The following is a 68258-nucleotide window of genomic DNA, read 5'->3' on the forward strand; positions in this document are numbered from 1 at the left end:
GGCGAATTGATAAGCTTCTCTTTAAGGGCTGTAAAAGCCTGTTGTTGCGCCTCTCCCCACTTGAACCCCACGTCTTTCTTGATTACTTCGGTTAAGGGCGCGGCTATGGTGCTGAAATCACGAACAAAACGGCTGTAGAATCCTGCTAAACCATGGAAACTTCGGACTTCTCCAATATTCTTAGGGGTTGGCCACTCCTTGATAGCTTTAATCTTCTCTTCATCTACTTTAACTCCTCCTGCACTGCCTAAGAAAACAATTTCGTTAGTGCAGAATGAACATTTAGATAAATTAGCAAAGAGAGATTGAGAGCGAAGAACATCAAGAACCGATCTGATGTGATCTAGATGTTCTTCCAAACCTTTACTGTAGATGAGGATATCGTCGAAATAAACCACTACGAACACGCCAATGAATGGTCTCAGGGCATGGTTCATTAATCTCATGAAGGTGCTAGGAGCATTGGTGAGACCAAACGGCATAACTAGCCACTCGTAGAGTCCTTGCTTTGTCTTGAACGCCGTCTTCCATTCGTCCCCTTCCTTCATTCTGATCTGATGATACCCACTCTTCAAATCTATCTTCGAGAAGATTGTCGATCCACAGAGCTCATCCAGCATATCGTCTAGTCTTGGAATCGGATGCCTATACTTCACCGTGATGTTGTTGATAGCTCGGCAGTCTACACACATCCTCCAGGAACCATCTTTCTTTGGCACTAACAGAACTGGAACCGCACATGGACTCAAGCTTTCTCGGATATGGCCTTTGCTCATCAGCTCTTCCACTTGCTTCTGCAGCTCCTTAGTCTCTACAGGATTGGTTCGGTATGCTGGCCTGTTAGGTAAGGCTGATCCTGGTACCAAGTCAATCTGATGCTCTATCCCGCGAATTGGAGGTAGCCCTGCTGGAATTTCGACTGGAAAAACGTCCTTGTATTCCTGCAAAATCTCAAACATAGCACTAGGAAGCTCCTGTGAAGGGTTAGTACTAACAAGGGATTCCTTGTACACAAACATAAAAGTAGTCATTTCAGGATCAAAGAGTTTAGAAAATTCACTGTGGTTTATGTAGAGGCTGTTGGCGACTTTCTCCTTCTCCTTGAGCTTCATCTGAATCTGATCTTGGTAAATCTCGGTAGGTGTGAGAGGTAGGAGGGTAATTTTGCGACCTTTGAACTCGAATGAGTGCTTGTTGGTGTAACCGTCGTGTATCACCCTACGATCTGATTGCCACGGTCTGCCTAGCAACACATGACTCGAACCCATGGGAATGACGTCACATAGAATCTCATCTTCATACTTCCCAATAGATAGAGAAACCATAACTTGCTGAGATACGGTCAAGGTCCCACTGTCATTCAACCACTGAATCTTATACGGCCTTGGATGAGGAATAGTCTTGAGCTGGAGCTTCTTAACCATCTCTTTGCTTGCAGAATTAGTACAACTTCCTCCATCTATGATCAGGCTACAAACTTTTCCTTGAATGAAGCATCTCGTATGAAACAGGTTCTCTCGCTGACAAGTCTCTTCAGGTTGACTCTGAACACTCAAAGTCCTTCTCGCAACCAGCATCTCGCCCACAGCAGCAGCTTCTTCCTCTTCCTCTAATTCATATTCGGCCTCTGAATCCTCTTGAGGAACTATCTCTCCTCCTTCATGTAACAAGAAAACCTTCTTGTTTGGGCAATCTCGAGAGTAATGTCCCATTCCTTGACATTTGAAACACCTCACATTGCTGATAGAAGTGCCACCTCGAGGCTTGAACTCAGCTTTAGCTTCTTCTTTAACTCCAGTAGAGGGCGGTTTGATGTCCCTGGAGTAAGCTGGCTTGCTGATCTCCTTAGGCTTAGGTACACTAGGCGTGAATGTGGACTTGATGATTCGCCTCTTGACTTGAGATTCCACCAATTCAGCCTTATGCACCATCTCTTGTATATCTGCGAAATCCTGAAGTTCCACCTTATCTTGAATTTCTCGGTTAAGTCCTCCAAGAAATCTCGACATTACCATCTCTTCGCCTTCTCGTAAATCTGCACGAATGAGCAAAGTTTCCAATTCTTGATAATAATCTCGAACAGACATCGTACCTTGGACGAGGCGCCTAAGTTTGTTGAGTATCTCGCGCTGATGATGGGCTGGAACGAACCGCTTCCTCATCTGTATAACAAGCTGATCCCAAGTAGTAATCGGAAGTTCCCTCAGGCGATTTCTGGTGACTCCCAACTGCTCCCACCATAGAAGCGCATACCCATGAAATTCTGAAACTGCAATCTTCACCTTGTTGAGCTCATAAGTTCCTTGGACCAGAAAATTAGACTCCATCTTCCTTTCCCAATCTAGATAAGCTTCGGGATCATTGGTTCCATGGAAAGGAGGATACTGGATTTTGATATGACGCAGCTGCTGACGTAGAGGATCATAATCTCGACCAGGTCCTCGGCCTCGATCTCGTCTCACAGTTTCTCTGCTATGATCAGAAGCTTCGTCCTCCTCATAGTATTTTGGGTCTGATCCAGGGTAACTCGATGCCCAGCAATATATTCCTCTCTGCGGTGCTGACGATCTACTCTGGGGCCATCTCGTTCGGCACCAGTAGGATTCCTTCTCGGATTAAACGTAGTCTCTCTGCCCCCAATCTGGCTTCGACTGGACTTAGCTTTAGTCCTGGCTTCGGAAGGTCTTGGGTGGCGTGGAAGTTTCCGGGAAGATCCTATGTGCCCTTTACCCTTTGCTAAGCGCATTGCTTCCGAAGGAGTTGGAGTTTGAGACGACTCTTCTCCACTTGCACTGAGGTCTTTGAGCAGATCATTCATCTTCGTCTCGAACTTGTCATTGAGTTGTTCGATTTGTTGGGTGAGCTGAGTTGCTATGGCTTGATTCGCTTCTTTGATTTGCTGAGACATTGCTCGGTTCAGAGCTTCCATTGCCTCAGCCGAAAGCTCCATGGTACCTGAAAAAAAAATTTAAAAAAAACTCGCAGTAACTTGTTCTAGAAGGGATCACAAAAACAGCAAAACTAAACGAATCATAAAAAAAAAATAATTAAAAGATCCCCACGAAATCTAAAAACAAACTTAACGAAAGTAATGAAATTAACGACATTTTTTTTTTTTTTTAACCTAACGAACGAAAATACAAGATTCTTAAACGCCTAAACGCAAACGACAACTCGAAGACTCCTAACGACTGCGAAACACGAAGACTATCAAAATCCTAGACACGATACGAAGCAATGAAACTAAAACTAACAAAATTTCGGACACCACACGACACAATGAATAAGCAGCAAAGACCAGATCGATGCAACCTAACGACAATATAGAAGTGATGCAGCGAAACAAACTAAAACAAACACGATCTAACAAATAACAAAAACAAAAAACGAATGATACAGCGATTAAAGGAAACAGATCGATGCACACAAACTATCGAATTCGCTAACCCTAATAACACAGAAACGAAAATTCAAAGTACAGAGATTAGGGTTAGAGTTTCGCTCAGCCTTTGGTTCAGAGTTGGCTCTGATACCACGTGATACGATCCTAGGTGATCAACTCTGAAGCAAGGGGCGATAGATGTGGCGATATGATGGATGGAATGCAGCGATGATGCGATGAGAGGCGACGGTGGCTGGTGGATCAAATCGATGAAGGAAGATGGTGGTGTGATGCGGCGGATCGATGGTTTGAGATGGTGGTTGATGGATGCGTCGATGGATCGTGAGAGGGATGTGATGGTGATAGCAGAATCTCTTGTAAACAGATTAGTTTTAAGAGATTCGAATTTCAGAGTTTTTAGTTCTCAGAAATCGAAAGGAGAGAAGAACACGTTAAAAGTTTGATCAAAATTCTTCACTGAATAACACTTAGGCGATTTTCTCTTTTTTATAGACTAAGAGAGAAAATCGCAGCCCTAATAACAAAACTACATGGAGTTTGAAATAAAACAACAAGAAGTTTAATTTAAAAATAAAACAGCGAGGCGTCCCTTCTAATCCTAAGTGGTGCGCCTAAAACAACTAGTGCACAAGTCATTGTGACTTTGCACATTATTACCCATTAGTAACAACTTCTAAGTAACTCGACGTAGCAATGATTTCTGCCTCGTTAAAAACCTTGGAGAAGAACCTCCTTGCCTTCCAAAATCCTCACCAAGGAAAAGAGTACAGAATCTTCACCTAAGTTACCTAGTCATTGTTACTGGGTTCTTCATTCCTCAAGATAGAGATGTTGAAGATGTGAGCTCCAGCCTCCAGTTGATCGATGTCCTCTGCGGCAATGAGTGCGTGAGCCTCCTTAGCCATCTCTCTAGCTCTGGAACGAGTGATCCTGCCAGCTACCTCTGGTTCCTCCTCCTTTGAGCTGGTCACGATCATATCATTATGTTTCACTCCATGCTTCTTCAGAAATCCCTCCAATGTCTTGTTCACAAAATGAGACCCTCCATCAGAAATAACAACCCTGGGTACTCCAAATCTTGGGAAGATTATGGTATTGAACAACCTGACCACTACCTTGGAATCATTGGTATGGGAAGCAATAGCCTCAACCCATTTGGACACATAGTCCACAGCCACTAATATGTACTGATTCCCATAAGATGAGATGAAAGGTCCCATAAAGTCCACTCCCCAACAATCAAAAACTTCAACCTCCAATATTGGATTTGGAGGCATCTAACTCCTCTTTGAAATGTTCCCATGCCTCTGACAGGCGTCACTGATATACTCATATTTTTTCATGATTAGGAATGCATTTTTGTCCAAATATTGAGTCTCATGCATACATTTAGCTAGTTTTATTAGTGTTTGTCTTTGGTTCTAGCTTTGTTTATGATTTGCATTAGGTCATAGAGTGTCCTGCATTTTTGGATTGTTCTCAGTTCATTTGGAGACTTTTGGGAGCAACTTGGAGCTGGGATCATGGAAGAACCCTCACCTGTGTACAGCAACTCGGACAGATGGTTTGGTGCAGACAAAACCCTCACTTTGATCGCGTGGGACGAAGGACTTGCAATGCGATTCAACCTCCGGTATCTTCATCAAGAATCAAGAAGAATGAGTCTAGTTTCCGGAACACTTGGAATCAGACGATTTAGAGCCGTGAACTGGAAGATATCTCCATCGGAAGGAACACATGTCTCGCAGTCCGATCAGGTCTTATGCAATGCGCCTCAAAGAACCGACGAGACGGGGGCTTTGCCGATGTCATACGGGGTTGAGCTCTTCACCAAAATTGAAGCTAAGGACGTCATCTAGTTTGTGGAAGTGTAAGATCGAGGTTCGGATCAGTGAGCAAAGAGTTATGAAGGATTTGGTGCAAGCGGTCTACATCCATATCGAGAAGGAATATCGACCAAAATCTGGTTGGTATTACCTTGGAACCTTGACGGTTTTGGCTGGATTTTGGAAGCCAAATTGCCATGAAATATCGACGTCTTGCACCGACTGAATTCTTCTCGGTATTTATCCCCTGAAGCTATCCTTGACGCCGCACCGAGGTGAATTCAGCCGGTGTAGTGTCTCGGTGTAACCAGCCTCAAATCGCCGAAGAAATATCGACCTGTAAACCAGCCAAAATCACCTTGATACATTCTCGCTTCATGACGTTTTTGTGGACCTTTTTTGGTCCAAAACCTAGTTTATCCTAAACCTATATATATGTTTTAGGCATTATCCAACAGACTAAGTTTTATTCTTTTTGTTTTCTTTGCCTCTTTTGTGAAAAACCAAAACTTTGTAAGAGAGATCTTCATTTTGTGGGTTGAATCAAGAGAGTAATTAGGGTCTAAAGCTGAAATCTATCATTATCCAACATCTCCATCTTCATTTTCCACCCCTTTGTGAGTTTTAATCAGAGAGATTGAGAGATTTCTGTGTTTAAAGCTGCAAACTGATAACACCGGATTTTGACCATTTTTATGGATTGCTTTAATATCTTTTACAGGTGTTTTTACTCCACTTTCAAAGGTTTTCAAAGGATTTCTATGTTTCCGGATTTTAAAAGACTTTTCACGTAATTTGGGATAAAGAGGCACAAAATGGAACAAAAAGACTCTTTTGGATAAATGCAGACCGTCATAACTCTCATGGAGAGACGAAGACCTTCTCACCGTCTGATCACCCTCAAAATTGGACAACTTATAGAAGAATCAACGAGCTTTCAAATGCACTTGGTTTGGAGACATTCCAACGGTTGGATCTCAAGATAGTCCATTAGCCCCGGAGCCACTCGAAGTCGGCCAGCAAGTCACGCGACCGCGGTGATCAACCTATTTCCCGCGGTCAGAAGCTTCCCGACCGTGGCCAACCAGCCAATCCCCGCGGTCACAACACTCCTGACTGCGGCAATCAATCTCCGAATTAAAGCCCATGTATCTGAAGCTCAAAGTCATTCTCAGCCTCAATTCCGGAACCCTAGAGACCATGGAGTATTGGAGACTATAAATACATGTCATTTAGGTCGTTTTTAGAGAGAGCAATACACACTTTACAGAAACCCTTTTCCTTTAGCCGTTGTTATGAGATTTTTGTAGAAGATTGTTCAAGTCCGAGTTCTTCAATAGAGAAGCTTTCTTTATCTCTTTTCTTTACTGTTTTTCATTACTTTTATTAAAACCGATGATGATGTCGACCTCAGCCATGTCTGAGTAGATCCCGAGTTGGGCTTAGGGTTCCCGAAAGGGGCTCTCATAATCGATTAAGACATCTAGGTTTATAGATCTGGGATTTCGACCTGTTCTCTGTTTATTCTTGTTCTTATTGCATGTATGCTTGATTGATCACCTAGTATCTGATCTAGATAGTTAGTGTTGCGAAAGTTTTCATTAAGTATCAGCCCTAGAATGAAACAGGCGATTTTTCCGTAGGAGTGGAAACCTACCTGCAGCGAGATCGTGAGTAGTGACGAGTCTTGTGCAGCTCTTGCGTTCTCTCCCTTCCAGGGCCAGAGTGGAAACCTATTGGTCAAGGTTGCGAGAAACAGTTGGTTATGATCACCACAGTAACGTACTCATACCGCCGTACTCTAGCTCTAGAACCCATATATCGTTATCCGTCAATCCCAATCTATTTACCCTAGTGTTAAAACCGATTATGATCCCTTAGAGTCCCCAAAAGCTCAGCGTTTTTAGCCATAGTTTACAACTCCATCGATTTTATTGCTTTCTTAGACCTGCATTTCAAGTCCCTTAGTTCGATATTTTACTTGCTTAATTTACCTTTCATGCGATATTTCACTTGCCTTATTAGTCTTTCATTCGATATTTTGCTTATTCTAATTGCATTTCATTCGATTTTCTTACTTGCTTTTTAGGATAAATTTATTTGCTTTCTTTGTTTTTAGTTTAATTCGCAAAACAAACAACCAACCTTTAAAACCAATTTAGTCTAGACATAAAGTTAAAAACCGTAGAAGAATACCAGGCACACAAATCTCTCACTACAATAAATTTGACTTCTTGTGACGAAAATTTGATACAGAAATTATTCATCACAAATTTGTTACATTTTAGATACTATATCGTGACTAATTTCTTTTGTCACAAATAAGTAGCATTTTCGTCACAATCTTGTGACGTTTCTAAACTGTAGCCAGTTTTTGTCACGATTAGTGACAACATTGTGACAAAAATAATAATCGTAACAATGGTGACAATACTATGACTAATTGTGCTGTCACAATTTTGTTACGAATTAGTGATTGGATATATAGTCTCTATTTGTGACAATACAGTGACTAAACGCCAGTTATAATTTGGTTCGAATTAAGGACAAAAAAATCGTAGTTAATTGCAACCAAAATATGTGACAAATTTGTAGCATTTTTTAAACTACTTTATAGACTTTTTCTTAGTCACATTTAGTTATGAAATAGATATAAATACGTTGGAATCATTTTTTTTTACATGTTAATCATAAACGAATTTTTTCACACACATTATATATTATGTATAAATATACATAAATACTATATATTCTAGAAACAACTTAGGTATTAGGATATATTCCTATTGTAGATAAATATTCTTTTAGTAATTATCCTTTTTTCTTAGGTTTTCCTTTTCGTATTTGGAATATGTGAGATAAGAATTGTATATAAACATTAGCCAATTGGTCTAAGGCATACAAGTTATTCACGATTCATAAACGGTATCAGAGCAAGACAAAATTGCTGCTCGATTTTTTGTTTAAGAATCAAGTTGATTTTTTTTTCTCCTTCCCATCTCTTGTCTTGACCTGTTTCCTCTCTGTTTTCATTCACAACATTAAAACAGAGTCGATATCTTCACTGATTATCCTTGGAAACCTTGTTCTCTTTCACGAAAACTAGGGTTTTCAATACTCTGTTTTTCATTCACCAAAACAGAGCAATCTACAGCAACTCTTCACGACCTGATTTGGGTAATAAACCCCAATAACCTTGTGGCAATTCTTGTTTTTGGATGAAATTAAGGGTTTAGGTATTAATCAAAATAAATAAAAGTGGTACTGTGTAAATTACACATAAATATGATTTCTTCGTGGAGATGTATTGATAGCACACAAATTACGTAACTATGTTTATAATTATATACCAAGAACTACAGTTGAATATATACTTATAATTAAGCTGTTCAAGAAAGTATTTAGCTTCGGTGTCTCTGATTTTTACAAAGGGAATCTGACTTCCACGATTTACTAATCAAATACATATTGCAAAACCAAATTCTCGCAGGGTTTGCAGTGTGTGTGCGTAATCTGTAGATTTATAAGTATTTGACTTCCAAATTCTCGCAGGGTTCGCAGGATTTACTAATCGGACTTCCACGATTTATAATTATTTCACCAACGTAAAGATGAAAACAGAGCAATCTACATCATTAACACAGATGTCAACGCAAAGAGCTAGATCATTAATATTATATGCTGACAAAAAAAATATTAATTAAGATGTCAACTTCAGGAAATTAGATGATGTCTAAATAAATGCCATGTTATTTAGCATGCGAGAGATATTGATGTATATATGAAGGTCACTGAAGGTGTCTAAATTAATTGCTTTTTCCTTTTTTTTCCAGATATATTCCCGATTATCTTGATGTCATCGAGTAACAACATTAAAAATTTAAGACGCTGGATGTACGAAAGAATCGATCATACAACTAATCAAAAAATTTCAGAAGAATTTTGTCAAGGATTGGAGAATTTTATGCTATTTGCAAAGAATCAACCACTATTTCTCGAGAGTGGAAAACTTTTTTGTCCTTGTTTGAAGTGTGAGAATGGAAAAAGATTACAAGAAGATCACGTGGCTACACATTTATATAATAGGGGTTTTATGTCCAATTATTGGGTTTGGATATCTCATGGAGAAGATTATGATATTCTAAACAATGATCTTGAGGTTGTTGACGACTTTATAAATAATGGAGAAGATGTTTTTGGGTCTGAGTCGCATACAGAGCCAGTGAATCCATATGTGGAGATGGTTTCAGATGCATTTGGTAATACGGAGTCAAGTTTCGGTCAAAATATGGAAGAAGAGCCTAATGCAGAAGCAAAAAAAATTTATGATATTTTGGATGCTGCAAAACGTCCAGTTTATGATAGTTGTAAAGAAGGTCTTTCACAACTCTCTTTAGCAGCTCGGCTGATGAGTTTGAAAACAGATCAAAATCTGTCTCAAAACTGTATTGACTCTATTGTGCAGCTGATACAAGATTACTTGCCACAAGGTAACAACTCAATGAATTCTTACTATGATTTAAAGAAGCTTATGCGGTCATTGGGTTTACCTTATCACAAAATAGACGTTTGTCAAGATAATTGCATGATATTTTGGAAAGAGACTGCAAATGAGGATAATTGCAAATTTTGCAAAAAAGATAGATTTCAGCCAACTCGAAAGCATGGGCAGAAAAAAATAGCACATCGCCAAATGTTTTATTTGCCGATAGCTGATAGACTGAAAAGACTATATCAGTCTGGTAAAACTGCAAAAGATATGAGATGGCACGCAGAACACTCAAAGACAGCAGGAGAAATGTGTCATCCCTCAGATGGAGAAGCATGGAAACATTTTAACGAGGTATTCCCTAATTTTGCTACTGAGCCAAGAAACGTTTACCTTGGATTATGTACAGACGGTTTCAATCCATTTGGTATGTCCGGACATAACTATTCATTATGGCCTGTTATTTTGACTCCGTATAATTTGCCACCAGAGATGTGCATGAAACAAGAATTCATGTTTCTAACAATTCTAGTTCCTGGTCCAAATCATCCTAAGAAAAGTCTTGATATTTTTCTTCAACCATTGATAGAAGAATTAAAGGATTAGTGGATGAACGGTATTGATGCATATGATATTTCAACCAAGCAGAATTTTCACTTACGAGCTGCACTTATGTGGACAATAAGTGACTTTCCTGCTTATGGTATGCTTTCTGGATGGACAACTCATGGTCGATTGGCATGTCCTTATTGTATGGATCAAACAGATGCATTTCAGCTAAAATATGGTAGAAAAACAAGTTGGTTTGATTGTCATCGGTGTTTTCTACCGACAGATCATAGCTATCGACGAAACCGGAAAAATTTCAGAAAAGGAAGGGTTGTTAACGATAGTCGACCTCAAATATTAACAGGCGAGGAACTTTTAAGAGAAGTCAATTTTTTGCCCAAAACAGTTGATTGTGGAGGAAACCACGGACGATTACGACAATACGGTGACACTCACAATTGGCATAAACAGAGCATTTTTTGGGAGCTACCTTATTGGAAAAATCATAAGCTTCGTCATAATCTTGATGTGATGCATATCGAAAAAAACTTTTTCGATAATATCATCAATACTTTACTGAATGTGCAAGAGAAGACGAAAGACAACGTTAGATCACGTCTTGATTTGGCAGAGTATTGTAATCGCAAAGAGCTACATTTAACAACTGATGGAAAGGCACCAGTCCCAATTTTCAGACTACAAACTGATGCAAAAACATCTTTTTTACGATGGCTTGAAAAAGATGTTAAGTTTTCTGATGGATATTCTTCAAGTTTATCTAAGTGTGTCGATCTTTCAGGAGGAAAACTAACAGGAATGAAAAGTCATGACTGTCATGTTATGATGCAGCGTCTACTTCCTATTGCGTTTGCTGAGCTTATGGGAAAATCTGTACACGAAGCACTATCTAGTAAGTTTATAACTTATACTTTCTCTACATATTTCGGTCTAATTAATAATATATTATTTTTTGTAGGTGTTAGCTTGTTTTTCCGGGATCTTTGCGCAAGAACTATACATAAAGATAGTGTTGAAATATTGCATCAGAACATCTGTATGGTTCTTTGCAATTTGGAGAAAATATTTCCTCCATCATTTTTTGATGTTATGGAGCATTTGTCAGTTAACTTGCCACATGAAGCTAGACTTGGAGGACCCGTGCAATTTAGATTGATGTATCCTTTTGAACGATACATGGGTCATCTTAAAAAAAAAGTAAAAAATAAGGCAAAGGTAGAAGGCTCGATTGTTGAACAATATATCAATGAAGAAATTTCTAGTTTCTGTACTTATTACTTTGAGCCACACATCAAGACAAAAAGCTGAACAGAAGAGCGACATTATGATGGAGGTAGTCACGGAGAAACACACCAGTTTGGTGAAATTCCAGACATTTTTTCTCAACCAGGGAGGGGAAGTGGTAAAGAAAAAGAGATATGGCTACAAGATAAAGACTACCATATCGCACATACATATGTTCTTCGAAACTGTGAACAATTAAGACCATTTGAAAGGTACGTGAAATTAATATGGACATACTTTAATTTTAATACATATAAAACATTCTTGTGATCCTTGTTGTGATTCTTATATTAGGTTATTTGATGAGAAAATGACTACTTCTAATCCTGGGATAAGTGAAAATGATCTAACTGCGCTTAGAGAAAATAAATTTGCAAACTGGTTACAAGAGCATGTAAGATTTTGTTTTCTTTTATTTTTGATGAATTTTTGATAACTTAATTTATTTTATAATAAATGTGTTGTATATTTGTTTTTAAAATTAGGTGGAGAATACTTCCAAAGATAATTCATATCCAAAATGGTTGCAGACGGTTGCTTATGGTCCAATGATAAACGTTACTAGTTGGCCAATGTATTTTTGTCGTGGATATATATTTCACACATACAACCATGGAAAAGACAAGAAGAATGCCAATTATGGAGTTTGTGTTAAAGACTCTACATCTGGTGTTTCAAGTGAACAACCTGATTTTTATGGAGTATTGAGAGAAATTTATGAGCTTCATTATCCTGGACCAGTTCATCTTAAAGTTGTACTTTTCAAATGCGATTGGTATGATTCAACCATTGGAAAAGGTGTACGGATAAACAAATCAGGTATTATCGATGTTAATGCTGGAAAACGTCATGGAAAATACAATCCTTTTATTATGGCTTTCCAAGCAGATCAAGTATGCTATATTCCGTATCCACAGGTCACTCAGATAAAAGATCGACAATGGAAAGCAACAATCGTGATACAACCAAGGGGAAAAGTTGTGTTTAACCAAAGTTTGGATTTCACTGCATTGCAGCATGAAGGAGATGGTCCAATAGTTTCTGCTGATTCGTTGGATGTCGAGACATTAACAAATGGCCAAACTGACGATCTTGATGATATCGAAGGAGAAGAAGAAGATACCAGAACAGATGATGAAGATGGAAATCCTGATATCGAATTAACTGATAATGAATCTGAATAATCGTTATAATATGGTTATCTTGTTTTCTTTCTTAAATAATTGCAATTTGGTTTTTTTTTTGTCATACGATATGTGCTTTCAGGTTTGAATTTTTCTATTTATTTATATTATATTTACTTAAAGTTATTTAAAGCATTTGCCTTCAGGTTTACCTTTGCAAATAAAACAACTAAAAAGACAACTACACGATAAAGTAGATATTAAAGATGGAAAAACGGCTTATTCATACATCAACTGCATAAAACGGTACCGGTTAGTGCCTTATAATTTTATTGTGTCCACACATACCTGAACTATTAATAATTTGAATATCCATATCTGAACTCAATTTTTCTTGTAACCGTTAGTCAACTCCGTCAAATTGTTAACGAAGTTGAGTCACCTACAACGAATTCCCGTTGGATTGATATTTATATTACAGTATCATTTTGAAAAAAAAACAATAAATATGCTGGTTCGAAGATTTGAACCCTGGACCTCTCACAAATGATCAAGCTACACTACCACTACACCATATACAATTATTTACATTGGGTCCCACTATTAAATATTTGTAAAACTTACACAGCTACTAAAAAAAGAGTTTCGTGGTTTTGAAACCCAGATTCGACCACAGAAGGATACAATCTTCAAATTCCCTTATGTAAACTATTCTTCAAATCAAACAAAATTAGATCACAGAACCCACAAACAAAACCAGCCCAAATAAAAAATTCCAGGTTTTTCTGATTGATTCTTTCTCCCAATCTGTTCAAATTCCAGGTTTTTCTCTTGTTGAGTATTGTCGCGAGTCAATGGCGAGAGAGTATGAGAGAAAGTTTACTAGAGATTTGTGGAATCTGCATTTTGAATGTCAATCTTCTTATCTGATTGATTCTGATTTGGTTTATCTTAAATTAAGTATGAAAAAAGGTAACAGTCTTAACGAAGCTTGTTCTACCTCTGCCATTTGTTTTGGTTAAGCTGAATGAGATTAAGTCTTAGTTGGGTTGTAATCTTCTATCTTGTTCTCCAGATATCTGAAACATGGTGTGAACGAGAAAGACAGAGTAGCTAATTGAATCTTAGGTGATGGATTTCGTTGATAATGTTTAGGTTGAATCTTAATGAAGTAACTATCGGTCATAGTCTCATCATTTTTCTGATTGATTTCTGGCCTTTGCTCTTACCGTTTTGTTATTGGATTCATCTTCCATTAACTTCACTTGTATTGCTTCCTTATGAATAGACTTTGTTTCTTTTTCGTTTTCTCTCTTGCTCTATCCTTTCATGGTGATCCAATGTCTTGTTTGAAACAATTGACAGAAAAGGTGATCATGCTAGATCTTCTTACTGTTTTAATGTCTGTATGGCAGATTAGAATATGTTTCTGTACATATGTACTTGTGTCTAGGCGTTCATATGCACTTGTTTTGCTGATTTTTGTTGTTTGATGTCTCCAAGCTCTTGTTGCATTGCTGATGAAAATTGGTACTTACTGATTTTTGTTGTTTGATGTCTCCAAGCTCTTGTTGTTTTTCAAGCTGATGGAACTGATGACTGATTTTCTTTCCTTCCTGCTTCTCCCTGTGTGGGTCATCTTATCCTTTTTTTTTCTTTCTTCTAGACTGTTTCATAGTTATTGTTGTTTGCCTGTTATTGAGCTTCATATTTAGTGCATTAATTTGCTATGTGTATCACATAATAGCGTTTTTGTGTTAAAGATCTAAGATTCTGACTACTGTTCTTGTGTTTGTGTTTCTGACGACTGTTCTTGTGTTTGCCTGTTAATGAGCTTCATAGATTATTTAGAAATCTGTTACGAATCATAGAGTTGTGTTTGTGTTAAAGATCACAGATTTTGACTCCAGGGTTATAAAGCTTTGTTGATGCATTTGTTTTGGGTTGTACTCAATGATTATATTGAATTTTGCAGCACACTTATTGAGTTCGAAGATGGTAGAATTAGGAGTCGAAGCTGCTATTGTGCACTGCAATATACAATAAAACAGGTGTCACCAACTTTCCAACTTCTTTTAATTACTAAATATCACGACATGATTCCTTTCAGAGATATAAGACAGTCATTGTTTTTAATTTTAGAGGAAATGAAAAATTTGGTCCTCAAAGAAAGAGGGAAAACATAAATTAGAAAGATTCAGAAATTGTTAAGTGCGGGAAAATAGCCGGTAAACAGTATTAAATTTTTTGTAGTCGCCAAATTTAACATTAAATGTCACTAAAAACCTAAAATATCACCTAATATATAAATAAAGTACTCCTAATAAACTTAGCATCTATCACGTTTTACTTTTGGAGCCGTCTTTTGCTTAGGTTTTTATTTTTCCACAAAGAGTGATTTCAAGGTCTGTTCTATGTGTCTCTAACCCTATGTGTCTCTAGTCCTATGTGTCTCTAATCATTGGTTTTGGCTTGAACTTGTTTCTGAAATTCTTTAGATTTGTTAGATTGCCTAATTGAGTTTGCTATTTTTGGAGATCAAACAAACGTATATAACAACTGAGTTTTGGAGGTCAATTGTGTTCTGGTCGTTTTTGAGATTAAACAAACATATCTGTCAACTGAGTTTTGGAGATCAATTGTTTTTTGCTATTTAAAGTTCTCAGATTTGTCTTTAGCTTTATTTCTTATGCTTTTTGACTCATTTTTTTATAAAAAATTGCTCTTTGTCAATTATAGATGAGGCCTCCAATCATTGTAGGTGGCCGTTTGTATGGGAGAGGATCAGCTTCTCAATCTGGGGGGATCGAAAGACCACTTCCTCCGGCAGCCAACGCTGAACAAATTGAACAGATGGAAGAAATAGCACCTATAGCACATGATGTTCGAGTGCTCCATCCATCTCGAAAGAATGGAGCCAAATGGTATTGTTTGTTTTCTTATATATACAGAATCAAAAATAATAAAATATTAGTTTGCTCAGTTTAATTACTTTGGCAGCAGGTTCAAAAACAACACTGAAGTATCAACCAGAGTGAGAAAAATCATTGAAGGGTGCTTTAAGGGACCATGTTTTGATATGAAAAAGAATGATTCTGAGATTGCTGAAGGAAAGGATCAGAGAATGGTTCAAGGAAGGACATCTGATGGAGTGTCTAGCACTGGTTCGACAAGGGTGAAACCCAAATATATTCCCAAGCTAGGCAACCCAGGAAAGTTCTCCATCTCATGCTCTCTTGGAAATTTGAAAGTGGACAATGCTTTGTGTGATTCTGGATCAAGCATCAGTGTAATGTCTTTAGACATGGTGGAGAGACTAGGGATCAAGAGTCTTAAGCATCACCCCATGTCAATCACCTTTGGAGATTCATCATCAAAGAAGCCATATGGAATCCTTGAAGATTACCCAATGAAGATTGGTAAATGCACTGTTCCAACTGATTTTGTAGTCATGAAGATGAAAAAGACCAAAGAGCTACCTCTTCTGCTTGGAACTCCATTTCTGAACACCACAGGAGCAAGGATGGACTTTGATACTCAAAGAGTGGTGCTTACAAAGGTAGATGATGAAGTATCTTATCCCCTTAAACCTCCTCTTGCTGGATTTTAAGGGGTTATATCTGATGATTCTGATGAGTTGAAACACTATGAGATGAAGTATGTGGGGAGTATTGGAACTATAGAAGAAGCTCAACCCCTTGCATCTGTTGAGAAGAAGAAAGAATCCTTAGTAAGACCTGATCTTGAGTTTGAAGGAGATTTCTTTAGTGATGATGAAGCTTGCTTGGAATCTTTTTCTCCCACACCAAGTGAGAAGGAGGTCAGCAGCAACAAAAGCAATGGTTCAGGGTCTCAAGACAAGAACCCAACAAGCACCAAATCATTCACTCTTGGGTCCTCTTCTCAAGTCTCAACTCTCACTCCATGGAAGTTTGATGGTGGAGCTGTGGAATACAAGGTTAAAGGCATTGCAGGATCAAAACCTTTTGCAAAAGTTAGGGCAATCCTCACACAAGAGCTCATAGACAAAGGGTCATCTGGTGTTCAAGAGCTGATGAACAGGGACCTAATGCTTGAATTCATGGACAAGACAAGGAGCATCAAAGCTCCTCCTCTCACTCACTAAGAAAAGAGTATGAAAAGTCAAACTTAGTGACTTAAAACAAAGTGCTCTTGGGAGACACCCCAAGCTTATCCTTGTACATAACTCTTTTTATTTTTATTTTTTTCTCTTCTTTTTCATGTTTTAGGATATTTTGATGGGTTTTGTGAAGTGTTTTCAGGTCTAAGGTAACTTAGGGATGTTGTGGTCCAATGACAAAATGAAAAGGAGTGTGAGAACAAGCTGAGGACGGTCTTAAGGAATGAAAACTGGTGAGCCGCCTGGTGTGCTACTTGGGTGTGCAAGTTGGACAAGGTCAGGTCCCATCTAGCACACCTGTTCGCAAATCACACCTACTTGGGTGTGCGAGTTGGACAAGGTCAGGTCCCATCTAGCACACCTGTTTGCAAATCACACCTACATGGGTGTGCGAGTCAGTTCTCCCCTGATCCAAGTAGCACACCTGTTCGCAAATCATACCTACATGGGTGTGCGAGTTGGTCCAAGACAAGTCCATGCCGCACAAGGGAGTTCAGGCCAAGCCAAACCCATCTCCAGTGATGTCTGGCCTCATCTGGTGCAGATACTCACTCCCCTTTTGCATAAGAACCACACCAGGTATCACTCCAAACACTTGTAAATGAGCATTTAGCATTTTTCTTTATCTTTTGCATTTCATGTTTGATTTTTCCCCTTTCTCATGCTTTTATAACACAAGGGACTGTGTTATTTAAGTATGGGAGAGAGGCTTTGTGTTTACTAATCATGTTTTATATGTTCTTATTTTTTCTTTTGCCTTTTTGAGTCTCATTTGATCATGCATAGCATTTAGTGCATATTAACAAAAAAAAACCAAAAAATTGAAATATCTGAAAATTTGAAAACAAAAAATGATCATATAGTTTTTGTGTTAAAGATCTAAGATTCTGACTACTGTTCTTGTGTTTGTGTTTCTGACGACTGTTCTTGTGTTTGCCTGTTAATGAGCTTCATAGATTATTTAGAAATCTGTTACGAATCATAGAATTGTGTTTGTGTTAAAGATCACAGATTTTGACTCCAGGGTTATAAAGCTTTGTTGATGCATTTGTTTTGGGTTGTACTCAATGATTATATTGAATTTTGCAGCACACTTATTGAGTTCGAAGATGGTAGAATTATGAGTCGAAGCTGCTATTGTGCACTGCAATATACAATAAAACAGGTGTCACCAACTTTCCAACTTCTTTTAATTACTAAATATCACGGCATGATTCCTTTCAGAGATATAAGACAGTCATTGTTTTTAATTTTAGAGGGAATGAAAAATTTGGTCCTCAAAGAAAGAGGGAAAACATAAATTAGAAAGATTCAGAAATTGTTAAGTGCGGGAAAATAGCCGGTAAACAGTATTAAATTTTTTTGTAGTCGCCAAATTTAACATTAAATGTCACTAAAACCCTAAAATATCACCTAATATATAAATAAAGTACTCCTAATAAACTTAGCATCTATCACGTTTTACTTTTGGAGCCGTCTTTTGCTTAGGTTTTTATTTTTCCACAAAGAGTGATTTCAAGGTCTGTTCTATGTGTCTCTAACCCTATGTGTCTCTAGTCCTATGTGTCTCTAATCATCGGTTTTGGCCTAAACTTTTTTTTGAAATTCTTTAGATTTGTTAGATTGCCTAATTGAATTTGCTAGTTTTGGAGATCAAACAAACGTATATAACAACTGAGTTTTGGAGGTCAATTGTGTTCTGGTCGTTTTTGAGATTAAAAAAACATATCTGTCAACTGAGTTTTGGAGATCAATTGTTTTTGCTATTTAAAGTTCTCAGATTTGTCTTTAGCTTTATTTCTTATGCTTTTTGACTCATTTTTTTATAAAAAATTGCTCTTTGTCAATTATAGATGAGGCCTCCAATCATTGTAGGTGGCCGTTTGTATGGGAGAGGATCAGCTTCTCAATCTGGGGGGGGGTCGAAAGACCACTTCCTCCGGCAGCCAACGCTGAACAAATTGAACAGATGGAAGAAATAGCACCTATAGCACATGATGTTCGAGTGCTCCATCCATCTCGAAGGAATGGAGCCAAATGGTATTGTTTGTTTTCTTATATATACAGAATCAAATATAATAAAATATTAGTTTGCTCAGTTTAATTACTTTGGCAGCAGGTTCAAAAACAACACTGAAGTATCAACCAGAGTGAGAAAAATCATTGAAGGGTGCTTTAAGGGACCATGGTACAGCTGGATAAAAGTGCCACGGCATTTTAAAGAAGCATGGTATTCAACGTTTAAGGTTTGTCTAAATTATGTGTCTACTTTATATTTTTAGTATTTTTTAATACTTTCAGTGTATAATATTATATGTATTCTAGACAATGTATGAGTGGGATGTCTCAATCGAGCATCTAGTGAAAGCCAACTTTGATGCACTTGCTGCTACTTGCTTGAGAGGAATGGTTAGCTTTGCAAAGTCCAATGGAGTAAAACCAGATTGGATTTTGTCATCAGATTGGTTAGTAATGTTAGCTCACTGGAGGACACCAGAAGCCAAAGAAAAAAGCCAAAAAGCTCATTCTTCTCGGCTGTTTAGTCGTGATGGTTTAGGTCCCCACGGACACAGATCAGGTTCATGTTCATATGCCAAGGTTCAAGATGCTCTGGTAATGGTTTAGATATTTATACTTTTATTAACGTTTCTAACTACGGTTCCAATCGTAGTTGCTTTATGTAATTTGTAAACTGTTTTTATTTGTAGGAAGCAAATAATGAAGACTCTTCCTTCATTGCTGTGATGAAAAAAACACACCAAAAATCTGATGGAACATATGTTGATGAAAGAGCAAGAGTAATTGCAGAACAATATGATGAACATGTGCAAGAACGCTTAGCACAGATGGAGTCTGCCAATGGTGAGGTTTTGACTGGTGCCCTTACTCTAGAGGAAAGAAATGAAATTTACATTAAGGTAATTATCTTATCTTTGTTAATTTCTAGCTGCAAGTTTCTAAAAAAAAATTCAATGTCGTTGGAAACTAAGTTTGATTACAGCAACAAGATCTTTGACTCGTTCAATTTTGCTTCCGCTTTGACTCGTTCAATTTTTCTTTATGGCTTTGACTCTGTTGTTCAATTTTTCTCTTGTTTGGTTTAAACTTTGATTGTGTTTTTTAATTGAGATGAAGCCTAAACTTTGATTTGTGTTTTCTTCGTAGGTTGCTGGAATATCAAAGCAAGGTCGTGTATTTGGAATTGGATCACTTCAAAGTGGAGTTTCTATGTCTTTTAATGGTTCGTCTGTTTTGCCACAAACTACTGAAGAAGTGGGAACCTTAACTCGCCGAATCGAGGAGCTTGAAACTGATCTGCAAAAAAGCCATGATGAGAATGCTCTTTTCCAGAAACGCCTTGAAACTGTGGAGAAACTTGTGGAGACTCTTTTTGGCCAGGATATCTTAACCACAACAACTCCATCTTCGTCTACTCCAGCATAAACTTCCGCTTCTCAGTTTATTTTGTAGCTACTAAGATTTTGGTTTGTTTTTATGCTTTTTAATATGGTTTTAGTATGTTTGGTCATGTTGTTTAACATGATTTTATTGTTTTTTATTTAGACATCTACGTTTTTGGTGTTTTTATTTTATTAATAATTTAATTAAAAATTATTTAGCTTCTTATTTTTTAATGAATGATTCACAATTAGCTGAAAAAATTGTAATGACGTTTTAGGCGAGAAAAAACCCAAACAGCATGAAAATTATGAGAATAATTTAGTAAAGAATAATGATGATTTAAAGACAATAAATCAGTAGCTAATTAAGACGAAATCGTTACAAAGTTTTAGTAAAAAAACGAGACAAAATTTGGTACAATAAAAGTTGTCACAAATTAAGATTGATAGTATACGTTCTTTATGTTATTACTTATGACGGTTTGTGACTAAATTTTTCTCGAACAAAGTGACAAAATTGAGACAGTGTAGTAGTCACAAAATATGACAGTTTTAGGACTACGTTTTTAGTCTGTAAGCGTTACAAATATGCGACGACACTCTCGTCATTATTTGTGACGATTTGTAACTAAACATACGTCAAAAAAGTGACAAATGTGAGACATTATATACGTAGCAAAACGAGATAATTTCTAGACGTTTTTTATAGTCTCTAATTGACACGGTTTTCTTACGTTTAATTTTCGTCACCATTAATGACAATATAGATACGGAAGATATTTGTCACAAATGATGTGACGGTTTTGCTACGAAAATAAGTTTGTGACGACTTTATTGTGACTGTTAAAAATATCACAACTCCGTCACAATAATTTTATTGTGACGAAATTGTGATTATTGTGACAAAATTTTTTGTAACAATATACCTTTTTTCTTGTAGTGTCTGTGGATTCGATCCCTAAATGTTACAACTGATTAGCTGTGCACTTGCGGCTTTCATTTGTTTTGTTAAGGGTAAAACTTGTTCCCTCACGCAGTTGACACGACATCAAGTTTTTGGCGCCGTTGCCGGGGATTTGTTTCGCTGCCTTTTGGTATTTTTCTTGTTTTAACTTCTGTTCTAGACACCTGATCTCTAGTTCGTTCTTAAAGTTTTGCTGAATTATCTTTCTCTTCTTTTGTTTTTCTCTGAATTGCATGAATACCAGGCGCAGACCTGTAGAAAACATTCCAATTCTAGACGAGATAGACAGACACGAAAGAGAACTTCGTAGACTTAGATAAACACAAGGAATGGCCAACGACGACCAGCCTGGAGATCCTATAAACCAAACTTTAAATATGAACCAAGACGGGTCCAAACATGGAGAAAATGAAGAGAATGATCACAGAGGAGGTGATCATGCTCGACAAGATGGAGAGGAGGATGAGGTTCCTCCAAGAAACCACCAGAACCGAGAGAAAGAAAAAGAGAAGCCGAAAGCTTTTGCGAAGATCAAGATCATCATTTCACCAGATGCAAGAGAAACTAGTGAGGATCAAATCCAGGAGCTGATCGAAAACACAAAAAGGGTTTTAAACAATGTTTAAGTCCGGAAGATGAATAAAGGGAAGAAGACGGCTCCTGAAGGAGAAGAAGTAAAACCTCCAGCTACCGGAAGTGATAAGGGCACATCAAGTGGAGTGCCATTCAAATCAGCCTGATTCCTCATGCTTACGTCGAGCTAAACGACTTAAAACAAAAGTGCTTAATGGGAGTCAACCCATTTAGGTACTCTTTCTTTTAGTTTTCTTTTCCTTTTTTACAGTTTATACTTTCTTTTTCTTTTTAAGTTTTAGGTATTTTATACAAAAAAAAACATAAAAAAACCGAAAATTAAGAAAACGAAGAAGAAAAAGGTAGGTTTTTAGCTGCTCGGCTCGGCAAAGACAAGAAGGTTGGACAAAGGCCGCAGGAGGAAGAGCCGCGGTCGCGACTGACCGACCCGCGGCGAAGGGAGCATCGACCGCGGCACCGTGAATGTGACCGCGGCCGAGCACTCGACCACCGCGGTCGCGCGTCTCCTGACCGTGGCCGTTGGTCGTTGAGGTGATTCCGCGGATTTCTGCCGCTTTTCGGTGTTGCCTGGTGTTTTCCCGGTGTTGCCTGGTGTTTGCCTGGTGATTCCCGGTGTTTGCCTGGTGATTCCCGGTGTTGCGTGGTGTTTACCTGGTGATTCCCGATGATTCCCGGTGCTTCCCAAAATGTTCCCGGTAAAACCGAAAAGATCCTCCGTAATTTTTAAACTTTCCTAATGTGCAAACAAGAAGGTAAGTTCCCCGTACACTTAAAAATTTCTAGAAATTTTCCGTTTTTGCTACAAAAAATGCTTTTTAAAGAAAAGAAACAAACTTTTTGGATCAAAACTCCTTCTTCTCTTCTCTTCCAAAAGATTTGGAGATTTAGGAGATAGAACACATTTTTCAATTCTTAAGCTTTTTAAAAGATTTTTGGCTCAAACCTCACTCTTTTTCAAAGCTGATTCCAATTCTGCAATCAAATCCCTCTTTCCAGCAAGGTATGAACCTCAAACTCGCCATTTTTAATTGATTTCAGAACTTAGGGTTTTCTTAAAAAGCCCAAATCTCTGTTTATTGATGGTGGAAATAGCTTAAGAATGATAGATTATCCATTTAGGTTATCTAAAAATCAATTTTAGCACCTAGCTTAAGAGGAATTGAGATTTTTGAAATTTGGATTCTACATGCTTCATAAAAATCGAATTTGGAACAGCAAAATTGATGAGTCTGATTAAGCCTTGTGTGATTAGTGATTAGTATTGGGTAATCTTTAGAATTTACATGGAAATTGCTCATAAAAACCGATTTTTAGAAGATTTCTATGTTGAGAACATCAAAAATCCGAATCTGGTCATGAACTACTTGATTTCTCTGATTTAATATCAATTTTGTTTGCTCATGGTTTTAATTAATCTCTTTATGCTAGTATTAGTATAACGAATCTTAATGCGTTAAAATCAGCATCCATATTCACTCTTTTTTCCAAGAATCATTTCGTTTTGCAGAAAACTGGAGCAAACCAGATCCCGAAGAAGCCGTCGCACTGGTGACAGCTCTGAGGACATTCCCGATGATGTTACTCTAGGAGAGTACATGCTGAACCAAGCCAGACCGAGAAGAAGAAACTATGTGATGAGATTGCTCCAGCACTCAAGAGAAACACGAGCAGCTCCCGAGCCACCACAGATTCGATACATTGGGAGGGAGACAAACCCGAGAGTGGACTATGCAAGACGTTTCAAGAAGCTGAACATCAAACCCACGCCTTGCATTGATTATCATACACTCGAGATGCTTGGAATCAGAGAGGATGTGATCTGGTACATCGATGCACTTAAGCTGAGACCCTACATGGAGCTGAACCTTCCGACTTATCCTGAGCTAGTCCGTGAGTTCTTAGCGACTATTACACTCCACCACACGAAGAGGAGGAACCCCAGAGCATCAGATGTGATGTGGTCATCGACCCAGCAAACCATCACAAAGAGACCTTAATGACCTTAGACAAACCAGACGGCCCATCCGAAGCCGAGAGATGCCTTATAGAAGCTGAACCGGAGAAAACAATGGAGCATAAAGGCGAGCCCAACAGAAACACGGATGAAAACTTGGAGTTTCACCAACCAAATGCCATCAATGAAGGATATGATCGAGCCAAAACACTTTTAAATCGACCCATAAATAAAGATTCTCAAGAATCAACTCAAATTCTTGGCCAAAGCATGTTCAAGCCACCCAAGAAGACCCATGCGCCTTATTCAGCACTGATGAAGTCCGAGATCAAGTGGTCCAGCTCGACCAACACTTGTATTACATTTCTATCTCACCCAGTGAACGCCTCGAAGTGGAGTCAGTCGAATTGGAGCTCAGAAGAAGGAGTTATTCAGTTTACAAATCAGGTGATGTCTAACTTCCACGATTTGGACATACGTGCCGTAATTGAAGGTTTCCGATTGAACCAGAAGGATTTAAGCTGTGAACCAACTTGTTCCCGATTCTTGATTCATCGTAGAATCGGAGACAATTGGAATCAAACCAATACCGGTTATGGTTGGGAAGTTATTCACTTTACAAGTTGGAAGATCCGTTTCAGACCTAATTGCGCAGCTAGGCTGAAGATCGTACTCTACAGCCCAACTCATCCACGTTCTAAGCCCAAAATTACATGGAGAATATTATTTGGTCTTTCCTTGATCCAACGAGCTCAAGATCCGAAGAATTGCCCGTTGGATCCTCAAGTTACACCCAATTTCCCAAAACGGGTTGACTTGGTTCCATTTATGGCAGGTCCGAGCTCTGACTGGTTTAGTTCACTATCTACAAAGGTTTGGCGCCCAGGAGAGACTCTAAGGCAACTAAGGAAGCTTAGAAACACCTTCCCATGCACCAGCACCCACAGGATCAGGCGGATCCTTCTGCAACTTCACTTGCCATATATAGATGCATTCACACTTGGAAGAATATCTCACCAACGGCTCTTTTCTCTTGAATGCTACAACTTGGACGTGTTTTATGAAGAAACTAATGTGCCAGAGAAGCTCACCTATCCCCTCAAACCGTCCAGATACAAAGGCTACATCACTTCCTCTACTTTGGCCGATTCTCGCCATAATAGCTCCAACGGCTATATTCTCTTATTGCTAAGATTTCTTTTCTTCTTTTTAGACTTTAGAACGTTGTAAGAGCTCTATATAAAGCTCATTATATCATTTGTACAAATCACCATTCAATCTTAAATAAAAAGCATTTTCGTTTTCTTCAAAGAGAGTTCTTTGTAAGAGTTGTTTCTTTTGAATATTGTGTGTGATTCACATTGTTCATTAGATTAATATGATTAATGAGCAGTTTAGCTTAATGAGGTTCTAGATGTGTAGGTTAGGGTGCTAAGGTGATAGATTAGGAGTGCTTAGGGCTAGATTCATTGATTCATTTCTCTAAACAGCTGTTCTCTAGGCTAGATCCTTGCACATCACTTTTAATCTAGATTATGGGAATTTCATGCACCACAAGTGTTTGATGAAATTCCTGAAAGAGCTGTATTAGAGGTTTAAGCATTTGCTGCATGATAATGTTTTGTTATTTGCTTGAATGATCTTTTAGAACTGTTTCTTAATGCTCATTGATTCATATTTCACAAATGATGATTTGGTTTGAAAATGGATTAGTGTAGAGGTTAATGCCTTCATGAGAGGATTAATCTAGATTAGAGTTCTAAATCACTTGAATCATGTCTCATCATTGTTATTAGCATTCCTGATTTAGCATCAAAGCACCCTAGCCAACTATCATGTCTAGAATCTCATGCTTCCATCATTCCATATCATCACATCTTGTCATTTGCTTATTTAAGTTGATCATTAGCTTTATTCTTGTTTTAGGTTTGTTTAGTGGAAGTAACATCAAAACCTCACTCATTTGGCTTGAATTAAGAACTGACTCTGCATCTTAGTGTCTACACATGATGGATTGATACCCTTTGTACTGCAAAGTGACAAAAGGGATTGATAACCCCTCATTTAGAGCCTTGAAAACTCTAAGTTATCAATTGGCGCCGTTGCCAAAGTGTGATAGCATTAAGATTGTGTCATTTCTTGAGATCAAGCATTTTATTTTGTGTTTTCTAATTTCTTTCAAGTTCTGTTTGTGAGTTTCAAGTGCATGAATACCAGGTCCAGATCAAGAAGCTGTGATCCACCTTTCCCCTAAAACGACAACATTAATCTTTTGGTACCAAGGAGAAGAAGGGACAGGCGTGGAAGACAGATTGATCAGGCTGATATTGAAGATCAAAGAGAGCATGTGGTTGACAAGGAGCAACCGGCTCAGGAGGAACAGGCTCAGGGTAATGGAGCTGGTAATGCAGCTGGTAATGGAGCTGGTCAAGGGTTACATCAGGGTAATGTTCATCAGGAACAGGTGCATCAACAGCAAGCTTATGTCCACCAGGGACAAGCTCCAGCTAATCAGCAGAGGCATCAGGCCAATGTACAGCAAAGACAACAGGTGCACCACCATCAGCCCTTCCAACACAAAAAAAGGAGATATGAGCAGCCACAGGTCTATGTTGGAGATAATGACAGGGCCAATACTCATCAGTATGGAGCTGGAATTCAAGCACCACCTGTGCAAAACAACAACTTTGAGGTGAAGGCATCCTTGTTGAATATGGTCCAGAACTCAAAGTTCCATGGATTGGCAATGGAAGATCCCTTGGAACACTTGGATCAATTTGATAAACTATGTGAGTTAACAAAGATAAATGGAGTATCTGAAGACAGTTTCAAGCTCAGATTATTCCCCTTCAGTCCTGGTGAGAAAGCACACCAATGGGAGAAGAATCTTCCAAGAGGCTCTATTCAGACTTGGGAGCAATGCAAGCAGGCATTTCTGTCTAAGTTATTCTCAACCTCCAGAACAGCAAAGCTAAGAAAGCAAATCTCCAACTTCACTCAGCATAGCAATGAGAGTTTTGGTGAAGCATATGAGAGATTCAGGAGCTACACTAATCAGTGCCCACACCATGGGTTTAGTGAAGCTTCTCTTCTCAGCACACTTTATAGAGGGGCTCTTCCCAAGATTAGAAACCAGCTGGATACTGCCTCCAATGGAAACTTTCTGGGAAAGGAGATTCATGCTGTTTTAGAGCTAGTTGAGAACTTAGCAATGAGCAATGACACTTATGGTGAAGACTATAACAGAACAAACAGATCAGAAGGTTCAAGCTCAGAACAGAGGCTCACTAGAGAAGTTAAGGAGATGAGGAGTGAACTAGACAAGTTGAAATTGGTTTCTCAAAAACCAATTCACTATGTTGGTGAATATGATGATTCTCCAAACTTTGAAAACATCAATGAATAAGGCTTGACACAAGAGGAGCTGAACTACATTGGGCACCAAAACAGATTCCAAAGGTTCAACAACTACAATGCCAACAACAACCTGTCTTATAGAAGCAACAATGTGGCAAACCCACAAGACCAGGTTTATCATCCTCAACAAGGTTTTGTGCCTAAACCTCAATTTCAGAGCTCTTACCAGTCTAAGCCACAATTCAGCCAACCTCAACAGCAATATGGTCAGCCACAACAGCAAAAGGCACCACCAGGGTTTGGTCCACCACAGTTCCAACAGCAGGTGCCAACTCAACATCAGTTTCAGCCAACACCGGTTCAGCAGCAACCACAGATGGGGTCAGATATGGTTGGGATTCTGCAACCACTGCTTCAGGGTCAACAGGTATTTGCAAGCCAGTATGCATCCATGCAGCAGGACATCAAGGAATTGAAGCAAAACCAGGCCTCTAGCTCAAGGAACCAAGGCCAACTACCTGGAAAGCCTGAACCCAACCCCAAGGAATATGCTAAAGCCATTACACAGAGGAGTGGCAAGGAGCAACCTGGTATTGAGCACAACAATGTGATCATTGAGGACAATGATCAAACTGAGGGGGAGGCAGCCTTAAAAGATGATCAAGTTTCTGAGAGACCAAGGAAAGAAAAGGGTAAAGAGATGGAAAAGGAACCTGAACCAGAAAAGATATATGTCCCACCACCTCCATACCAACCCAAGCTCCCATTTCCAGGGAGATTTAAGAAGCAGCTTGTAGACAAGAGCTGTATTTCAAAAGGCACTCAATGAGACACCACTCACAATGCCTCTCATTGATGCATTTTTAATGATGCCAAAGATGGGTAAGTTCTTAAATGATGCTATTCTGAACAAGACTAAAGAGCTTCAAGGAATGGTGGTATTGAGTCATGAATGCAGTGCCATCATTCAGAAAAAGTCCATTACAAGAAAGCTGACTGATCCAGGGAGTTTCACACTCCCTTGTGCCATTGGGCCTCTACTATTCTCTTGATGCCTCTTTGATCTGGGAGCATCTGTCAGCTTGATGCCATTCTCCATAGCAAAGAAGCTTGGCTTTAGAATATTCAAACCTGCAAGGATCTCTCTTGTCCTTGCAGACAGATCAGTTAGGTTACCTGTTGGGATCTTAGAAGATCTGCCTGTCAAGATGATAACACCGGATTTTGACCATTTTTTATGGATCACTTTAATATCTTTTACAGGTGTTTTTACTCCATTTTCAAAAGTTTTCAAAGGATTTCTATGTTTCCGGATTTTTAAGGACTTTTCAGGTAATTTGGGATAAAGAGGCACAAAATGGAACAAAAAGACTCTTTTGAATAATGGCAGACCGTCAGAACTCTCATGGAGAGACGAAGACCTTCTAACCGTCTGATCACCCTCAAAATTGGACAACTTATAGAAGAATCAACCAGCTTTCAAATGCACTTGGTTTGGAGACATTCCAACGGTTGGATCTCAAGATATTCCATTAGCCCCGGAGCCACTCGAAGTCGGCCAGCAAGTCACGCGACCGCGGTGATCAACCTATTTCCCGCCGTCAGAAGCTTCCCGACCATGGCCAACCAGCCAATCCCCGCGGTCACAACACTCCCGACCGCGGCAATCAATCTCCGAATTAAAGCCCATGTATTTGAAGCCCAAAGTCATTCTCAGCCTCAATTCCGGAACTCTAGAGACCATGGAGTATTGGAGACTATAAATACATGTCATTTAGGTCGTTTTTAGAGAGAGCAATACACACTTTACAGAAACCCTTTTCCTTTAGCCGTTTTTCTGAGATTTTTGTAGAAGATTGTTCAAGTCCGAGTTCTTCAATAGAGAAGCTTTCTTTATCTCTTTTCTTTACTGTTTTTCATTACTTTTATTAAAACCGATGATGATGTCGACCTCAGCCATGTCTGAGTAGATCCCGAGTTGGGCTTAGGGTTCCCGAAAGGGGCCCTCATAATCGATTAAGACATCTAGGTTTATAGATCTGGGATTTCAACCTGTTCTCTGTTTATTCTTGTTCTTATTGCATGTATGCTTGATTGATCACCTAGTATCTGATCTAGATAGTTAGTGTTGCGAAAGTTTTCATTAAGTATCAGCCCTAGAATGAAACAGGCGATTTTTCCGTAGGAGTGGAAACCTACCTGCGGCGAGATCGTGAGTGTTGACGAGTCTTGTGCAGCTCTTGCGTTCTCTCCCTTCCAGGGCCAGAGTGGAAACCTACTGGTCAGGGTTGCGAGAAACAGTTGGTTATGATCACGACAGTGACGTACTTATACCGCCGTGTTAAAACCGATTATGATCCCTTAGAGTCCCCAAAAGCTCAGCGTTTTTAGCTATAGTTTACAACTCCATCGATTTTTATTGCTTTCTTAGACCTGCATTTCAATTCCCTTAGTTCGATATTTTACTTGCTTAATTTACCTTTTATGCGATATTTCACTTGCCTTATTAGTCTTTCATTCGATATTTTGCTTATTCTAATTGCATTTCATTCGATTTTCTTACTTGCTTTTCAGGATAGATTTATTTGCTTTCTTTGTTTTTAGTTTAATTCGCAAAACAAACAACCAACCTTTAAAAACCAATCTAGTCTAGACATAAAGTTAAACACCGTAGAAGAGTACCAGGCACACAAATCTCTGTCGATTCGATCCCTAGATACTACAACTGATTAGCTGTGCACTTGCGGCTTTCATTTGTTTTGTTAAGGGTAAAACTTGTTCCCTCACGCAGTTGATACGACAATCAAGTTTTTGGTGCCGTTGTCGGGGATTTGTTTCGCTGCCTTTTGCTATTTTTCTTGTTTTAACTTCTGTTCTAGACACCTGATCTCTAGTTCTTTCTTAAAGTTTTTCTGAATTATCTTTCCCTTCTTTTGTTTTTCTCTGAATTGCATGAATACCAGGCGCAGACCTGTAGAAAACATTCCAATTCTAGACAAGATAGACAGACACGAAAGAGAACTTCGAAGACTTAGACGAACGCAAGGAATGGCCAACGACGACCAGCCTGGAGATCCTATTAATCGAACTTTAAATATGGACCAAGACGGGTCCGAACATGGAGAAAATGAAGAGAATGATCACAGAGAAGGTGATCATGCTCGACAAGATGGAGAGGAGGATGAGGTTCCTCCAAGAAACCACCAGAACCGAGAGAGAGAAGGACGTGAAGACCTTGATCCACCCATCAATGCAGCCGAATGAACGCATTCACCGCCCCATTCCGCCAGCAAATCAACACCGAAGACAAGCCAGGAACCATCACATAGCTGATTTTGATGCACCTACTCAAAATTTTCAGAATTGATCTGCAATTCAAGTACCATTTCCAAACCGGAATGAGTTTGAAGTCAAGCCTCAAATCATCTCATTGGTGAAGCAAAACCAGTTCCATGGAGTTCCTTCTGAACACCCAATGGACCATATCGAGCTCTTTGAAGGAATTTGCAGCATGATGAGAACAAATCAAATTCCACCAGACTATTTAAAGTGTAAATTGTTCCCTTTTTCATTAGCAGATAAAAATCACCGTTGGTTGAAATCTTTTCCTGCAGGATCGATTACCAATTGGGAAGAATGCAGAAATGCTTTCCTGAACCACTTCTACACTAAATCAAGGTCGAATCAGTTGAGAACAAAGATCTCAAACTTTCAACAAGGGATAACTGAATCTTTCTATGAAGTCTGGGAGCGTTTTAAGGTGTATGAACGTGATTGCCCTCACCATGGATTTCATGGATCAAGCCTGCTGAGCACATTTTACCGAGGTTTGCAACCAAAATACAAACTTTCACTTGATACAGCTAGCAATGGAGATTTTGGACAAAAGACGATAACCCAAGGAGGAGCTCTCATCAAAAATTTGGCTCAAGCCAATAGCAATGACTGTCTTGAATACGATCGATCGATGAAGCAAACCGGAACAGACAACAAGGAGATAACCGAGTTGAAGAACATGGTGAGCCAGCTTCTGAAGAGCAACAATCGCCCAATCCATGCTTGTGAGACCAACAATGGCGCAGAAGATGGAGGACCTAGTGATATCGATCACATTAATCTAGCCTTTCAAGAAGAAGATGTGAACTACGTAGGAGCACTGGTGCCATACCAAAATCGCTCCAACAATAGCTTCAACAACAACTTCCGGAATGCAAATTACAACAATCTTTCTTACCGCAATCCAAATGTGGAGAATCCTCAAGACCAGTACTACCCGCCTCAGCAAAAATCCTTTCAAAACAAGTTTCAAGGTGGAAACGTTGGAGGAATAGTACCATATCAACCGCGACAGCCATATAATTACCAAGTTACGGGTTTTAACAATCAATTTGTACAACAGCAGGGAGTCACGACGAACCAGCTAGCTTCACAAATCGGTAGACTTGAACAGTCAATCCAACAGCTCGTTATGACGAACGAAAAAGCATCTAAAGACGTGAACGTGAAAGTGGACTGCATGTACAATGATCTGAACGGTAAGTTTGAATCTTTATCTTCGCACGTAAAAAAGTTAGATGTGCAAGTCGCCCAAACAGCCGACTCTATGAAGAGGCAAAGTGGAGTACTTCCAGGAAGAGTTGAAGATAACCCTAAGAAGTCTTGCAACGCCATAACCACATTGCCCGAAGAAGAGGCCGAAACCGATGTAAAGAAAGAAGAAACCCCAATATTTGTACCACTGTACAAGGATATCGATCCCAAGCAGCCACCGTTTAAGGTACCTGAACGATCACCGTTTCAAAGGCTTACCAAAGCCGATGATCCGGGACGTTTTGTTTTCCAGTGTTTCATTTCAGGAATCAAGTTTACAGACTGCCTGTGCGATTCCGGAGCCAATGTCAACATCATGTCTAAGACATTTGCCGAAAAATTGGGCATAAAAACCTTAAGGACGTCGACGGTTAAGGTTATTTTTGGAGATTCATCTCAAAAAGATACTGAAGGGGCGATTCATGATTTACAAGTTCTAGTGGGTGACAAAATCGTTCCAGCAGATTTCCAAGTCCTGGAGATGGATAAAGACAAGGAGAGGCCACTCATTTTAGGGAGACAATTTCTAGCTACAGTAGGAGTTGTAATCGATCACGCAAACTGGAATGCTGTTTTCCTCAATGTGGATCGAAAAAGGTACTATCCGACTATCTTAGATGATTTTCCAAGCAAAGGAAACAGGCCAAAAGAGAAAGAAAAGGAGAAGCCGAAAGCATTTGCAGAGATCAAGATCATCATTCCACCAGATGCAACGGAAACTAGTGAGGACCAAATCCAGGAGCTGATCGAAAACACAAAAAGAGTTTTAAACAATATTAAAGTCCGAAAGAAGAGTAAAGGAAAGAAGACGGCTCCTCAAGGAGAAGAAGTAAAACCTCAAGCCACCGGAAGTGATAAAGGCACATCAAGTGGAGTGCCATTCAAATCAGCCTGATTCCTCATGCTTACGTCGAGCTAAACGACTTAAAACAAAAGCGCTTAATGGGAGGCAACCCATTTAGGTACTCTTTCTTTTAGTTTTCTTTTCCTTTTTTACAATTTATACTTTCTTTTTCTTTTTAAGTTTTAGGTATTTTAAAAAAGAAAATTAAGAAAACCAAGAAGAAAAAGGTAGGTTTTTAGCTGCTCGGCCCGGCAAAGACGAGAAGGTTGGACAAAGGCCGCAGGAGGAAGAGCCGCAGTCGCGACTGACCGACCTGCGGCCAAGGGAGCATCGACCGCGGCACCGTGAATTTGACCGCGGCCGAGCACTCGACCACCGCGGTCGTGCGTCTCCTGACCGCGGTCGTTGGTTGTTGAGGTGATTCCGCGGATTTCTGTCGCTTTTCGGTGTTGCCTGGTGTTTTCCCGGTGTTGCCTGGTGTTTGCCTGGTGATTCCCGGTGTTTGCCTGGTGATTCCCGGTGTTTCCTGGTGTTTACCTGGTGTTACCTGGTGATTCCTGGTGATTCCCGGTGCTTCCCGAAATGTTCCCGGTAAAACTCGAAAAAGATCCTCCGTAAGTTTTAAACTTTCCTAATGTGCAAACAAGAAAGGTAAGTTCCCGTAAACTTAAAAATTTTCAGAAATTTCCGTTTTTGTTTCATAAACGCTTTTTAAAGAAAAGAAACAAACTTTTTGGATCAAAACTCCTTCTTCTCCTCTCTTCCAAAAGATTTGGAGATTTAGGAGATAGAACACATTTTTCAATTCTTAAGCTTTTTAAAAAAAATTTGGCTCAAACCTCACTCTTTTTCAAAGCTGATTCCAATTCTGCAATCAAATCCCTCTTTCCAGCAAGGTATGAACCTCAAACTCGCCATTTTTAATTGATTTCAGAACTTAGGGTTTTCTTAAAAAGCCCAAATCTCTGTTTATTGATGGTGGAAATAGCTTAAGAATGATAGATTGTCCATTTAGGTTATCTAAAAATCGACCGCGGCACCGTGATTGTGACCGCGGCCGAGCACTCGACCACCGCGGTCGCGCGTCTCCTGACCGCGGCCGTTGGTCGTTGATGTGATTCCGCGGATTTCCGCCGCTTTTCGGTGTTGCCTGGTGTTTTCCTGGTGATTCCCGGTGTTGCCTGGTGTTTTCACGGTGTTGCCTGGTGTTTGCCTGGTGATTCCCGGTGTTTGCCTGGTGATTCCCGGTGTTGCCTGGTGTTTACCTGGTGTTACCTGGTGATTCCCGGTGATTCCCGGTGCTTCCCGAAATGTTCCCGGTAAAACCCGAAAAGATCCTCCGTAAGTTTTAAACTTTCCTAATGTGCAAACAAGAAAGGTAAGTTCCCGTAAACTTAAAAATTTCTAGAGATTTTCCGTTTTTGCTACAAAAACGCCTTTTAAAGAAAAGAAACAAAATTTTTGGATCAAAACTCCTTCTTCTCTTCTCTTCCAAAAGATTTGGAGATTTAGGAGAAAGAACACATTTTTCAATTCTTAAGCTTTTTAAGAGATTTTTGGCTCAAACCTCACTCTTTTTCAAAGCTGATTTCAATTCTGCCATCAAATCTCTCTTTCCAGCAAGGTATGAACCTCAAACTCGCCATTTTTACTCGATTTTAGAACTTAGGGTTTTCCTTAAAAACCCAAATTTTGGTCTATTGATGGTGGAAATAGCTTAAGAATGATAGATTATCCATTTAGGTTCTCTAAAAATCGATTTTAGCACCTAGCTTAAGAGGAATTGAGATTTTTGAAATTTGGATTCTACATGCTTCATAAAAATCGAATTTGGAACAGCAAAATTGATGAGTTTGATTAAGTCTTGTGTGATTAGTGATTAGTATTGGGTAATCTTTAGAATTTACATGGAAATTGCTCATAAAAACCGTTTTTTAGAAGATTTCTATGTTGAGAACATAAAAAATCCGAATCTGGTCATGAACTACTTGATTTCTCTGATTTAATATCAATTTTGTTTGCTCATGGTTTTAATTAATCTCTTTATGCTAGTATTAGTATAACGAATCTTAATGTGTTAAAATCAAGAGAAACACGAGCAGCTCCCGAGCCACCACAGATTACATGCTGGTGCTACTCTGGGAGATTACATGCTGCTACTCTGGGAGAGTACATGCTGAACCAAGAGAAACACGAGCAGCTCTCCCCGATGATGCTACTCTGGGAGAGTATATGCTGAACCAAGCCAGACCGAGAAGAAGAAACTATGTGATGAGATTGCTCCAGCACTCAAGAGAAACACGAGCAGCTCCCGAGCCACCACAGATTCGATACATTGGGAGGGAGACAAACCCAAGAGTGAACTATGCAAGACGTTTCAAGAAGCTGAACATCAAACCCACGCCTTGCATTGATTATCATACACTCGAGATGCTTGGAATCAGAGAGGATGTGATCTGGTACATCGATGCACTTAAGCTGAGACCCTACATGGAGCTGAACCTTCCGACTTATCCTGAGCTAGTCCGTGAGTTCTTAGCGACTATTACACTCCACCACACAAAGAGGAGGAACCCCAGAGCATCAGATGGCATCTTGTCATTCTCTATCCGCGGACAGCCTTATTCTCTCACCATTTCTGAGCTTTGTGAAGCTCTTAAGCTTCCATACACTGATGGCATCTACCTTGAAGATGAACCGGATTCTAACTTGTGGAGAGAGATGGGTCATGGAGTCTATGATAGTGGGAGATCGAAGTCAGCCCTTCTTACTCATCCAGTAGTGAGAGTTGTGCACAAACTCTTAGCACACACGATCTTCTCTAGAGCCAACATGGGAGGTGTTTTGAAGACTGAGCTCATTACACTTCAGATCCCATTTATGGACGATCCACGACTTGCCCGCTTTACCTAGATCATAGCGCAGAACATGGTAAAGGTGAAGCATGATTTACATGGTTGCGAGGACGCTACTCCAGCTTTCGGGAGTGCTATTACAGCGATACTACAGGCTGTAGGATTCGATTTCTCATCTGGTGAGCCACTTCCCGATGTCTGGTATGATCTACTTTATCTCTCTCGCGATCACACTATCTCTCGTGCCGCTTTCGATCCAGACAGGTTTGGTTACAAGTATTTCACTGGCACTGAGGAGCACCGAGTCAGCTTGCCTTCAGCATCTATCCCGAGATTGTGTAACGGAGGACGTCCATGATGGACTCCGGAACCTGATGATTTTCTGCCTTCTGTACCTCGTCTACCATTCACCATTGGCCAATACATAGTGGCTAAGGCGAAGCGTGATGCAGCTGCGGCCCGTGCTCATTTTCAGCCATCTATTTCGACCGGCCACACCTCATCATCTACATCATCGCACACTCATTCCGATCTGGAGCGCAGATTTGAGAGACAGGGACGACGCTTTGGGCGCGTTGTCACCTTCCTACAGGAGCAGCACCAGTTCACAGACGACACATCGGAGGATGAGTAATTGATCAGCACTTCACTACCATCACGGTTCTATCATCATTTTCTTTTCTTTTTATTTTATTTCGCTTTTATTCTCCATCTTCTCACCAACTTTTTCACACTGGGGACAGTGTGATTTAAGTCTGGGGGAGGATGTCTATCCGTACTAATCATTTTCTTGCTTTTGTTTTTAAATTCCAAGTACTTTTTAAATTTTAATATGTAACCTATTCGACATTAAGTATTTTTCAGGAATGTTTGACGCAAAACTATGATGATTTAGACCTGCACGCTTCTACACTATGCATGATAGCTCATTTGTGGTTAGCACTAGACTAGGCGGTAGCTAGAGTACTTGCACTACGAACTCCCACCAGAGGACTTCTATTCATGGAGATTCTTTCTGACAGGATATACTAGCTCATTTTATTTGGACTTAATATTGATATCTAATTTTCTCATCATTGATTTTAGGCAGGCATCGACATACACATCTAGGACATCTTTTACCCTCACTTTACCACTCTTTGTCGTCCTAGATGACCAGTTTATCTTTATCTGGTACCATACCCTAAACCGGAAACCCTTGTTTTCAATCCTCATGCATTCTCTCTTTAGTTTATATCAGCAGATATGTGCAAAAACGTCGGAGAGAAGAGGAGCGACACAGTTTTCAGTCACTCACAAAGGAGACTGAATGGAATTGGGAAGGAAGAGTATCAGAAACATCATGAAGCTTTACAAGACAGATATTGACTGGTAATTTCTTGCTCTCTAAGACTATATCTAAAGGTGTTCCCTTTCTCAAAAAAAAAAAAAACAAAAAAGAGTGAAAAGCGAAAGGGAAACAAAAAGCCCAATGAGTCTTAGATTGTCAAAATTTGTGGAGCAATAAGCAACCACTATTCGTTTAAGGAGCTATGATTTTGAAAGATTTACAAAAATCTAAGTTTGGGGGAGTTAGGAGAGAACCTGAGGAAGAAGACCAGGAATCTATGGCAAGAAGAAAGTGACTGAAAACTGTGGATACCAACAGCTTAACTCTCTCTTGCGGTTTTGCATAATATCCTGCATCCTCCAGATTTTTAGGTAACCCGTAGACACTTTAAGCCTTACCCCTAGAATAACCTTTTTAACACCTAGCCTAGATTGCCTTGCCTAGACTTTCTTTGATGAGAACCACTGAGATTTTCAATGAATGTTAAGAGCTAGTTGACTGGAAGTTAGATCCTAGTGCATAGATTTTCGCATGACGGATTAACGGACTAGTTATGCCTGTATTGCTAGTGAGAATTTTCTAGGCTATTCCCGATTGATGCATACGAATAGATATTGGTCTAGAAGTTTGGTCTCTGAGATTTTGTTTAGTTCCTGCGTTTTCAAACCTCTCACCGAGGTTTAGCCTTTGTTTTGTTTGAGGACAAACAAAAGACTAAGTCTGGGGGACTTGATAACACCAGATTTTGACCATTTTTATGGATCGCTTTAATATCTTTTACAGGTGTTTTTACTCCATTTTCAAAGGTTTTCAAAGGATTTCTATGTTTCCGGATTTTAAAAGACTTTTCAGGTAATTTGGGATAAAGAGGCACAAAATGGAACAAAAAGACTCTTTTGAATAAATGCAGACCATCAGAACTCTCATGGAGAGACGAAGACCTTCTCACCGTCTGATCACCCTCAAAATTGGACAACTTATAGAAGAATCAACCAGCTTTCAAATGCACTTGGTTTGGAGACATTCCAACGGTTGGATCTCAAGATATTCCATTAGCCCCGGAGCCACTCGAAGTCGGCCAGCAAGTCATGTGACCGCGGTGATCAACCTATTTCCCGCCGTCAAAAGCTTCCCGACCGTGGCCAACCAGCCAATCCCCGCGGTCACAACACTCCCGACCGCGGCAATGAATCTCCGAATTAAAGCCCATGTATCTGAAGCCCAAAGTCATTCTCAGCCTCAATTCCGGAACCCTAGAGACCATGGAGTATTGGAGACTATAAATACATGTCATTTAGGTCGTTTTTAGAGAGAGCAATACACACTTTACAGAAACCCTTTTCCTTTAGCCGTTTTTATGAGATTTTTGTAGAAGATTGTTCAAGTCCGAGTTCTTCAATAGAAAAGCTTTCTTTATCTCTTTTCTTTACTGTTTTTTATTACTTTTATTAAAACCGATGATGATGTCGACCTCAGCCATGTCTTAGTAGATCTCGAGTTGGGCTTCGGGTTCCCAAAAGGGGCTCTCATAATCGATTAAGACATCTAGGTTTATAGATCTGGGATTTCGACTTGTTCTCTGTTTATTCTTGTTCTTATTGCATGTATGCTTGATTGATCACCTAGTATCTGATCTAGATAGTTAGTGTTGCGAAAGTTTTCATTAAGTATCAGCCCTAGAATGAAACAGGCGATTTTTCCGTAGGAGTGGAAACCTACCTGCGGCGAGATCGTGAGTGTTGACGAGTCTTGTGCAGCTCTTGCGTTCTCTCCCTTCCAGGGCCAGAGTGGAAACCTACTGGTCAGGGTTGCGAGAAACAGTTGGTTATGATCACGACAGTGACGTACTCATACCGCCGTACTCTAGCTCTAGAACCCATATATCGTTATCCGTCAATCCCAATCTATTTACCCTAGTGTTAAAACCGATTATGATCCCTTAGAGTCCCCAAAAGCTCAGCGTTTTTAGCCATAGTTTACAACTCCATCGATTTTTATTGCTTTCTTAGACCTGCATTTCAATTCCCTTAGTTCGATATTTTACTTGCTTAATTTACCTTTCATGCGATATTTCACTTGCCTTATTAGTCTTTCATTCGATATTTTGCTTATTCTAATTGCATTTCATTCGATTTTCTTACTTGCTTTTTATGATAGATTTATTTGCTTTCTTTGTTTTTAGTTTAATTCGCAAAACAAACAACCAACCTTTAAAAACCAATCTAGTCTAGACATAAAGTTAAAAACCGTAGAAGAATACCAGGCACACAAATCTCTGTGGATTCGATCCCTAAATACTACAACTGATTAGCTGTGCACTTGCGGCTTTCATTTGTTTTGTTAAGGGTAAAACTTGTTCCCTCTCGCAGTTGATACGACAATCAAGGGTAAACAGGTGCTTTTGGAGCTTATTTGGAGTGGGGGATGTGATTCAGATGAAGAAATGGAGTTGAAATGATCAAAAATGGTGAAAAGGAGCAATTTTGGGTTTCTCGGCAAAATGCTGTACTGATGGCCGAAGATTCTCGGCCAAAATCGTTCTCGCAGGTAGATCTCTCGGCCAAAAACACGTACCGCGGTTAAGTTTCTCGGCCAAAAATCTCGAGTGCAGATACATCTCGTAAATCCCGTTACCGGAAGGTCTTGCCGTCCGATTCAGCTGCCGGTGTCTTCCAAAAAGTTGGTGATAATTGAGTCAAGAGTTCAGGACAGTTGGAATCAAGGCATTTGGACTACGGATCTGAAAGATATGGTAACCGGAAGATGAAGAGGTCTCGCACTCATTCCGGAGAAACCTGATACGCCCAAAGATTGCGAGGGACAGTGCATTTCCAGACCGATTCAGCTTACAGTGCCTTCATCAAGATTCAAGATATTTGAGTCCTCTTTCCAGAACGTTTGCGATAATTCAATTTAGAGCTATGAGCAATAAGATAACGTTTCCGGAATAAACGCATGTCTAGAAGCCAATTGGGACCCGTGCAATGCAATTCAAATATCAATCCTCCAGGAACCCTTCCATCCCTTTGAAGTACTTGCACTCTTTATCAACATTCTAGATAATTGAGCTGCTTTGCCATTGGAGTTTGAATCAATCCATTTGGAGTATTATTCCAGGAGTTATGATGCATCAAACGTGGAGTGCTCCGAGGAAATGAGAAATGATGCGACTTGGGTGTGCGACTTGATTAACTCGCACCCATGAATGTTCATACTCTGGAAACAAGTTGCGACTTTAGAGATGGGTGTAAGGAGTCTCTGAGCAAGGTATAGACTTCCAGAATCAAATTTGACTAAGTCCACAATGCTGTGCGAGATAGACCTGCGAGTTGGACATGAAGTGGAACCATGTAGCACATGTGTTCGCAAATTACACTGACTTGGGCATGGGACTTGGGAAAGGAAGTGACCATCTCGCACACATATTATCTCCATAATGCGTCCTGGTTGTGCGAGTTGAAGAGAAGTAAGCCTGAGCAGCACAAACATTCGTTGTTTACACCTAGATAGGCATTGCGGCTGAGGCTGAGGGATTTATGGCGCACAAGGCTGTTTCTATGGCTGTACGACTTGGGCCTGCGACTTGGGAAGCACCTGACCATGTCGCACACTTGAGACATGACCCATTTGAAGTCGGGTCAGTACCCAGTTTGTCCTGGGCTGACCCGGTCCGCAAGAGACACTATATATGCTTTTTAGGGTTTTTTCCAAGACTTAAGCTTTGTTTTTCTCTTGTTTCTCTTTCCCCTTTTGTTAAAAAAACGAGTTTGTTAATAGATATCTCAAGGATTTAATCAATCTAAGTCTGTTTCTTATCATCTCATCTTCTTATCTTTGCTTCTAATCATGATTAACATCACTTCTTGCAAAGGAAATGGTGTGTTCATCATGATTAGTGAGTAGTCTTCTTTTAAGTTTCTAGGTGTGTAGATTAGGGTGCTTTGATGTTTGACTTATGATGTTTAGGTTCTAAATTCTCATTTCCTTTCCTTAGTTAGCTGCTCTTAATGCTAGATCTCTCATTATAAGCTTGGTCTAGAACTTAGGCATTTCTCCACCCACAAGGTGTTTGATGAAATGCCTGAATGAGCTAACTTAAGGGTTTATGCCTTTTTCATCATGGGAATGATTGTTAAATGCATGAATGACATATTAGAACTGTTTCTTAATGCTCATTGATTCATATTTCACAAATGATGATTTGGTTTGAAAATGGATTAGTGTAGAGGTTAATGCCTTCATGAGAGGATTAATCTAGATTAAAGTTCTAAGTTAATTGGAATTTGAGATCATGTGATGCTTGCTTTATATTTCTGTATAAGATTCAGTCTTTCTTAGCTCTTAACATGATGCACAAAGAGGCTGTCTGGTCATTTTAGACTTGGAACCTTATGCTTGTTGATTGCTTATTCATCTAATGGGAATTAGTATTGATTTTGTAATTAACAAAGGGATTCTTGTCATGAGAATGAATTAATCTTATTTGGAAGTCTAGACTAAAGAATTGCAAGTGTTGCATTGTTTGCTTAGCATCATGAATTCACATTTAAAGCACCCTAATCAATGATCACATCTAGAGGTTTAGCTTTCTCTATATTTGAATTTGAGTCTTTGTTTTGTTTGTCTTGTTTGCTTGTTTAATTCTTAATTACTGCTTGTTCTTATTTGTTTTATGTTTATAGATCACCTTGTTACCAACTCATCTGCTTATTAGACTTGAATTAAGATAGCTCCTCATAGTTCTAGTGTCTAGAATCTCTCCATTTGGATTGATACCTCAAGTGCTACATTGACATGAGTAGTTGAGGAATTGATCAAGGATTGAAAAATTCCTACTATCAATTTGGCGCCGTTGCCAATTGGAGATTCATTCTAGCATTAGGACTTTGGATCTTCTTGAGATCAAATCATTTTCTTTTGTTTTACTGATTACCTTTCAAGTGCTGTCTTTGTTTTCAGGTGTATGAACACCAGAAGTCAAGCAATGAGACAAAGAGAAAGAGCTGAGCACATTGAGAGGTTGGATATGGATCAAGGGCAACAGGCTCATGGTGGTAATGGAAACCACCAGGCTCAGCAAGAGGGTCCAGCACCACGTCCAAGAATAGTTGTGGGAGCTGGTGATGAGGCCAATACTCAGGGTCAGAGATATGGGATTCAAGCTCCTACACCTGAAAACGATTTTGAGATCAAATCCGGCTTGATCAACATGGTGCAATCAAACAAGTTCCATGGCTTGGCATTAGAAGACCCATTAGATCACATTGACAACTTTGATAGAGTTTATGATCTAACTAAGATGAATGGAGTGAGTGAGGACAGTTTCAAGTTGAGGCTATTCCCTTTTTCTCTAGGAGACAAAGCTCATCAGTGGGAAAAGTCTCTACCTCAAGGATCAGTAACAACTTGGGAGCAATGCAAAAGAGCATTTCTAACCAAGTTCTTCTCTTCATCAAGAACAGCAAGGTTAAGAAATGAAATCTCAAGTTTCATTCAGAAGAACCATGAATCATTTTGTGAGTCTTGGGAAAGATTTAGAGGGTATACCATGCAATGCCCTCACCATGGATTCTCAGATTGTCAGCTGCTAAGTACCTTCTACAGAGGTGCTTTACCAAAGGTCAGACTTCTCTTGGACACAGCTTCAAATGGTAATTTCATGACCAAGGAAGTCAATGATGCCATGACCCTAGTGGAGAATGTAGCTCATAGTGATGAGCTTTATGGATCAGACTTTGAAAGGAATTCAAGAGGAGCTGTGTGTGCTGAAGAGGAAAGGACAAGGAAAGACATCAAGTCTCTCAATGAAAAGCTAGACACACTTCTCTTAGCTTCTCATCAGTCAGCCAACTTTGTTAGAGATGTGAATCATGTGTTTCAAGACACATTTCAAAGGGAAAACATCACAGCTGAGGTGAACTTTGTAGGTGGCCAACAAGGTTACCAAAAGGGCTTTACCTACTACAACAATCCCCCAAACCAGAACTTCTATCCTCAAGACACTCAACAACAAGGTTTTCTCTCTCCCCAACAACAAAGTCTCCAACAGAACTCAGAGAATAAGGATCAAGAAGTGCAGAACCTGCTCCAGCAAATCCTCAAAGGTCAAGCAAGTGGTGCCATAGACTTCAACAAGAAAATGGCAGAGATTAACAACAAGGTGGATTGCACTTATTCTGATCTTCTAACTCAACTTTCAACCCTGGCTTCCAAAGTCAAGACTCTAGAGAACAACAAGGGCCACTGCAGTTCTCAAGCTCAAAGATCTTTACCAGGGACATCAATTGCACATCAAACAGAATACTGCAATGCAATCCTCTCAAATGATGAGAATCATGCTGCTGTCCAAGAAATTGAGGAGCTTCTCCATGGCAATGTCTCAAGTGAAAAACTCCCGACAAAACATGATGAGAATGCCATCATAGATGAGTTTAAGTTCTTGTTCTGTGATCTCAATGAGGACATTGAGAAATAAGGTGGGGAGGCAGCTTGTTTTGATATGAAAAAGAATGATTCTGAGATTGCTGAAGGAAAGGATCAGAGAATGGTTCAAGGAAGGACATCTGATGGAGTGTCTAGCACTGGTTCGACAAGGGTGAAACCCAAATATATTCCCAAGCTAGGCAACCCAGGAAAGTTCTCCATCTCATGCTCTCTTGGAAATTTGAAAGTGGACAATGCTTTGTGTGATTCTGGATCAAGCATCAGTGTAATGTCTTTAGACATGGTGGAGAGACTAGGGATCAAGAGTCTTAAGCATCACCCCATGTCAATCACCTTTGGAGATTCATCATCAAAGAAGCCATATGGAATCCTTGAAGATTACCCAATGAAGATTGGTAAATGCATTGTTCCAACTGATTTTGTAGTCATGAAGATGAAAAAGACCAAAGAGCTACCTCTTCTGCTTGGAACTCCATTTCTGAACACCACAGGAGCAAGGATGGACTTTGATACTCAAAGAGTGGTGCTTACAAAGGTAGATGATGAAGTATCTTATCCCCTTAAACCTCCTCTTGCTGGATTTTAAGGGGTTATATCTGATGATTCTGATGAGTTGAAACACTATGAGATGAAGTATGTGGGGAGTATTGGAACTATAGAAGAAGCTCAACCCCTTGCATCTGTTGAGAAGAAGAAAGAATCCTTAGTAAGACCTGATCTTGAGTTTGAAGGAGATTTCTTTAGTGATGATGAAGCTTGCTTGGAATCTTTTTCTCCCACACCAAGTGAGAAGGAGGTCAGCAGCAACAAAAGCAATTGTTCAGGGTCTCAAGACAAGAACCCAACAAGCACCAAATCATTCACTCTTGGGTCCTCTTCTCAAGTCTCAACTCTCACTCCATGGAAGTTTGATGGTGGAGCTGTGGAATACAAGGTTAAAGGCATTGAAGGATCAAAACCTTTTGCAAAAGTTAGGGCAATCCTCACACAAGAGCTCATAGACAAAGGGTCATCTGGTGTTCAAGAGCTGATGAACAGGGACTTAATGCTTGAATTCATGGACAAGACAAGGAGCATCAAAGATCCTCCTCTCACTCACTAAGAAAAGAGTATGAAAAGTCAAACTTAGTGACTTAAAACAAAGTGCTCTTGGGAGACACCCCAAGCTTATCCTTGTACATAACTCTTTTTATTTTTATTTTTTTTCTCTTCTTTTTCATGTTTTAGGATATTTTGATGGGTTTTGTGAAGTGTTTTCAGGTCTAAGGTAACTTAGGGATGTTGTGGTCCAATGACAAAATGAAAAGGAGTGTGAGAACAAGCTGAGGACGGTCTTAAGGAATGAAAACTGGTGAGCCGCCTGGTGTGCTACTTGGGTGTGCGAGTTGGACAAGGTCAGGTCCCATCTAGCACACCTGTTCGCAAATCACACCTACTTGGGTGTGCGAGTTGGACAAGGTCAGGTCCCATCTAGCACACCTGTTTGCAAATCACACCTACATGGGTGTGCGAGTCAGTTCTCCCCTGATCCAAGTAGCACACCTGTTCGCAAATCACACCTACATGGGTGTGCGAGTTGGTCCAAGACAAGTCCATGCTGCACAAGGGAGTTCAGGCCAAGCCAAACCCATCTCCAGTGATGTCTGGCCTCATCTGGTGCAGATACTCACTCCCCTTTTGCATAAGAACCACACCAGGTATCACTCCAAACACTTGTAAATGAGCATTTAGCATTTTTCTTTATCTTTTGCATTTCATGTTTGATTTTTCCTCTTTCTCATGCTTTTATAACACAAGGGACTGTGTTATTTAAGTATGGGGGAGAGGCTTTGTGTTTACTAATCATGTTTTATATGTTCTTATTTTTTCTTTTGCCTTTTTGAGTCTCATTTGATCATGCATAGCATTTAGTGCATATTAAAAAAAAAAAAAACCAAAAAATTGAAATATCTGAAAATTTGAAAACAAAAAATGATCATGTAGTTGCATTTCACATTTTTAGGATTGAGTCTTGTTGCATCATATAGGTCGCATTGTGCATGGGAGTAATGATAGTTTTTTTTCTTGAGAGTACATCACTTTGAGAATTTAGATTAAATATGCTTGTGAAATGACTTCTGTGCTTGCAAGGCTTGAAATGATTTGAATCTGAGAAGCAAGTTTGAATTGAACTCAACTCTAATAAGTAAAAACCTTGAACTTGACTTGAAATTATCTTGTGATGCATTGTTTGAATAAGCTTGTGGATACCTATATACATATTTGAGCTAGAATCCTGTTTTTACCACCCTCTTCCTTAGCTCAAATAGCTGAGTCCACATCTGGATCAGTTTTCCTCACCCTGAACCCATCCTTCTTTCAAGCCAAATGTTTGTATGTGATTGAAAGGCCACCTTGGATCAAACTTAGCAGAAAGTGTTAGGTTTAGAGCGACAAGGGCAAGACTCATTGAGTGTTAAGTTCCATCATCAAGGAGCTGAGAGATTTGGTGAGAACTAAGTGTTAGGGAATACTTGTTGGTGAGTGGAAAAAGGAGAGATGAGTGGAAATACAAGGAGAATGGTGAGAACTAGGGGATAGAAAAAGAAAAGAAATCAGTCTTGGAGTTTTGAGTCAAAGAAAGTGAGCTCTAGTGTTTTGAAAAGAAAAAGTCTAGCCTCAAGGTGAAAAGAAAAGAAAAGAAGCCCAAGAGCTCAAATGTTTTAAAAAGAAAGAAAAAGAGGCTAGAGGTTACAAAAGAAAGTGAAAAAGAGCTATGTAAAGTTTGAACTCCAAGACTTGAGTGTGAAAATGAAAAGTGAGTCCCCTAGTGAGAGGAAAAAGAGTGTGGAAAGTGAGGTTCTAGAGAGGTTGAGCAAGTGAGAAAGCTTTGAGTAGAGTGTGGGGTGGGATGAGTCCTTGCCCTTGTATGCATAGGTTGCTTTTTACCTTTAGCATTCTGCCAAAGTTTGATCATTCATACAGAGATCCCCTTGCTGCATTGAACCCACTCAGGCGCTGATGGGATCATTTTAGTCTCATTACCTCACCCTAGCCAAACTTTGCTTGTTTGAACATTGCATCATTTGATCCACTTGGTAAAGAGCTTAATGAATGTCAAAGAGTTTAGGAATATGAGAACTTGTAGAGATTACTGTTGAGTTGATACATCAGAGTATGGTCTTGCATTGCATATTGAGCATGAACTTGAATTCTCTTAGTGGTCACTTCTCTCTTTCAAAGGAAAAATGAGCTCCCAATGCATTCAACCTTTTCCTCTCATTTAATCATTTTGCTTGAGGACAAGCAAAGGATAAGTGTGGGGGAGTTGATATATTCATAAATTGCATCATTTAGTGTACATATTTAAGTCCAAATTATGTCTCATCTGCATACATTTTAGGTCTTTAAGCATTGTTTTAGGACTTAGGAGATTGCATTAGGTCTAAGAGAGTTTTGCATGGTTTGGAGTGTTAAACAGGTGCTTTTGGAGCTTATTTGGAGTGGGGGATGTGATTCAGATGAAGAAATGGAGTTGAAATGATCAAAAATGGTGAAAAGGAGCAATTTTGGGTTTCTCGGCAAAATGCTGTACTGATGGCCGAAGATTCTCGGCCAAAATCGTTCTCGCGGGTAGATCTCTCGGTCAAAAACACGTACCGCGGTTAAGTTTCTCGGCCAAAAATCTCGAGTGCAGATTCATCTCGGAAATCCCGTTACCGGAAGGTCTTGCCGTCCGATTCAGCTGTCGGAGTATTCACGAAAATTGGAGATAATTGAGTCAAGAGTTTAGAACAGTTGGAATCAAGGCATTTGGACCACGGAGCTGAAAGATTTGGTAACCGGAAGACGAACAGGTCTAGCACTCATTCCGTAGAAACCCGATACGCCTCAAAGATTGCGAGGGGCGATGCACTTCCAGACCGATTTAGCTTACAGTGCCTTCATCGAGATTCAAGATATTTGAGTCCTCTTTCCAGAACGTTTGCGATAATTCAATTTAGAGCTATGAGCAATAAGATAACGTTTCCGGAATAAACGCATGTCTAGAAGCCAATTGGGACCCGTGCAATGCACGTCAAATATCAATCCTCCAGGAACCCTTCCATCCCTTTGAAGCACTTGCACTCTTCATCAAAATTCTAGATAATTGAGCTGCCTTGCCATAGGAGTTTGAATCAAGCCATTTGGAGTATTATTCCAGGAGTTATGATGCATCAAATGAGGAGTGCTCCGAGGAAATGAAAAATGATGCGACTTGGGTGTGCGACTTGATTAACTCGCACCCATGAATGTTCATACTCTGGAAACAAGTTGCGACTTTAGAGATGGGTGTAAGGAGTCTCTGAGCAAGGTAGAGACTTCCAGAATCAAATTTGACTAAGTCCACAATGCTGTGCGAGATAGACCTGCGAGTTGGACATGAAGTGGAACCATGTAGCACATGTGTTCGCAAATTACACCGACTTGGGCATGCGACTTGGGAAAGGAAGTGACCATCTCGCACACATATTATCTCCATAATGCGTCCTAGTTGTGCGAGTTGAAGAGAAGGAAGCCTGAGCAGCACAAACATTCGCTGTTTACACCTAGATAGGCATGCGGCTGAGGCTGAGGGATTTGTGGCGCACAAGGCTGCTTTTATGGCTGTGCGACTTGGGCCTGCGACTTGGGAAGCACCTGACCATGTCGCACACTTGAGACATGACCCATTTGAAGCCGGGTCAGTACCCAGTTTGTCCTGGGCTGACCCGGTCCGCAAGAGGCACTATATATGCTTTTTAGGGTTCTTTCCAAGACTTAAGCTTTGTTTTTCTCTTGTTTCTCTTTCCCCTTATGTTAAAAAAACAAGTTTGTTAAGAGATATCTCAAGGATTGAATCAATCTAAGTTTTTTTGGGCCAAAACCCAGTTTGTCCTAGGTTGGCCCAGCAAGAAACCCTACCTATATATATGTTTTAGGCATTATCCAGCAGACTAAGCTTTATTCTCTTTGTTTTCTTTGCCTCTTTTGTGAAAAACCAAAACTTTGTAAGAGAGATCTTCATTTTCTGGGTTGAATCAAGAGAGTAATTAGGGTTTAAAGCAGAAATCTATCATTATCCATCATCTCCATCTTCATTTTCCACCCCTTTGTGAGTTTTAATTAGAGAGAAACCTCGGTCAAAAAGCTTACCGAACGCTCATTACCGACCAAAACCCTTACCGATCGACCAAAATCAGCCTGGGTCGAGTATCAGGTGCAAAATACCACGGGTTAAGTTTTTGGCCGAGGCGAGAGAATTTTACGGCTAAAAAGCTTACCGCGGTACATAGCCCTCGGTCATTTTCCTTACCGCGGGAAGCTTTTCTCGACCAAAACCTGTCTTTGCCCGCGCATTTCAAAGATCAGCAATCCGGGGAACCTTCCGGTCCGAATCAGTTGGCGGGTCTTCATCAAAGTTGGAGAGAATCAAGCAAAGATCCCAGAACAGTTGGAATCATCCAATTCGGACCAGTGGGGAGAAAGATACAGCTTCTGGAAGATGCACCAACATTACGCGCATCCGAGAACCGAACGGCGGATTTCAAAGATCACGGCGGACGGAGCCTTTCCGGACCGAACTAGCCTGCCTGGTCTTCATCAAAGTTCGAGATCTGTGAAAGAACTTCTCAGAACAGTTGGAAGCTCTGAGTTCGGAGCAGTGGTTCAAAAGATAAGGTCTCCGGAGTTCACATTGGTTCAAAAGCTCGTTTTCCGGTGAATCCGATGCGGTGCAAAGATGTGAAATCCAGGAAGCCTTCCATTTCCCAAGCTCCGACGGTCCCTTCACCAAAGTTCGAGATTATTGAGTCATCTTGACTATGGAATTGGTCTCAGAGCAATTGGAGTCGTGTGTTGAAAGTTACTGTTTCCGGAAGGCAATATGGTCGATACGAGCCCAAATGAGTTGCGATACGCGCTAAGTGTTTTCTCAGGGCTCGGCATCATTACCTCGACATCGTCCAAGTCAAGGCTCGTATCTTGGGAGTATTCTGGACTAGACCTCGTGCTGATGCCTCGGCATGTTGGGACCAAGGCATGCACACGTAAGAAGTGAAGCTGGAAACGACTAAGTGTTGAATGTGCACCTCGGTGTAATGACCTCGGCGTGCATGCCGAACTCTGTTCTCCCAAACCCCTCGACTACCAAGCCCCTCGGCATTTTATCCCGAGGTCCCTTGTCACAAACCCAGAATCAAGAACAAGACGGCTCAAGAACACACACGTGAAGATGGATCAAAGACTAGGGTTCATGCATGTTCTTGACGTGTTCTTCACGAGATCTTCATTTGAATCCTGACTCACGTGCACTCCTCAACATTAAGACCTCGGCTTCACTCTCCGACACACCGTGGCACTCACCCATCAACCCAAGAAGGCGGCTCAGTACCCGGTTTGTTCCGGGCTGACCCGCGACACCTTCCCTTTGCTATAAATATATTTTAGGACCAAAAACCTAATCATCTTATCTCTTATCTGTTTTTAGCTCTAAGAACTTTCCTCTTTGCTGATACTTGATTAATCTAATCCGATATCTCGTTTTTGCATCAGAATCTTGTTCTCTTTTTATTTCTTTTTATCATCCAGCATCTAACTCCTTATCATGATAAGCTACACGTCTTGCAAAGGACTTAGTGAGCTCGTTATGATCAGTGAGTAGTCGTTTAAGCGGCTTTAGATAGGTAGATTAGGGTGCTTTCAAGATAGATTAATGGGTTTAGGTGTTTAGTCTTGCATGTTTCATTCTTTAACCGACGAGATCTCTAGGCTGGATCCAAGCACATCACTTGAGGTTCAGATCTGAGACATATCTCGCATCAAAAGTGTTTGTAGAAATGTCTGAACCACTCAGTTAAAGGTTTAAGAGTCTTTCATCGCGAGAGTGATAGTCTGTTCTCTTAAATGACATTTTTGAACTGAATCTTATTGCTGACTGATTCATGCTTCTCAAAAGGGATTTTGGTATGAAAGAGGATCAGTTTAGATGTTTAATACTTTCATGAGAAGATTAACATGCCTTGAGTTCAAAGTTAAATGAAATCGCTTGATAAAATGATTCATTAGCCCATTAGTCTAGCTTGGAAGCACCCGAGTCAAGTATCCTGTCTAAAGCTTCTTCCTTTATCATATATTATCATCATCCGAACCATTTATTTGTCATTTGCAACTTAGCTTTGCTTAAATCTCATCTTTTGTGTCATCACTTGCTTATTTACTTGTTAATTAGTCTAGCTAAAAACCCTTGCTATTCTCTCTTGACTTAAGGCAACAAATGACATAGATAGTGTCTCCATTACAAGTTTGGTTTGATAACCCCTTGTACTACAAGGACAGGGGTATTGATAACCTCTTTAAAGGGTGAAAAGTCTTAGTTCTCAATTGGCGCCGTTGCCAACTTGTGGGAGCATTATTCTCTTATTTGTTCTTAAGATCAAGATTTTACCTTCTTTTGTTTTACTGACTCTTTTGCAAGTTCTTGTTTTGATTTCAGGTGCATGATAACCAGGTCTCGTAGCACAGAACCGCCTTTACCATACGACAATAACATCAACAGGATTGAGAGGCGAGCTCGCGAGAGAGAACGGCACTTTGAAAGACTTGGAATGGCAGAACAGCAAAGGACCGAGCAACAGGCTCAGGAAGCCGAGCACCAGGCTCAGGCTAATCAGGCGCAGGCAGGAAGAAATGAACAACAAGCCTATGTTAACCAACAACAGGATCAAAGGAACGAGAGGCTTGCTCAGCAAAACCAACAACAAGCTAATAGAAACGAGCAACAAGCCCATCATGTTCATCCGCCACCGCCACAAGCTCAGAGACAACCTCCTCCGGTCTTTGTTGGAGAGAACGACCGAGCTAATGCACACCAATACCGAGCTGGGATTCAAACTCCACCGGTTCAAAATAACAACTTTGAAGTTAAAGCTTCCTTGCTCAATATGGTGCAGAACTCAAAGTTTCACGGTTTAGCCGAGAAGACCCTCTTGAGCATCTAGATCAGTTTGATCGAGTCTGTAACTTAACCAAGATCAATGGTGTTTCAGAAGATAGCCTCGGTGATAAAGCTCACCAGTGGGAAAAGAACCTCTCGAGGGGTTCTACAAACATAGGAGCAGTGTAAACTGGCGTTCTTATCAAAGTTCTTTTCCACATCACGCACGGCTAAGCTCAGGAATCAGATCTCAAGTTTCATGCAGCACAACAATGAGAGCTTTAGCGAGGCTTGGGAACGTTTTAGGAGCTATACTAACCAATGCCCACACCACGGTTTCTCAGAGGCATCCCTCTTGAGTACTTTATACCGAGGTGCACTCCCCAAGATCAGAAACCAACTCGATACAGCCTCCAATGGAAATTTTCTTAAGAAAGAGATCAATGCGGCAATGGAACTAGTAGAAAACCTGGCCATGTCTAATGACACGTATGGAGAGGATTTTGATAGGGCAAACCGTACAGAAGGATCTAGTGATGAACAGTGTATGAAAAAGGATATAAGAGAGCTTCAGAGCAAGCTTGACAAAGTTTTAATGGCGACTCCAAAGCCAATACATTTTGTAGGCGAGTTTGATGAGCAAGGGCCAAGTTTTGACAATGTTAATGAAGATGGTCTAACTCAAGAAGAGCTGAACTACATAGGGAATCAGCAGAGGTATCAGAGGTTTAACAACTACAGCACAAACCCAAACCTCTCATACAGAAACCCAAATGTAGCTAACCCTCAAGACCAAGTTTACCCTGCTCAACAACATCAACAAAGCTATGCTCAAAAGGCTCCTTTTCAGAATACCTTTCAGCCCAAGCAACAGTTCAGTGGGCAACAGCAACGCTACACTCAGCAGAACCAAGCGGCTCAGGGTAACAACTTCACCAGCCAACCGCAGCAACACAAGTTTCCACCAGGGTTCAATCCGCCGCCGATGGGTAATCAGCAACAGATTCAGGGAACAGGTCAGAATCAGATGGGAACCGATGTCTGTGGGATCTTACAACAATTGTTACAGGGTCAGCAGAGAGTTGAGAGCCAGCACGCGACAATGCAGCAACATATCAGGGAGCTCAAGCAGAATCAAGCTTCTACATCATCATGAGGCCCGGCTTTACCAGGTAAGCCGGAGCGAACCTCAAGGAATATGTGAACGCCATCACATTAAGGAGTGGTAAGGAATTACAAGCTCCAACGCCTAAGACAAATCTCATTGAGGCCAATGAGCAATTAGAGGGGGAGGCAGCCTCAGATGATGCGTGTAAAGAAGCGGTTTTCAAGAAGGAACCGATCAAGGACAAAGGAAAAGAGGTGGAAAAGATAACTGAGCTTGAAAAGCCCTACTTTCCACCACCACCTTACCAACCCAAGATACCATTCCCAGGGCGTTTCAAAAAGAAAATCTTAGACAAAGCCAAGGCGGTCTTTGAGAAACACTTGGAGAACACGCAACTTACCTTACCTATCATAGATGCTTTCTTAGCTATACCTCAACTTGGGAAGTTTCTAAAGGATGCGATCCTCAACAAGACAAAGGAGCTCCAGGGTATGGTAATACTGAGCCATGAGTGCATCGCCATAACACAAAGAAGATCTATACCAAGGAAGCTATCCGATCCGGGCATCTTTACTTTACCGTGTGCTTTAGGTCACTTGAAGTTCTCAAATTGCTTATGTGACCTAGGAGCTTCTGTGAGCTTGATGCCCTACACGGTGGCTAAGAGATTAGGATACAAAAGCTACAAGCCAGCCAAGATCTCTCTTGTATTAGCTGATAGATTGGTTCGCTTACCGGAGGGTTTGCTTGAGGATTTACCTTTGAGAATCGGTGAGATGGACGAGGAACCATTAGACCCTATCATCTTAGGCCGACCGTTCCTAGCAACTGCAGGAGCCATAATAGATGTGACAGGAGGTATGATTGAACTACACATCGGTTCCGAGACTATGAAGTTCAACGTGAAGGAAATGATGAAGAAACCGACCATTGGAGGTCAGGTTTTCTATGTGGAAGTTATGGAGGAGCTAGCTGATGAGCTCCTAGAAGAATTAAACGCAGAACATCCGTTACAAGTGGTCTTGACACGGGAACAAAGCGAGCACAGGTATTTGAACGAGGAAAACGAGGTGTACAAGCGTCTTTTGGACCAACCGAGGGAACTTGGAGCTGAGGCGAGGTTTTTGGAGCTCAGGAAGATTGCCCTCAACATACTAGACAGCGAGGGATCCAAGGGAACAGAGGAAACACCTCGGGATATCATGGCCGTGACAGCTTGTGCCGAGGCCGATGGTAAACCGCGCGAGAACAAAGAAAAAGCCAAGGAAGCTGTTCCGAGCCAATGCAGCTTTGATGCCGATTGGAATGAGGCTGACGCACCCCCTGTTGAGCTCAAGCCTCTACCAACAGGGCTCAGGTATGCGTTCTTGGGTTTAAACTCCACTTTCCCTGTGATTATAAACGATAGCTTGCTTGAACATGAAGAACGTGCATTGCTTAATGAAATAAGGAAATTCAGGATAGCCATAGGGTATTCCTTGGCTGACATTAGAGGAATCTCTCCTGATATATGTACCCACAGGATCCACCTAGAGGACCAAGCCATGTCCTCTATTGAGCACCAACGTCGCCTTAACCCGAACCTTAAAGAGGTGGTTAAGAAGGAGATACTAAAGCTCCTTGAGGCAGGGATAATATATCCAATCTCTGACTCTCGGTGGGTATCTCCTGTACACGTTGTGCCCAAGAAAGGTGGGATCACGGTGGTGAAAAACGATAAGGATGAACTCATAGCCCAAAGAACTATAACCGGCCATCGCATGTGCATTGACTATAGGAAATTGAACTCTGCATCAAGAAAAGATCATTTTCCTTTACCATTCATTGATCAAATGCTTGAACGGCTAGCTAATCATCCTTATTTTTGTTTTCTTGATGGATACTCGGGGTTCTTTCAAATACATATAGACCCCCGAGATCAAGAGAAAACGACATTCACTTGCCCTTATGGCACTTATGCCTATAGGAGAATGCCTTTCGGTTTGTGTAATGCACCGGCCACTTTTCAAAGATGTATGATGCACATTTTCTCTGATCTAATTGAAGAGAAAGTCGAGGTCTTTATGGATGTTTTCTCCGTATACGGCTCCTCTTTCTCCGAATGTCTTGCTAATCTATCTCAGGTTCTAAAGCGATGTGAGGAGCATAGACTTGTCTTGAACTGGGAGAAGTGCCATTTCATGGTTCAAGAGGGCATTGTCTTGGGACAAAAGGTATCAGAGAAGGGTATTGAGGTGGACAAGGCTAAGATCAAGGTGATGGTGAACCTACAAGCTCCGAATTCTGTAAAAGGAATAAGAAGCTTCCTTGGGCACGCAGGGTTCTATAGGCGGTTCATTAAATATTTCTCCAAGATAGCTAGACCTTTGACGAGGCTATTGTGTAAAGAAGTGGAGTTTATCTTTGAAGAAGAGTGTGAGGAAGCGTTTAAGAGAATCAAGGAGGCTTTGATCAGTGCACCGATTGTACAAGCTCCTGATTGGTCTTTACCATTCGAAGTGATGACTGATGCATCTGACTATGCCGTGGGAGCTGTCTTGGGGCAGAAGAAAGATAAAAAGCTCCATGTGATCACCTATGCTAGCCGCAAAAGGAAATGCTTAGACTCGGCTCAAGAAAAGTATGCCACCACCGAGAAGGAAATGCTTGCCATTGTGTTTGCATTTGACAAATTCAGGAGTTACCTAGTGGGATCAAAGGTCACGGTTTAAACGGATCATGCGGCCTTGAGGTATCTGATGTCTAAGAAAGACGCTAAGCCGAGGCTGCTGAGATGGGTCTTATTGCTTTAAGAATTTGACATGGAAATACTTGATAAGAAGGGGATTGAAAATGGAGCCGCAGATCACCTCTCTAGGCTGAGGATTAAGGAACAGGTCCCCATTGATGATGCTTTACCCGAGGAACATCTCATGTTAGTCCGGTCTTACTTAGAAGTGGAGGAAGCCAACACGATCAAGGAAAGAAGCCTCCCATGGTTCGCGGATCTTGTGAACTACTTGTCTTGCGGTTTAGAGCCACCGGATCTTGATACTTATCAGAGGAAGAAGTTCTTTAGAGATGTAATGAGGTATCATTGGGACGAGCCGTATCTTTACGTGCTTAACAAGGACCATCTCTATAGGCGATGCTTGGCCGACGAAGAGATCCATCCGGTGTTACAAGAATGCCACGGTTCATCGTATGGTGGTCACTTAGGCGCATTCAAGACAGTTGCCAAGGTTTTACAAAGCGGTTTCTGGTGGCCAACTATGTTCAAGGACGCTCAAGATGTGGTATCAAGGTGTGAGGCTTGTCAAAGGCACGGTAACATATCCAAGAGAAATGAGATGCCCCAAAACCCAATCTTTGAAGTAGAGGTCTTCGACTGTTGGGGCATTGACTTTATGGGTCCCTTTATAAGCTCATATGGAAATCAGTATATCCTTGTCTCGGTGGATTATGTGAGTAAATGGGTTGAAGCGGTCGCATCTCCGACCAACGATTCAAAGGTAGTGGTAAAGCTCTTCAAGAGTATCATCTTCCCATGATTTGGAGTCCCAAGGGTAGTAATCAGTGATGGGGGAAGCCACTTTATCAACAAGACTCTTGAAAGTCTTTTGAAGAAGCACGGAGTAAAGCACAAGGTGGTCACCCCTTATCATCCGCAAACTAGTGGCCAAGTGGAGGTCTCTAACCGACAGATTAAGGCCATTTTGGAAAGAACCGTGAGCTCATCTAGGAAAGATTGGAGCAAGAAACTTGATGATGCTTTGTGGGCTTACAGAACCGCGTACAAGACCCCCATTGGAACTTCACCGTTTAACCTGCTCTATGGGAAAAGCTGCCATTTACCGGTTGAGCTGGAGTACAAGCTCTTTGGGCAGTGAAACTTCTGAACTTTGACATCAAGACCGCACAAGAGAAGAGGGTTTTACAACTTCATGAGCTTGAGGAGATCCGTCTAGATGCTTTTGAGAGCTCTAAGATCTACAAGGAAAGGACCAAGGCGCTCCATGACAAGAAGATACACAAGAGAGAGTTCAAAGAAGGGGACCAAGTTATGTTGTTCAACTCAAGACTTAAGCTATTCCCTGGGAAGCTGAGGTCTAGGTGGTCCGGTCCGTTCACAGTTCTTGAAGTAAGGCCTTATGGAGCCGTTGTGTTAAAAGGAAAAGACGGACAAGGTTTTGTGGTAAACGGTCAGAGGGTAAAACATTACCTGGCATCAGAAGCAAGAGAGGGAGCTACCTCAGTTCCTCTTCTTGAACCGGAATCAGCCTGAAAAGGTATGAAAAGTCAAACTTAGTGACGTTAAACAAAGTGCTCTTGGGAGACACCCCAAGCTTATCCTTGTACATATTTCATTTTTCATCTTCTTTTTCTTTTTGTAAAGATTTTTGAAGGGTTTGTTAAGTGTTTCAGGAGTTAGACAGTGAACCTTGAGGATGAAAGTGAGAGAAAGCTTGAAAAAGACACGGCCTGATGAATTAAGTCAAAGAGCATACATAGCCTCGGTATCGACCCTCGATATATTCATACCGCGGTGACCTTCTACCGAGTGAAAGCTTGAGTATCTCAGCTAAATTCCTCGACTTAATTTCATCATGGCCGTGTCTGAAAATTGTTGTGGGGAAATGACTAAGTGTGGGGGAGGCTCATGGTGTAAGCACCTCGGTATAACTATACCGAGGGGCAATATTCACTTAAAACGGTCAAAAACCTCGATCCGAGGCCACGACTAGTTTACACCAAAGCCAGCCCGTTTAAGCCCCCAAGCACCAAGTGTTCTTTGTTAAAACAAGTGACCTCGGCATGATACCCTCGTGGTGGAGCGTGCCGAGGTGCCCGGTTTCAAAAACGTTCAAAAACAAGAACATTTGGGACACTTAGATCGAAGAAAAGGGTTTGTGCGGTCTATGGAAAAGACGTGAAGGCCACGGAGAATTACTCGTTAACATGAGCTTAAATCGCTCGGCTTGGTGCCCTCGAGGTGGAACAAGTCGAGGCCGCTCAAGTTAACACGAGAAATATTGGTTTAGTCCGTACGGCCCACGTCACTCTTTTACCGCGCCATTTGAAGGCTTTTGCGCGGTAATTTGAATTTGAACGCCCGGTCAAGATGGTTTTTGGCGCGGTCAACGGCTAGAGCTGGAAGAGAAAGGGGGACCAGTCCCACTACAGTCCAAACGCCAGCTGGAAAGCGCGCTCCAGCCCATACCAGCCTCCACACCGAGCTAAAACGCAGAGTTTGCCTTCTTCTCTCTTTTCTCAGCATTTCACGAACACAACTCTCTCATTTCTCATTCTTTTCGCGTGATTCCAAGCGTTCTAGACTCGTTAGGGTGTTGTCTATTCTGCATAAGCATCTCACTGAGCTTGAATCTTGGATTCCCAAAGGTATTTGCATCTTAAAGAACTCATCTTTTTCCATTCATTCTTTGCGAGCTTAAATGTTTGTAAATTGTGGAATCGATTCTTTTAGAACGTATTGACCTTTGGGAAAAATTTTAAAAATTCTATCAGGATAGACAACACATAAAAAACTGGTCTTTGTTCTGAAAATCACTTGTTCTTGAGTTTTTAAAATTCTTGAGAAAATGCGCTTGGAATCGGCTTAAATGGTGAACCGAGTTGTTGAGCTGAACTGACTAGATTTCTTGTCTCTCTCCGGTTGTTCTAGCTTGATTGATACTCTCTTTGATGTTTGAAAAAGCTATAAATCTGGTCTTCTTAGAGAAAAAGCTCTGTTCTTGCCATCTTGAGATACATGTGCTTATCGATATACTTGATTCTAACGGTTTCCTTGAGAATCTGCCTTGCAGATGACCGGCGACCGAGCTGTTCCTACTCATGAGACGAACAAAAACGAGATTCAGAGGAGGGGTACGAAAGGAAAAGCTGTGGCTGTGGCACGCAATGGAGGAACAAGCAATAAAACCTCGACAGGACCTGATGGCGAGCCAGCTGCTAAACAAGCAAGGAACGCCGAGCTCACTCCGGCACCAGCTCTTGAATCAAGGAGGAATGGGAAGCAAGCAGCCGTTGGATCCGACGAGGATGAGCTCAGATCCATAGTCCCCCATGAAGCCAACTGTGGCAAGAAGGCCAAGAAGGAACCGAAGCCCGAGCCCGAGGAAGAACATTTCCCAACTACTTAGGAGTACTTGGACCACTTTAACTCTATAAAAGTGGCTCAAGGTCGGTTCCCTGATATGGAGTTGTTGAGGAAGCTTGAGATACTCGATGATGTTACCCTCATCTTTCAAAACATGGGCCTGGCCGAGTTCTTCACGATGAGCGATGTTGCTTATGAGGGGATCACACAACAGTTTCTTGCCACTTTGGAGGTTGTCATCTATCCCAAGAGAGATCCCAAGCGTTTACATGGCAAAGGGTTCGGCCACATTGAGTTTGACATGGAAGGCGTGCACTACAAGGTCAGTTTCAAGGAGCTTGATGAGATATTTGGTTTTGAAAGGAATGGAAGCTCGCTTGACAAGTTCGTGTACCCAAAAGAAGAGTTATCCGCCTTATGGGAAACAATCGCTTTTGGACCTTACTTGGGAGGCAAGAGCAAGACGAGTTGCATCAGGAATCCTGCGATCAGATACACCAACCGAGTTCTCGCCTCCACATTCTTCTCGACCTATAACCCCGGTGTTATTCATACGGCCGAGCTTGATTTGTTGGGACTTGGACTGAAGCCGCTCATCACTCAAATGAAGAACAAGAAGGAGTTCCAAGGGCCAATGCATGTACCCTCTCTAGGCGTGTTCTTTGCGATCCAAATGCTCACTTACAGACACAATGTGTGGTGTGACCGAAAGAAGAAAGGAGCAAGGAGGCTTCAGAACGGTTGGATTGTCACCAAGATTTTGAGAGCTAAAGGATTCATATTCCCTGATTCACTATCGAGGCCGAGTCTCATTGATGAGCAGTACTTAAGCAAAAGTGGTTTCTTTGGAGGCAAGTCAGGGGATAAATGGGTTTACAACTTCACACTGATGCACAGAGACGGCACACAGGTTCTACTGCCTAACCGAGGCCTCACCATGCTCGATAAACAGTGTAACGTCTCCTTGTATGTCCTCAAAGATCAGTTGTACAACCCATCTCGCGATCCACCAATGCGCAAGTGCACCAAAACCGCAACTAGCAAGCCTCAGAACGAGAACAGCCCGGCCGGATGTGAGAATGAGGAACAGAGGCACGCTGAGAGAAGGACAGGAGCAGGCCGATACCATTTTGATCCATACGTCTGGGGCGAGCCTGAATACCATACCAAGAAGCTGTATTCGCGAGTGAACACTCTCCAAAAGTGGTGTAAGTGGCAAGACAAGACCATTCACGCGTTGGTGGACTGCGTAAGGCATCTGAAAAAGAAAGTCAAGCGACTCACCAGACCATCTTCTCCGGACAAGAACTCGGCGACCTCAACCACACCAGTTACACAAGAAGAGGTTGGAGAAAGCTCTAACGTGAAGAACCCGGAGTTTCCACCAGGCAAAGAGGACTGGATCGATCCTGCCTCGGCATTCTTACTGGAACCCTCGGAAAGCAGCCCACCATGTCAGTCCACGCCCTCCTGCTCAACGTCAAATCCCTCGTACTACTTGGGGTCAGACCTCTCCGACTGAGGTATCGACTTCAAACTCTTGTACATATGCATCTTGTATATACCATATTGCATATAGTTTATCTTTTTACTTCTCTCACATGCTTTTATAACACACGGGACTGTGTTATTTAAGTGTGGGGGAGGAGCTTCGTGTTTTCTGATCTTGTTTTCTTTGTTCTTATTTGACTTTTGCATTCTTGAGTCTCATTTAGCTTTGTACATATGATAAAATTGCATCATTCTAGTTGCATCTCGCATTCTAAGATCGAGTCTAGCTGCATCATGTACGATTGCATCAGTGCAAGGAGCAATGATAGATTTTTTCCTAGAGAGTAAATCACTTGAGAATTTGAACTAAATATGCTTGTGAAACTCATTCTATGCTTGTAAAGCTTGAAACGATTTGAATCTGAGAAGCAAGTTTAAATTACACTCAACTCTAGCTAAGTGATAACCCTGAACATGAATTCTAAATATCTTTTGACGCATTGCTTGAAAAGGCTTGTGGATACCGATATACATACTTGAGCTAGAATCGTTGTTATTACCACCCTCCTTCCTTAGCTCAAGTAGCTGAATCCGCTGATATGTCTATATTTTACATCATTTAGATTGCATTATAGAGTGCTCATCATGTGTTTTCTCATGTAAATTGAGTCTTTAGGCGTTAAAATAGGACTTAGGGCTTGCATTAGGTCCCAAAGAGTTTTGCATGTTTTGAAGTCTTTATCAGGAGCTTTGGAGACCAATTGGAGCCTAAGAAGAGGAACAGAAAAGAAAACGGTGAAGAAAAGGGTCAAAAATGGTGAAAACCGCTTGGAGGAATTTCTCGGCCAAATCTCGTACCGGATGGTCGGAAACCTCAGCCAAAATGTTTACCGGATGCTCATTACCGGCCAAAAACCTAACCGATCGGCCAGAATCGAGTATCGAGTGCAAAAATACCACGGGACATGTTTTTGACCGAGGCAAGGATTTTTACGACCAAAAAGCTTACCGCGGTACACAGCCCTCGGCCATTTTCCTTACCGCGGGAAGGTTTTTACGACCAAAAGTTGTCCTTGCCTGCGCAATTCAGAGATCAGCAATCCGGGGAACCTTCCGGTCCGAATCAGTTGGCGGGGTCTTCACCAAACTTGGAGATAATCAAGCAAAGATTCCAGAACAGTTGAAATCATCCAATTCAGACCAGTGGAGAGAAATATATGGTTTCCGAAGCATTCACCAGCATTGCGCGTACCCGAGAACTGAACGGCGAACTTCAAAGATCATGGCGGACGGAGCCCCTCCAGACCGAACCAGCTTACTCGGTCTTCACCAAAGCTCGAGATCCATGGAAGATCTCCTCAGAGCATTTGGAATCGCTCAATTCGGAGCAAAGGTTTGGAAGATAGGGTCTCCGGAGTTCACATTGGTCTAAAAGTCTATTTTCCGGTGATTTCAATGCGGCGCAAAGATGTTAAATCCAGGAAGCCTTCCACTCCCCAAGCTGATAACTAAGGTTTTTAAAGCCTTAGATGGGTTATCAATCCCCTTGTCAAAGTAGTATAAGGGGTGTCAATCCATATGTGTGGTAGTTAGGCACTAGTTTATGTGATAGGTTCTTAAGTCAAGTAATCAAAGATGAGTTTTGTGAAACCAGCAACAAGAAAGCATAAAACAAGAAACAAACAAGCTATGATTAATGAACTAAGCAAGCAAACAAAACAAGATGATGGTGATTAAGCAAATGATAAAAGCTAAACCTCTAGATGTGATCATTGATAGGGTGCTTTAGATATTGAATCATGATGCTAAGAACATAATGCAACACTTGCTACTCTTTAGTCTAGGCTTCTTAATCAGATTAATTCATTCCCATGACAATAATCCCTTTGCAAATCACTTAATCAAGTCTAACAACCATTAGATATAATCAAGCAATCAGCAAGCATAATGCATCAAGCCTAATAAGTGACCAAACAATCTCTCAACCAAGAAGACTGAATCTTATACAGAAAGACATAACAAGCAATCACATGATCTCAAACATTTCAACTTAGAACTCTAATCTAGACTAATCCTCTCATGAAGGCATTAATCTCTACACTAATCCACTTTCAAACCAAATCATCATTTGTGAAATATGAATCAATGAGCATTAAGAAACAGTTCTAATAAGTCATTCATGCATTTAACAAATCATTCCCATGATGAAAAAGGCATAAACCCTTAAGTTAGCTCATTCAGGCATTTCATCAAACACTTTTGGTGCATGAAATGCCTATGAACCCAGATTTCACTTTCCCAAGGAAATCTGGCATTAGGAGCAACTAACTAAGGAAATGGAATGAGAATCTAAACCCTAAACATCACCAATCAAACATCTAAGCACCCTAATCTACACACCTAGAAGTTTAAAAGATGACTACTCACTAATCATGAAGAACACATCTAATCTTTTGCAAGAGATGATGTTAATCATGATTAGAAGCAGAAATGAAATGATGAGATGATGACAAACAGACTTAGATTGATTAAATCCTTGAGATCTCTCTTAATCCAAAACGTTTTTACACTAAAAAGGAAAGAAAACTAGAGAGAAACTAAGAGAGAAGATGATCTCCTTGGGTTTTTCTCCCAAAAAACTATATATACCTAATGCTAATGGACCGGGTCAGCCCAGGACAAACTGGGTACTGACCCGGCTCAGTTGGGTCAAGTGGAAATCCTGCGGGTCAGTCCAGTATGTCCCAGGTCGCACACCTAAGTCGCAGTAGATGAAGACTTGTCTTGTGAAGCCTGAATCGCCTTGTCTTAGCCGCACGCCTAAGTAGGAGTGTTTTGCGAGTGTTGCTGCGGCTTGGTCTCCTTCCTCTCCAACTCGCAGGGCTAAGGCGGTTTCTGGGGAATGTACAAACTGTGCGGGTTGGTCTCTATTGCACCTAGGTCGCAGGCTCAAGTCGGAGTGATTTGCGAGTGTTGCTGCGGCTTGGTCTCCTTCCTCTCCAACTCGCAGCATCCAGAGCAGCTTAGACCACTTCGCATTCCGGAGAGTGTAACTCCTATGAGACTTGTCCGAATTGAATGATTTCGGTTGCAGAAGACAGAGGACTCATTTATCTCCAACTTTTGTGAAGAAAGCTTCGGTGCTTGGGAAGTGTAAGGCTTCCTGGAGGGCACATCTTTGCAGTGCATGTACACGACCAGAGAGAGGCGTCTAGACATGTGTCCATTCCGGAGACTGTATCTTTCTGCTCATAGATCCGAATTGAATGCTCTTGGACGTTCTGGAAAGAAGGCTCAAATGTCTATGGTTCTCATGAAGGACCCGGAAACTAAATCGGCCTGGAAGTGCACCGTCCTTCGCATCCTTTAGAACTGATCTGCTCGGTCCGGAATACCTGCGAGACTGGGGTTCCTTCCGACAAGCTTATCTCTCTGCTCACGCGTCCGAATTCCACGATTCTACTTGCTAAGAGACCGTGATGCAATTCTCTCCAACTTCTATGAAGCACCCGCCGTCTGAATCGGACCGGAAGGCTCCCCGGACAGGCGATCATTCAGGGGTATCGGATTGCTCCGGAATGAATGCGAGACCTGTTCGTCTTCCGATTACCATATCTTTCAGTTCTGTGGTCCAAATGCCTTGATTCCAACTGTTATGAACTCTTGACTCAATTATCTCCAACCTTTATGAAGACTCCGACAGCTAAATCTGACCGGAAGGTTCCCCGGACAGGCGATTTCGGAAACGTGTCTGCACCCGGAGATTTTGGCCGAGAGACTTGACCGCGGTACGTGTTATTGGCCGAGAAAGCTACCCGCGGGAAGGATTTTGGTCGAGAACCTTCGACCTTCAGTACACCATTTTGCCGAGAAACCCAAAATTGCTCCTTTTCACCATTTTTGATCATTCCAACTCCATTTCTTCATCTGAATCACATCATCCACTCCAAATTGGCTCCAAAAGCACCTGTTTAACACTCCAAAACATGCAAAACTCTCTTGGACCTAATGCAATCTCCTAAGTCCTAAAACAATGCCTAAAGACCTAAAATGCATGCAAATGAGACATGATTTTGACTAGAATATGTACATTAAATGATGCAATTTATGAATATATCAACTCCCCCACACTTATCCTTTGCTTGTCCTCAAGCAAAAAGAACAAATGAGAGAGAGAGGTTGAATGCATTGGGAGTTCATATTTCCTTTGAAAGAGAAAAGTGACAACTAAGAGAATTCAAGTTCATGCTCAATATGCAATGCAAGACCATACTCTGATGTATCAACTCAACAGTAATCTCCACAAGTTCTCTTATTCCTCAACTCTTTGACATTCATTAAGCTCTTTACCAAGTGGATCAAATGATGCAATGTTCAAACAAGCAAAGTTTGGCTAGGGTGAGGTAATGAGACTAAAATGATCTCATCAGCGCCTGAGTGGGTTCAATGCAGCAAGGGGATCTCTCTATGAATGATCAAACTTTGGCAGAATGCTAAAGGTAAAAAGCAACCTATGCATACAAGGGCAAGGACTCATCCCACCCCACACTCTACTCAAAGCTTTCTCACTTGTTCAACCTCTCAAGAACCTCACTTTCCACACTCATTTCCTCTCACTAGGGGACTCACTTTTAATTTTCACACTCAAGTCTTGGAGTCCAAACTTTACATAGCTCTTTTTCACTTTCTTTTGTAACCTCTAGCCTCTTTTTCTTTCTTTTTAAAACATTTGAGCTCTTGGGCTTCTTTTCTTTTCTTTTCACTTAGAGGCTAGACTTTTTCTTTTCAAAACACTAGAGCTCACTTTCTTGACTCAAAACTCCAAGACTGATTTCTTTTCTTTTTCTCCTAGTTCTCACCATTCTCCTTTTATTTCCACTCATCTCTCCTTTTTCCACTCACCAACAAGTATTCCCCCACACTTAGTTCTCACCAAATCTCTCAGCTCCTTGATGATGGAACTTAACACTCAATGAGACTTGCCCTTGTCGCTCTAAACCTAACACTTTCTGCTAAGTTTGATCCAAGGTGGCCTTTCAATCACACACAAACATTTGGCTTGAAGGAAGGATGGGTTCAAGGTGAGGAAAACTGATCCAGATGTGGACTCAGCTATTTGAGCTAAGGAAGAGGGTGGTAAAAACAGGATTCTAGCTCAAATATGTATATAGGTATCCACAAGCTTATTCAAACAATGCATCAAAGATAATTTCAAGTCAAGTTCAAGGTTTTCACTTATTAGAGTTGAGTTCAATTCAAACTTGCTTCTCAGATTCAAACCATTTCAAGCCTTGCAAGCACAGAAGTCATTTCACAAGCATATTTAATCCAAATTCTCAAAGTGATGTACTCTCAAGGAAAGAACCTATCATTACTCCCATTTGCATATGATGCAACCTATATGAAAATGCAAACTAGACTCAACCTAAAATGTGAATGCAACTACATGAGCATTTTTTGTGAAAATTGTTTTCAGATTTTTCCATTTTTTTGGTTTTTATATGCACTTAGATGAATGCAAAATGAGACTCAAAGTGAAAAGGAAAATAAGAGCAGAATAAACATGATTAGTAAACACAAAACCCCTCCCCCACACTTAAATAACACAGTCCCTTGTGTTATAAAAGCATGAGAAAGAGAAAAAATCAAACATGAAATGCAAAAGATAAAGAAAAATGCTAAATGCTCATTTACAAGTGTTTGGAGTGATACCTGGTGTGGTTCTTGTGCAAAAGGGGAGTGAGTATCTGCACCAGATGAGGCCAGACACCACTGGAGATGGGTTTGGCTTGGCCTGAACTCCCTTGCTGCGGCCTGGTCTTGTGTTTCCCAGGTAGCACACCTAAGCCGCAGGGTTTTTTTTTTTACTTAAAAAATTGGCCAATCTTCTTATGCTGCTACCTGGTTTCTCTTTTCCCAGCTAGCACACCTAACTTGGAGTGTTTTGCGAATGGATGTGCGGGTTGGCTTCTCTTGTTTCTAGGCCGCAGCACCAGGTAGCAGAGTTTGGGACTTAGAACTCTTGGCCTGTTCTTCTTTTGCTGCGGCCCGGACATCTTCTGCTCTGACCCGCACAACCATCCCGCAGCTTTTGTTACTTAGGCATTCTGGCCGTTCTCTTCATGCTGCGGCCTGGTCATCCTCTGCTCTGACCCGCACAACCATCCCGCAGCTTTTGTTACTTAGGCATTCTGGCCGTTCTCTTCATGCTGCGGCTTGGTCATCCTCTTTCCAGGTCGCACGACCATCCCGGAGTAAATTGCGAACGATCGTGCGACTTAGACTCCTTGGGTTTCAGGCCGCAGCACCAGGTCGCACAATTTTGGACTTAGAACCCTCGGCCTTCTTCTTTCTGGTGCGGCTCAGCGTCTACGCTTCTAGGTCGCACGCCCCAGCCGGAGTAAATTCCGAACCTTGCTGCGGCCTGGCTCCCTTTCTTCTGACCCGCACACCCATCCCGCAGTAAATGGGACTTAAACATTTCGGGCTTCCTCAGGTTTTGTGCGGCCAGGATTCCTTCACACCAGGTAGCACGCCCAGGCCGGAGTAAATTCCGAGTCTTGCTGCGGCCTGGGCTCTCTATGCTCTAACCCGCACTCCTAGGCCGCAGTAACTGGGACTTAAACGTTTTTCTGGCCTTAAACACTTCTCTCAGCTCTCTCACATGCTTCTTTCCATTCGTCACTGAGCTATGTCTTCTAAAGATCACCTAGTACCTGAGACCAACTCACAAAACCCATCAAAAAGTTCTAAAACATAAAAGAAAATGAGAGAAAAGAATAAAAAGATTATATACAAGGATAAGCTTGGGGTGTCTCCCAAGAGCACTTTGTTTAAAGTCACTAAGTTTGACTTTCAAAAACCTGTTTTCAGCTGGGGTGAGGTTGAGCACTGATGCTCTTCAGCACTTCAATGGTCCTGAGCAAGAAAGCTGAGTTGGTTTGCTGCCTTTGGGAACCATTAGACCCTTGTCCTTGAGATCCCACCTTGAGACCTTTGTCCACCAGCTCTTGAATACCATCTGGGTCTTTATCAAAGATGGCCCTTGTGAGACATGCCCTCACTTCAGCAAACAGACCTGGCTTCCCATTGCAATCCAGCTTATACTTCAGAGAACCATCATCATCAACCCAAGGAGTGAGATCAAAGTCTTGAGAAGAAAGATCAGGTTTAATACTCTTGTCTTCTGATGCTGAGCCATCATTTTTGGTGTTAATCATCCTTAGATCACTAAGTGTAGGAGACCATGAGAGCAAGATGTCTTCTTCTCTGATCAATGGCTGTTCAGTCCCATCCTTGTAAACAGAGTTGGTGTGAGGTTCTTTTTCCATTTCCACAGCTGAGAGAGATTGGGATCCACCTAAAATCCCAGTACTTCCTACATACTTCATCTCAAGTACCTTAGGGGGTTCTATCTCTTGAACAACTGATCCACAAAATTCAGCTAAAGGTGGTTGAACAGGGTAAAAGGCATCCTTATCCACCTTTGTAAGCACCACTCTTTGAGTATCAAAGTCAATCATTGCACCAGTGGTGTTGAGAAATGCAGTTCCAAGCAATAGGGGGAGCTCTTTGGTCTTCTTCATCTTCATGATCACAAAATCAGTGGGAATTATGCATTCACCAACTTGAAGTGGATAGTCTTCTAAAAATCCATATGGTTTCTTGGAGTAGGAATCACCAAAGGTGATAGAAGAGGGGTAGGACGTTATAGACCTGACCTTTAGCTTCTCCATCATATCTTTAGACATTATACTCACACTTGAGCCTGAATCACACAAAGCATTCTCAACTCTAAAGTTTCCAAGAGTGCAAGAGATGGTGAACTTCCCTGGGTTGCCTAGCTTTGGGAGGGAGGTGGGCTTCATCTGAGTTGATTCAGAGGTGGAGGCACAATCTGTTAGCTTTCCTTGACCAGTTGGATGCTCCTTTGTTTCAATAGACACTGAATCATTTCCTTGCTGAACAGAAAAAACTGAACCGGCTGCCCCCACACTTTTGCTCTCAATGTCCTCATTGAGTTCATGTAAGAAGCCAATGAAATCATCTATAATGGTGTCCTCATCTACTTGAGTGTGTGCATTCTCAGTAAAAACTTGACCATAAAGGAGGTCTTCAATCTCTTGCACAGCAGCTGAATAGTCCTCATTGGAGTAGATGGCATTGCAATAATCTTTTGAGTTTTGAAGAGCTTTACCAGGAAGAGAGACTTGTGGTTCAGAAGTGCAGATGCCCTTGTTTTTTTTAATAGACTTTAGTTCAGTACCTAGTGTCTCCAGGTCAGATACCATCTTTTGTTGTCCTAGTAAGAGCTGTTGGAGAAGAACATTGAAATCAGGACTTTGTTGAACAGTTGGTGGGCCAAAACCAGGAGGTGGAGCCTTTGGCTGTAGGCTGACTTGATTTGTGAAGCTATTCCCTTGATTCTGAACCGCTGGGGCTGAAAACCCTGTTGACCTTGG

At 41.0% G+C, this 68258-nt stretch overlaps 1 protein-coding gene and 4 non-coding genes across 5 annotated transcripts; 1 reads left to right on the forward strand and 4 right to left on the reverse strand.

The window, feature by feature from the left end:
• Positions 1 to 19162: 19162 nt before the first annotated feature.
• On the forward strand, positions 19163 to 20278 carry LOC112088554. The gene is made up of 3 exons (XM_024158948.1): positions 19163 to 19447; positions 19543 to 19752; positions 20000 to 20278. The coding sequence occupies exons 1-3, from the start codon at positions 19163 to 19165 to the stop codon at positions 20276 to 20278; spliced, it is 774 nt and encodes a 257-aa protein (XP_024014716.1).
• Positions 20279 to 26715: 6437 nt separating this feature from the next.
• Positions 26716 to 26822, reverse strand: LOC112088648. The gene has a single exon (XR_002900594.1). It is a non-coding gene; the product is annotated as a small nucleolar RNA R71 (small nucleolar RNA).
• A 3968-nt stretch (positions 26823 to 30790) lies between these two features.
• On the reverse strand, positions 30791 to 30896 carry LOC112088678. The gene has a single exon (XR_002900623.1). It is a non-coding gene; the product is annotated as a small nucleolar RNA R71 (small nucleolar RNA).
• An 11291-nt stretch (positions 30897 to 42187) lies between these two features.
• Positions 42188 to 42294, reverse strand: LOC112088642. Its single transcript, XR_002900588.1, has one exon. It is a non-coding gene; the product is annotated as a small nucleolar RNA R71 (small nucleolar RNA).
• A 9038-nt stretch (positions 42295 to 51332) lies between these two features.
• On the reverse strand, positions 51333 to 51439 carry LOC112088781. Its single transcript, XR_002900717.1, has one exon. It is a non-coding gene; the product is annotated as a small nucleolar RNA R71 (small nucleolar RNA).
• Positions 51440 to 68258: the final 16819 nt, after the last annotated feature.

This window comes from Eutrema salsugineum, unplaced genomic scaffold (genome assembly GCF_000478725.1).
Source record: "Eutrema salsugineum unplaced genomic scaffold, Eutsalg1_0 scaffold_14, whole genome shotgun sequence".
Lineage (NCBI taxonomy): Eukaryota > Viridiplantae > Streptophyta > Magnoliopsida > Brassicales > Brassicaceae > Eutrema > Eutrema salsugineum.

Coding starts and splice junctions, on each gene's coding strand:
- LOC112088554 (XM_024158948.1), top strand. CDS start 19,163: ATGTATGAGTGGGATGTCTCAATCGAGCATCTAGTGAAAGCCAACTTT. Junction 19,448..19,542: donor CCAAGGTTCAAGATGCTCTG/GTAATGGTTTAG, acceptor TTTTATTTGTAG/GAAGCAAATAATGAAGACTC. Junction 19,753..19,999: donor GAAATGAAATTTACATTAAG/GTAATTATCTTA, acceptor TTTTCTTCGTAG/GTTGCTGGAATATCAAAGCA.